This window comes from Bos grunniens, chromosome 13, assembly GCF_055505025.1.
Source record: "Bos grunniens cultivar Pamir isolate PY7600 chromosome 13, Bosgru_T2T1.0, whole genome shotgun sequence".
In the NCBI taxonomy this organism is placed as follows: Eukaryota; Metazoa; Chordata; class Mammalia; order Artiodactyla; family Bovidae; genus Bos; species Bos grunniens.
This window is the reverse complement of record NC_141177.1, coordinates 9,140,455-9,211,804: the sequence shown is the minus strand read 5'-3', so window position 1 is coordinate 9,211,804 and position 71,350 is coordinate 9,140,455. Positions and strand designations below refer to the sequence as shown.

General features: G+C 45.9%; 2 protein-coding genes, 1 long non-coding RNA gene and 2 pseudogenes across 3 annotated transcripts in view; 4 read left to right on the top strand and 1 right to left on the bottom strand.

Moving 5' to 3' along the window:
• The window catches only part of LOC147360139 (autophagy-related protein 13-like), a 21,720-nt pseudogene extending 14,041 nt beyond the window's left edge, over positions 1-7,679 (bottom strand).
• A 20,035-nt stretch (positions 7,680-27,714) lies between these two features.
• LOC147360138 (autophagy-related protein 13 pseudogene) lies at positions 27,715-28,487 on the top strand (annotated as a pseudogene).
• A 3,530-nt stretch (positions 28,488-32,017) lies between these two features.
• LOC147360137 (pancreatic trypsin inhibitor) lies at positions 32,018-36,927 on the top strand. Its single transcript, XM_086330855.1, has 3 exons — positions 32,018-32,208; positions 35,707-35,898; positions 36,349-36,927. Exons 1-3 carry the CDS (start codon positions 32,109-32,111, stop codon positions 36,357-36,359), a joined length of 303 nt encoding a protein of 100 aa, XP_086186981.1. The 5' UTR covers positions 32,018-32,108; the 3' UTR covers positions 36,360-36,927.
• Positions 36,928-58,363: 21,436 nt separating this feature from the next.
• LOC147360136 (uncharacterized) lies at positions 58,364-62,597 on the top strand. Its single transcript, XR_015138626.1, has 3 exons — positions 58,364-59,173; positions 59,834-60,816; positions 60,902-62,597. It is a non-coding gene; the product is annotated as an uncharacterized LOC147360136 (long non-coding RNA).
• Positions 62,598-67,185: 4,588 nt separating this feature from the next.
• LOC147360135 (serum basic protease inhibitor-like) overlaps positions 67,186-71,350 on the top strand; it is a 13,206-nt gene continuing 9,041 nt past the window's right edge. The window contains exon 1 of the mRNA XM_086330854.1: positions 67,186-67,746. Within this exon, the coding sequence (XP_086186980.1) occupies positions 67,653-67,746 (94 nt within the window). The 5' untranslated portion in view covers positions 67,186-67,652. The remainder of the gene's footprint in view (positions 67,747-71,350) is intronic.

Sequence of the window (71,350 nt, the reverse complement as noted above, 5' to 3'; positions counted from 1 at the left end):
ACCATTTCCATGGACCTTACTGGTTAAGGTTTGTAGTTGCAAACAACAGACTCCACTCCAGTCAGTTTAATTTTGAATATGCATTTATTGAAATATAAGCCACAGAAAAGAAAATTGTAACATCATTGTGCAGTCAAGGAGCTTCTTTATCCCAAACCCTTCTCTCGTGATTGATGCTGAGAACTGGAGGCTGGAAATTCCACCGTGACCACCCACAAGAAGGGCAGTGATGGTGGGGAGGGCGATGACAGTGAGGATGCTGTGAGGATGCGGGTGAAAACAAAAGTCCTGTCATCAAATGGCAGGCTCTGTAGTCACTGTGGGCATGAGGAATGTTCTCCATCCAGCACTCCTTCCTTCCTCAAAGAATTATGAACTGTCTCCTTTGCCGGGGTCCAGCCCCGGCTGACCCAGGGTATTCGAAGGGGAGACGGCGTCGGCGACCTATTCAAATGGTAATTAGAGATATAAAGAGTAATAGAATGAGGATAGCTCAGTAGGAAAATTCAGTGGAGAAAAGAGGCTGAGTAGCTTGGTTTACGCGGAAAATCAATATAACCCGTGACACCAGGTTAGCTCTGACCACGGAGGCCGCAGGCGCCCTCTCGAATAGCGGAAGGTGCCCCACCTTAGACACCTTCTTGAGTGGGTCTTAGAAGCCCAGGCAAATAAATGGTCGCAGAGGATATCCATGCTCCAGATGGAGACTTCAGCCGGAAGTTAAAGGAAAGAATGACATGGGGAGACCAAGCGTTGATGAGCAAGGCCCGTAACTTTATTTTCAACAGGGGTTTTTATACCCTAAGTTACATATAGAGGATAATAGGGGATGCAAAGTCAGCAGTCTTTGATTCTTATCAAAAACCAGGGTTTCTTTCCTGCAAATTTATCGTATACAAATGGTTTAGGTGATTTACATCATCTTCTGGCCAGAAGGCCTATTAACATTTTATGACTCTTGACAAGGACTTATCAACAAAGACTTATTTTCTCTAAGAGTAGTTATTTTAAGGTTTGGCGCCGTCTTCCGAAGATAAAATTGCATTCCTATAGGGCGGATGTGTAATGGGTTTACAACAAAGGAAAGAATTTATTACCTTAAGGGTCTAAAGTTACTAACACCAAGGCCACTACTTATTTTCTCTACATACCAACTATTAATTAATACATATTCAAGGATACAATTCAGGGGATGTGAAAACTTGGCAACAATCATTGGCTCATCAATGAAATCCTTTACTAGTTTATTCTGACAGTTTCTAACTCTCTGAGAGGTTCTAAGCTATTTGACTATCTTAAGCTTCCTGTGCCTCTCGAGGCTGGGAGACTGTAAACAATCGTATGCATAGCTGTAGGAGTCCGGGTAAACTTGTCAGGCGAGTTAGAGAGCCATCTGAGGGGTTTGGATTTAAACACTCCTAATTGCCCAGGAACTTTATTAATTGGAGCTGTAAGTTAACTCTTTGACAGAGAGAGCGAGATGGTGGTGGGGGACAGCCCCCAGTAAAGTCAGAGGTGAGAGCACAAAGCAATAAAGTAGGCAGACTCTGGTTTTTTGGGAGAAGATACTCGAGAATATCCGGGGAGACTCCCGAGGCTCGATCCCGCCTTTGTGTATGCCGAGCCTCCTTCCTCATGACCTTTGTCACGAGCAGAATGTCTCTCGCCAGCTCCCGGCACTCCTTGGTGTCAGGAACTGCGCTAAGTGCTCAGGATAAAGGCAAGGCTGGCTTTCGTGGCGCTGAGAGACAGCTGGATGAGACAGAATTAAGACATGTAGACCCATGGAGGAAAGGAAATAGACAAGTTCTGCTGAGGAGGGTAGGGGAGAGAAGAACTGAGAGGAGACTGTTTCAGAAGCAGCCACAGCCCAGTCCTGCAGGGATCCTCCTCGGACTTCAGAGTTTCAGGGACCACTCTTCGCACATCCTCTTGCTGAGTTCCAGCTCCAGACGTGGACACCGGTCATCTCGACAGATCCAAGATTTTCCGAAAAATGTGGAACCGTAGTCCCCATGATCTGAATGGCCAACGAGAAGGAAATGAGTTTTTCAAGACTTGGGTGGGGGTGGGGGGCTGCCAGGAGCACTGCAGACCTGCCCTGGAGGGTGGCTGAATCAGTGTTGCCATCTGAGAAAGGGGAGCATATGATCAGGCTCAGATCATCATAAAGAGGCATCTAGGGCTGACCTTCTGCCAAGGTCACCCATGAAGGACACGCTCAGGGTTACAGGTTTCACAGAACACTGCAGCGTCTTCTCCTGGGAGGCAACAAGGAGGAAAGAAACTGTGCAGGTGTGAATGGTGTGTGGTTTCCTGAGCTCCACCTCTTTCCCCAGCCTTCCCCTCCCACCCTGACCTGACCCCTGTCTTACCACCAGGACCTGGTATTGATATATATATATATCAGATCAGTCGCTCAGTTGTCCGACTCTTTGCGACCCCATGAACCGCAGCACGCCAGGCCTCCCTGTCCATCACCAACCCCCGGAGTTCACTCAGACTCATGTCCATCGAGTCAGTGATGCCATCCAGCCATCTCATCCTCTGTCGTCCCCTTCTCCTCCTGCCCCCAACCCCTCCCAGCATCAGAGTCTTTTCCAATGAGTCAACTCTTCACATGAGGTGGCCAAAGTACTGGAGTTTCAGCTTTAGCATCATTCCCTCCAAAGACATCCCAGGGCTGATCCTCTTCAGAATGGACTGGTTGGATCTCCTTGCAGTCCAAAGGACTCTCAAGAGTCTTCTCCAACACCACAGTTCAAAAGCATCAATTCTTCAGCGCTCAGCCTTCTTCACAGTCCAACTCTCACATCCATACATGACCACAGGAAAAACCATAGCCTTGACTAGACGAACCTTTGTTGGCAAAGTAATGTCTCTGCTTTTGGATATGCTATCTAGGTTGGTCATAACTTGCCTTCCAAGGAGTAAGCGTCTTTTAATTTCATGGCTGCAGTCACCATCTGTAGTGATTTTGGAGCCCAGAAAAATAAAGTCTGACACTGTTTCCACTGTTTCCCCATCTATTTCCCATGAAGTGGTGGGACCGGATGCCATGATCTTCGTTTTCTGAATGCTGAGCTTTAAGCCAACTTTTTCACTCTCCACTTTCACTTTCATCAAGAGGCTTTTAAGTTCCTCTTCAATTTCTGCCATAAGGGTGGTGTCATCTGCATATCTGAAGTTATTGATATTTCTCCTGGCAATCCTGATTCCAGTTTGTGTTTCTTCCAGTCCAGCGTTTCTCATGATGTACTCTGCATATAAGTTAAATAAACAGGGTGACAATATACAGCCTTGATGAACTCCTTTTCCTATTTGGAACCAGTCTGTTGTTCCATGTCCAGTTTTAACTGTTGCTTCCTGACCTGCATACAGATTTCTCAAGAGGCAGATCAGGTGGTCTGCCTCTTGAGAAATTTGTATGCTCAAATATATATATTTGATATAATTAAAAGATATATATTTGATCCCTCAGTGACTCCTCCTTTCACTGAGAGTCAAATTCTGATCTTAATAAGTCCCACAAGTTTCCTCATGACCTGCTGCCATGGCCTCTCAGCCTCATTGCCTTCCATTCCCCTCCCCTCTGCCCACCCAGCTCCATCCACCCTGGTCCTGGCTGCTGTTCCAACACACACCAGGCACATTACTTCTACAGCCTCTGCTCAAAGCCTCCTATCACAGAAGATTTCCCTGACCCTGGAGAGAAAAAGCACAGCATCCTTTCTCCATGTCCCTCTCTACCTTTAAGAAACTTATGACCTACTATAGGATTTTCCCCCTCTGCTATTGTTTGTCTGTTAGGTCCATACCTAACAGAAGCAGAAGATATTAAGAAGAGATGGCAAGAATACACAGAAGAACTGTACAAAAAAGATCTTCACGACCCAGATAATCATGATGGTGTGATCACTGACCTAGAGCCAGACATCGTGGAATGTGAAGTCAAGTGGGCCTTAGAAAGCATCACTATGAACAAAGCTAGTGGAGGTGATGGAATTCCAGTTGAGCTATTCCAAATCCTGAAAGATGATGCTGTGAAAGTGCTGCACTCAATATGCCAGCAAATTTGGAAAACTCAGCAGTGGCCACAGGACTAGAAAAGGTCAGTTTTCATTCCAATCCCAAAGAAAGGCAACGCCAGAGAATGCTCAATCTACCACACAATTGCACTCATCTCACACGCTAGTAAAGTAATGCTCAAAATTCTCCAAGCCAGGCTTCAGCAACATGTGAACCATGAACTTCCTGATGTTCAAGCTGGTTTTAGAAAAGGCAGAGGAACCAGAGATCAAATTGCCAACATCCGCTGGATCATGGAAAAAGCAAGAGAGTTCCAGAAAAACATCGATTTCTGCTTTATTGACTATGCCAAAGCCTTTGACTGTGTGGATCACAATAAACTGTGGGAAATTCTGAAAGGGATGGGAATACCAGACCACCTGACCTGCCTCTTGAGAAATCTGTATGCAGGTCAGGAAGCAACAGTTAAAACTGGACATGGAACAACAGACTGGTTCCAAATAGGAAAAGGAGTTCATCAAGGCTGTATATTGTTACCCTGTTTATTTAACTTATATGCAGAGTACATCATGAGAAACGCTGGACTGGAAGAAACACAAACTGGAATCAAGATTGCCAGGAGAAATATCAATAACCTCAGATATGCAGATGACACCACCCTTATGGCAGAAATTGAAGAGGAACTTAAAAGCCTCTTGATGAAAGTGAAAGTGGAGAGTGAAAAAGTTGGCTTAAAGCTCAGCATTCAGAAAACGAAGATCATGGCATCCGGTCCCACCACTTCATGGGAAATAGATGGGGAAACAGTGGAAACAGTGTCAGACTTTATTTTTCTGGGCTCCAAAATCACTACAGATGGTGACTGCAGCCATGAAATTAAAAGACGCTTACTCCTTGGAAGGCAAGTTATGACCAACCTAGATAGCATATCCAAAAGCAGAGACATTACTTTGCCAACAAAGGTTCGTCTAGTCAAGGCTATGGTTTTTCCTGTGGTCATGTATGGATGTGAGAGTTGGACTGTGAAGAAGGCTGAGCGCTGAAGAATTGATGCTTTTGAACTGTGGTGTTGGAGAAGACTCTTGAGAGTCCTTTGGACTGCAAGGAGATCCAACCAGTCCATTCTGAAGAGGATCAGCCCTGGGATGTCTTTGGAGGGAATGATGCTAAAGCTGAAACTCCAGTACTTTGGCCACCTCATGTGAAGAGTTGACTCATTGGAAAAGACTCTGATGCTGGGAGGGGTTGGGGGCAGGAGGAGAAGGGGACGACAGAGGATGAGATGGCTGGATGGCATCACTGACTTGATGGACATGAGTCTGGGTGAACTCTGGGAGTTGGTGATGGACAGGGAGGCCTGGCGTGCTGCGGTTCATGGGGTTGCAAAGAGTCGGACACGACTGAGTGACTTATCTGATCTGATCTGATTGTTTTTCTCCCTCCTAGAAGGCAAGTTATTTTGCCATATATTTTTCACAGCTGTTTCCCCAAACCAAGAACAATGCTTTGTAGGGACTTAATTCCCATTTTCATTTTCTTAACAAGTACACAGTCTTTAATAGAATGGATATGATCGAATTCTTTTTAGTAAAATATCTACCTGATGATCGGACATATTTACATAATCATATCTAATATTCAGTCTACTGAGATGATAATAAAATAATGTGATCCATGTGATCACTATATTATTATTAACCCCAAAACCTCTCTGAATCCAAATATTTATAGATTTTTATGGGGGGGGTTCGATAATTAGCCATACTGACTGAATTATCAGCCATGGCTGATTGATCTCAATCTCAGAGCCATCCACTATCCCAAGAGGTGCTGGCAAGAAAGTGGTGAAAGTTCAAGCATCTAAGTGAGTGTTTGAGGTTTTTGGGAGACCAGTCCGTACCTGAAAGCTTCCTGGTTGCCTTTCTTGAGTGCTCTCATGACCTATGAAAAAAGATAAATTCCAAGAAGTTTAGTAGGCCTGGGCCATGAACCAAGACAAAGATCAAATATAGATAATAAAAGAATAGTCAAGAGGGGACCTGAAAACTATATGAATCTGCCTTGGTCCCGCGAGCCAACCACACAAGGGCTGTGTTTCTTGCTTACCCTGCAGTTACTCTGCTCTTTTGATCCCAGGTCTTTCTGGCTTATTTTAATAATGGAGGAATATCAATATATGACACCTAAATATTTTTTCTTGCCCAAGGAAGGTACATAGACATTTTTTTTTCATGAACACATCTTACTAGAAAATGGAAAAAATTGGCCATGAAATGTGATTAAACTCTTATATTAATGACAGGTAATCTTTTCAAAGAACCCATGGAACATGTACCCCCATATTCAGATGAGGAAACTGCAGATGATTTGCCCCAGGACACAAGCACGTGGGTAGTGGGGTCAGGATTAGGTACTGTCTAGTCACAACCCATTTGATACAGTACCTGATTCTGCCAGAAATGCTGAAAATACAGTTTACCTGTAGAGTTTCTGGATCCAGTGTCCTACTTTCATTACTTCCGTGTCCTTAAGCCTCATCTAACCCCTCATATCACAGGTGAGGATGAATCTGAGTTTACCCTGATGCCAAATACATGATGTCTCTACCAACACTTAACAGCCACAGTCAATGTACTTCTGGTAGTGTATTGGTGGGCTTAGCGCAGATTCTGTAGGTTGAGGGCTCAAGACTGTCCTCAGTTCAGATGCAAGCCATGTGATCTCGAATAACTCATACTTGCAACCAACTGGCCAAAAATCAGAGGTTCCATGACTCCACCTCCATGTTCAATAACTCTATAGACCCAGCGACTGAACTCAGGAAACACCTCGCTTACTGTACCCATGTTATCATAAAAGATAAAGCTTGGGGACAGTGAAATGGAGGGAATGGGTAAGGCAAAGGTGGAGTGGAGATGTGCGGAGCCTCCATACCCCAGTGGGCTCAGCACCCTCACATCACCTCCTTGTGTTCATCACTCTGAAAGCTCTCTAAACACCAATGTCCATGGATTTTTATTTAGGTTTCAATACAAAGGCATACTGATTGAATCAGTGGTCATTGGTGATTGAGCTCAATCTCCATTCCCACCCCTCTCCCCAGAGTTGCTGACATGGATGGTATTGAAAATTTTAACCTTTAACTGCCTGTTTGTCTTCTTCTGGAGACACAGGCAATTCTGATGATATCTTGGATGGACATTCATTATCTAAGAAAGACAGTGAATTCCCAGAGGTTCAGGAGGCCTGGGTCAAGAATACGGCCAAGGATGAAATAAGGATGCTTTTATTACACTACAGTGAGGATCAGAGACACTGACCAGGAATAGAGGCTCAAGGATGTGGTCTCTGACTCGGTATTTTAGGTGGGATATATATATTTTTTAATTCTAATTTTCCTTTTTTTTTTTTCCCATGTTGAGAGTGGTGAAATGTTCCTGCAGTTAAAACTAGCCAATTTCCAGGGAGAAATACAAAGGGGGCTGGCAGCACCCACCCTACCACTGCTCCCCAGCCCCTTCTGTGGACTCCCGTCATTTCCCTCCAGTGTGTAGAGGAGAGGTGAGGCTGGACCTACCTGTGTGCACGGGGTGCTCTCCACCAGGATAACCAGGAGGGAGAAGGGCTTCGAAGAGGCAGAGCTGGTTCATCTTTGTGGCCTTGCAGGAGGGCTCCTGAGGATGCTGGGGATGGATTGAGCTTTTAATATCCTGGCTGAGGGGTAGGATCAGGCCACGAGGAGGGGAGTGGGCAAAGGGAGGAGCTGGGTCAGTCCTGTTTATTGTGTGATCTCCCTACCTAACCACGTCTCCTGCTTCTCTCTGAAGGGGCCAAATGTCAAAAACCAGCAGTTCTCAGACCTGCCAATGCCTGTGGGTCTCATGTAAACATAGATAGTGACCTGACAGGTGAAATTTGTCCATCTGAACACCTAGAGCCGTGCCTGGCATATGATGGATGGTCAGTGAGTGGATGAGAGCCGACCAACGGACAGATAAGTGATCAGCAGTGTGTTAGTGCACATCCACCTTTTCAGCCACGTGCAGGTGTCATCTCACCTGGACCTCAGTGCCCTGAGCACCATCCCCCCACCTCAGATGACAGGTGTGACACAGGACACCTTCCTGCAACCATTGTCACAGCTCCTCCACTGGATGGATGTGTGCTATTTACCAGGTACTGGTCCAGGTAGGAACTTAGCTAGGAAAGGTGACATTGTCCTGGGCTGTAACCCTGTTTATGCTTCAAAAAAGGGACAAAGAGGAGGTGGCAGAGGGGAAGAAGGGAACTGAACACAGGTGGTGTCCACAGCCTGACCACATGCCATCCCTCACCTGGTTTCACAAATAGGAGAGCTGTTTGCCCTAGTGGACTTCAGGGGACCTTGGAAGGTTAGCTGCAACCTCCTCCTTCCTCCTGCTCTCCCTCAGTGGCGATGGGGCCACAGGACCTCAGCTTGGGTACCAGCTCTGCGTTTTCTTAACTTTGTTCCTGAGTATTTAAATCTCCCAGAGTCCTGTGTCCTCAGGTATCAGATGAGATCCGCGCTGCACACATCATGTGGTTGACGTGGAAGCCATGGAGGCAACAGGCATATATTGCTTCTCCCTGAGAAGCTAAAGTCCTTTGAAATGTTAATAATAACAATAATAAGGAGTAATTATAGCACACAAAACCTAGCTTTTCTATGTGTTACATGTTATCCTAAGTACTTGACATACATTAACTCAAATAGTCCAGAAAAATCCTAAAAGAGAGGGTGAGAAGCTATTGATACTTTCTCACGTTACAGAAGAAGAACCTGAGATAAGAACAAATAAAATAATTTGCTTAAAGCCCTAGAGTGGTCAGAGAGTTTTTGAACCCAGGATTCTGACTTCAGAGTCTGTGCACATGCACTCTGCGGTATTGTAAGCTGTAAACTATAGTGCACACGTGAGGGGTGACACACTCACAATCCCTTCACTCTCGTATATTCACTCCCAGTTACAATCATGTAGCACAAGTCTCTTTACTCATCCACACACAGACAAGCATTTCCCAATCTCTCTTTCTCTCTCTCTCTCTCTCTCTCTCTCTCTCTCTCTCTCTCTCTCACACACACACACACACTGTGCTACACTCCAGACCCAAGGAGAAGGGAGCTGGGCTCAGTGCCCAGAAGCCCCAGGAGCAAATCCAGCCAAATGTCAAGCAGGAACAGAGCTGGGTGATAAGTTGAGAGGACATGGGGGGCTGCCTTCCTGCACAGACACCCTTTCCCTGGAGAAGGGCAGGAGCTCTCAATACCAAGCTGCCCCAGGACAGAGGGGCTTCGGGAGCCCGTGAGTCACCAAACAAGCCACTGTGAGAGGAGGGTCTACTCTTTCCTCAGACATTCCACATGCATGATTTCGTTTAGCCTCATGTCCATCCTACAGCATCTGAGATTTTCATCCCGCTGTGTGAAGGAGAAAGCCAAGCCTCAGAGAGTTTGGAGGTGAAGCCACTTGCTTAGTACACACGAACAACAGAGGGTACAGCGAGGATTCGAGTTCAGGAGGCCTTCTGACCCTGCCCCTCTTCCCCTCAGTCTATCCACCTGAGACCAGGGAGCAGCAGAGACTCCCCTAACAACAGAGACATCTCTTTTCTCCCCCCTCCTCTGTCATCTGTCTTTCTCTCCCAATCTCCTTTCCTGGTCCTCCTCACTCTGATCCAGGTTAGAAGCCCCAGACCAGAAGCCCCCTGATGGGCTCAGCCTCCTTCTCCCCCCCCCCCCCCCCCCCCCCCCGCTTCCAGCTTGTGAGTGACTAAGGTCTCTAATAACAAACCTGCTGCAATCGTCTTCAGAGAAATAAGAAGGCGGGAGCATCACAGGCATTGTATTCTGGACAAAGATCCAGACTATGGGACTCCAGATATTATTTCTGCTTCTATTTCTTGGTTCTTCCCTCTGAAATTTAAGAATTTTAGATTCCCTGCTATCTAACTGGGTAGATAGACTGAAATGGATAGACTGCACCCGGGGTAGACACATGATGTTTAGATTTCTATGACATAATGCCCTCTGAGAGGGGCATTCATATCCATGTCATGCTTGGCCTCTTTCTTACTATGTGATATAACAATTTTTGGACCTACAGAGTCTTCCTCCTTAAAAGTGCTGTCATGAATACCATTATTTAAGGATTATTTTAAGCATTAAAAGGAAGTGCTTGCTGGGGGTGCTCAGTCATTCAGTCATGTCCGACTCATTTCGAACCCATGGACTACAGCTCACCAAGCTCCTCTGTTTGTGGGATTCTCCAGGCAAGAACATCCGGAGTGAGTAGCCATTCCCTTCTCCAGAGGATCTTCTCAGCCCGGGGATCGAAACCACATCTCCCACATTGCAGGCGGATTCTTTATTGTCTGAGCCACCAGGCCAGCCCATTAAAAGGAAGAACATAAACCAAGGTTGCGTATCCAGCTAGAACATCAGTATTGTTAGCCCCCACATCACATTTCACAGTTTTTAAAAGTTTGCCGGGACTTGATAGTGGGAGTTTATAGAAAATAAATTTCTAGCATTGTTAGAAAAAATAAACAATCTGGCAGCACAGTCCTGCAATTTATCAAGAACAGTGGATTTCAACGTTGAGTGAGCATCAGAATCCTTTAGACATTAGTTCCAAAACAGATTTGAGAATTCTAGTTTCTGGTTTGATTTGGTAGGTCATGGGTGGGACCTGAGTGTCTGCATCTACCAAGTTTCTGGGGTTGAGAGTGCTGCTCGAAGGACCATGCTTTGAAAGCTGTGAACTAAGCTAAGGAGAGCTGTTCTCTTTTCAGGAGGGGAGTGTTCTCTCCAGTTTCCATAATCCCCGCTGTTCCTTATTGTCCCTCCTGCCTCCACCCCCACTCCAAATATCCACATAACTCACTTGGCCTGGAGGGCATTTAACATTGTGACCTGAGAGGTGGATTCACAACAAGTGTTCTAGAAAAAGTAGCTTGTTATTATTTAACCATCTTAGGAGTTAAGCTTCATTATTCTTATTTTAGAGATAAAGAAACTAAACTACAGCTCAAGAAAGTGACTTGCTGGAGGAGAAACAGCAAGGGAGGAAGGAAAATTCCTTCAGAAATTCCTTTCTTCAAAATCAGAAGGAAGACAACTGCCAGAAACTGTTAGTCATGTGGGTCCCCAGTTATTTCTATGTTACTAATACAAAAACAAAGAACATCTAGGCAATACTATCAGAAATTAACATACATGATGCATCAAAGAATTTGGAAGTGACTGTCTAATATTAGATTAGATATAGCTTCCCTGATAGCTCAGCTGGTTAAGAATCCTCCTGCAATGCAAGACACCCTGGTTTGACTCCTAGGTTGGGAAGATTCATGGGAGAAGGGATAGGCTACCCGTTCCAGAATTCTTGGTCTTCCCCGGTGACTCAGACAGTAAAGAACATAGCTGCACTGTAGGAGACCTGGGTTCGATCCCTGGATTGGGAAGATCCCCTGGAGAAGGGAAGGGCTACCCACTCCAGTATTCTGGCCTGGAGAATTCCATGGACTGAATAGTCCATGTGATCACGAAGAGTCAGACATGACTGAGTGACTTTCACTTTCATCTAATTTTTTTTAATTCATGCTGCTTAATTTTTTAATTTATTTATTTTAATTGGAGGCTAATTACAATATTGTAGTGGTTTTGCCATACATTGACATGAATCAGCCACGGGTGTACATGTGTTCCCCATCCTGAAACCCCCTCCCACCTCCATCCTCATCCCACCCCTCTGGGTCATCCCAGTCCACAAGCCCTGAGCACCCTGTCTCATACATCGAACCTGGACTGGTGATCTGTTTCATATATGATAATATACATGTTTCAATGCTATTCTCTCAAATCATAACACCCTTGCCTTCTCCCACAGAGGCCAAAAGACTGTTCTATACATCTGTGTCTCTTTTGCTGTCTCACACATAGGGTTATCATTACCCATCTTTCTAAATTCCATATATATGCATTAGTATACTGTATTGGTGTTTTGCTTTCTGGCTTACTTCACTCTGTATAATAATCTCCAGTTTTATCCACCTCATTAGAACTGATTCAAATGCATTCTGTTTAATGGCTGAGTAATATTCCATTGTGTATATGTACCACAGCTTTCTTATCCATTCGTCTGCTGATGGACATCTAGGTTGCTTCCATGTCCTGGCTATTATAAACAGTGCTGCGATGAACATTGGGGTACATGTGTCTCTTTCAATTCTAGTTTCCTCAGTGTGTATGCCCAGCAGTGGGATTGCTGGGTCATATGACAGTTCTATTTGCAATTTTTTAAGGAATCTCCACACTGTTCTCCATAGTGGCTCTACTAGTTTGCATTCCCACCAACAGTGTAAGTGGGTTCCCTTTTCTCCACACCCTCTCCAGCATTTATTGTTTGTGGACTTTTGGATAGCAGCCATTCTGACCGGCGTGAGATGGTACCTCATGGTGGTTTTGATTTGCATTTCTCTGATAATGGGTGATGTTGAACATCTTTTCATGTGTTTGTTAGCCATCTGTATGTCTTCTTTGGAGAAATGTCTGTTTAGTTGTATGGCCCATTTTTTGATTGGGTCATTTATTTTTCTGAAATTGAGCTGTAGGGGTCGCTTGTACATTTTTGAGATTAATTCTTTGTCAGTTGCTTCATTTGCTATTATTTTCTCCCATTCTGAAGGCTGTCTTTTCACCTTGCTTATAGTTTCCTTTGTTGTGCAAAAGCTTTTAAGTTTAATTAGGTTCCATATGTTTATTTTTGCTTTAATTTCCATTACTCTGGTAGATGGGTCATAGAGGATCCTGCTGTGATTTATGGCAGAGAGGGGTTTGCTTATGTTTTCCTCTAGGAGTGTTATAGTTTCTGGCCTTATGTTTAGATCTTTAATCCATTTTGAGTTTATTTTTGTGTATGGTTTTGAGAGGGTAACAGGCAGGAAGGCCAGGGGTCTCCAAATAGAGGAAATAGCCTGCAAGTGTCAGACATTTTTATCTCTCTTAAGCGGCAGGAGGAAACAAACTAGCAATATTTTTTCCTTCTCTATACAAATTTAAAGGGAGGTTTCTCTTAAAATATTGTGTTGCCATAATGACACCCGGCTTCGCCTGAAGTTAGCTATTCTCGAGTCTAGAGATAACCAATGCCTTTTTCTTATGGAAATGTTTGTCTTAAGCTATGCTAATGTACTATGCCTTTACCCCAAACTCTGTCTCCAAGTCGGTTCTGCCTCTTGGCCCAGAACCTACTTGACAAACCAGTATGGATATTGTTCCCCTAATCTATGTAAATGAAACTATTTGTATGGTGGTCTGCCCTTCTTCAAGATTCAAGTTAATCATTTTATGGCCCAGGATAAACCATTTATCCCAAAATGCATCTTATGGGTGAGGGGCCTGGTGCCATTCTGAATTTTAAGATATTCCTTTCTTTCATTAACAGACTGCTAGTGACTATATAACATCCAGCTAAAGACTAGCAGGGGGGTACTCTTTCTGCCCCCTTCTGATGCCTATGTCAGAAGCTTTCTCTATCTCCTTTATACTTCAATAAAACTTTATTACACAAAAGCTCTGAGCGATCAAGCCTTGTCTCTGGCCCCGGATTGAATTCTTCTCCTCCGGGGGCCAAGAATCCTGGTGTATTCGCGTGATTCAACAACAACCTTTCAGTTTTAGAAAGTGTTTTAGTTTCATTCTTTTACAAGTGGTTGACCAGTTTTCCTAGCACCACTTGTTAAAGAGATTGTCTTTTCTCCATTGTATATTCTTGCCTCCTTTGTCAAAGATAAGGTGTCCATAGGTGCATGGATTTATCTCTGGGCTTTCTATTTTGTTCCATTGATCTACATGTCTGTCTTTGTGCCAGTACCATACTGTCTTGATGACTGTAGCTTTGTAGTATGGCCTGAAGTCAGGCAGGTTGATTCCTCCAACTCCATTCTTCTTTCTCAAGATTGCTTTGACTATTCAATGTTTTTTTGTATTTCCATACAAATTGTAAAATTATTTGTTCTAGTTCTGTGAAAAATACCGTTTGTAGCTTGATAGGGATTGCATTGAATCTATAGATTGCTTTGGGTAGTATACTCATTTTCACTATATTGATTCTTCTGATCCATGAACATGGTATATTTCTCCATCTATTTGTGTCCTCTTTGATTACTTTCATTAGTGTTTTATAGTTTTCTATATATAGGTCTTTTGTTTCTTAGGTAGATATATTCCTAAGTATTTTATTCTTTTCATTGCAATGGTGAATGGAATTGTTTCCTTAATTTCTCTGTTTTCTCAGTTAGTGTATAGGAATGCAAGGGATTTCTCTATGTTCATTTTATATCCTGCAATTTTACTATATTCATTGATTAGCTCTAGTGATTTTCTGGTGGAGTCTTTAGAGTTTTCTATGTAGAGGATCATGTCATCTGCAAACAGTGAGAGTTTTACTTCTTTTCCAATCTGGATTCCTTTTATTTATTTTTCTGCTCTGATTGCTGTGGCCAAAACTTCCAAAACTATGTTGAATAGTAGTGGTGAGAGTGGGCATCCTTGTTTGTTCCTGACTTTAGGGGAAATGCTTTCGAATTTTCATCATTGAGGATAGTGTTGGCTGTGGGTTTGTCATATATAGCTTTTATTATGTTGAGGTATGTTCCTTCTATTTTTGCTTTCTGGAGGGTTTTTATCATAAATGGATATTGAATTTTGTCAAAGGCTTTCTCTACATCTATTGAGATAATCATATGGTTTTTATCTTTGAATTTGTTAATGTGGTGTATTACATTGATTGATTTGTGGATGTTGAAGAATCCTTGCATCCCTGGGATAAAGCCCACTTGGTCATGGTGTATGATCTTTTTAAATGTGTTGTTGGATTCTGTTTGCTAGAATTTTGTTAAGGATTTTAGCATCTATGTTCATCAGTGATATTGGCCTGTAGTTTTCTTTTTTTGTGGCATCTTTGTCTGGTTTTCGTATAAGGTGATGGTGGTCTCATAGAGTGAGTTTGGAAGTTTACCTTCCTCTGAAATTTTCTGGAAGAGTTTGAGTAGGATAGGTGTTGGCTCTTCTCTAAATTTTTGGTAGCATTCAGCTGTGAAGCCATCTGGTCCTTGGCTTTTGTTTGCTGGAAGATTTCTGATTACAGTTTTGATTTCCATGCTTGTGATGTGTCTGTTAAGATTTTCTATTTCTTCTTGGTTCAGTTTTGGAAAGTTATACTTTTCTAAGAATTTGTCAATGTCTTCCAAGTTGTCTGTTTTATTGGCATATAGTTGCTGATAGTAGTCTCTTATGATCCTTTGTATTTCTGTGTTATTTGTTGTGATTTCTCCATTTTCATTTCTAATTTTGTTGATTTGATTCTTCTCCCTTTGTTTCTTGATGAGTCTGGCTAATGGTTTGTCAATTTTATTTATCCTCTAAAAGAACCAACTTTTGCCTTTGTTGATTTTTGCTGTGGTCCCTTTTGTTTCTTTTGCATTTATTTCTGCCCTAATTTTTAAGATTTCTTTCCTTCTACTAACCCTGGGGTTCTTCATTTCTTCCTTTTCTAGTTGCTTTAGGTGTAGAGTTAGGTTATTTATTTGATTTTTTTCTTGTTTCTTGAGGTAAGCCTGTATTGCTATGAACCTTCCCCTTAGTACTGTTTTTACAGTGTCCCATAGGTATTGGGTTGTTGTGTTTTCATTTTCATTTGTTTCTATGCATATTTTGATTTCTTTTGTGATATGTTGGTTATTCAGAGCGTGTTGTTCAGCCTCCATATGTTGGAATTTTTAAGAGTTTTTCTCCTGTAATTGACATCTAATCTTACTGCATTGTGGCAAGCAAAAATGTTTGGAATTATTTCAGTTTTTTTAAACTTACCAAGGCTAGATTTATTGCCCAGGATGTGATCTATCCTGGAGAAGATTCCATGTGCACTTGAGAAAAAGGTGAAATTCCTTGTTTTGAGGTGAAATGTCCTATAGATATCAATTAGGTCTAAATGGTCCATTGTACCAGTTAAGGTTTGTGTTTCCTTGTTAATTTTCACTTTAGTTGATCTATCTATAGGTGTGAGTAGGGTATTAAAGTCTCCCACTATTTTTGTGTTATTGTTAATTTCCCCTTTCATACTTGTTTGCCTTACATATTGTGGTGCTCCTATGTTGGGTGCATATATATTTATAATTGTTATATCTTCTTCTTGGATTGATCCCTTGATCATTATGTAGTGTCCTTTGTCTCTTTTCACAGCCTTTATTTTAAAGTCTATTTTATCTGATATTAGTATTGCTACTCCTGCTTTCCTTTGGTCTCTATTTACGTGGAATATCTTTTTCCAGCCCTTCACTTTCAGTCTGTATGTGTCCCTTGTTTTGAGGTGGGTCTCTTGTAGACAACATATATAGGGGTCTTGCTTTTGTATCCATTCAGCCAGTCTTTGTCTTTGGCTTGGGGCATTCAACCCATTTACATTTAAGGTAATATTGATAAGTATGATCTTGTTGCCATTTACTTTGTTTTTTTGGGGTTCGAGTTTGTACACCCTTTCTGTGTTTCCTGTCTAGAGAAGATCCTTTAGCATTTGTTGGAGAGCTGGTTTGGTGGTGCTGAATTCTCTCAGCTTTTGCTTGTCTGTAAAGCTTTTGATTCCTCCTTCATATTTGAATGAGATCCTTGCTAGGTACAGTAATCTAGGTTGTAAGTTTCTCTCTTTCATCACTTTAAGTATGTCCTGCCATTCCCTCCTGGCCTGAAGAGTTTCTATTGAAAGATCAGCTGTTATCCTTATTGGGAATTCCCTTGTGTGTTATTTGCTGTTTTATCCTTGCTGCATTTAATATTTGTTCTTTGTGTTTGATCTTTGTTAATTTGATTAATATGTGTCTTGGGGTGTTTTGCCTTAGGTTTATCCTTTTTGGGACTCTCTGGGTTTCTTGGACTTGGGTGGCTATTTCCATTCTCATTTTAGGGAAGTTTTCAACTATTATCTCCTCAAGTATTTTCTCATGGCCTTTCTTTTTCTCTTCTTCTTCTGGGACTCCTATGATCTCTGAAGTTGTCCTCCTTTCTTTTAATTCTTTTTTCTTTTTCCCTCTCTGCTTCATTTATTTCTACCATTCTATCTTCTACCTCACTTATCCTATCTTCTGCCTCCATTATTCTACTGTTGGTTCCCTCCAGAGTGTTTTTGATCTCATTTATTGCATTATTTTCATTATTGATTGACTTTTTTATTTCTTCTAGGTCCTTGTTAAACATTTCTTGCATCTTCTCAATCCTTGTTTCCAGGCTATTTATCTGTAACTCCATTTTGTTTTCAAGATTTTGGATCATTTTTACTATCATTATTCTGAATTCTTTTTCAGGTAGACTCCCTATCTCTTGCTCTTTTATTTGGTTTCATGGGCATTTATCATATACCTTTACCTGCTGAGTATTTCTCTGCCTTTTCACCTTGTTTATATTGCTGTGTTTGGGGTGGACTTTCTGTATTCTGGCAGTTGGTGGTTCCCCTTTATTGTGGAGGTTCCTCACTGTGGGTGGGGTTGGACGGGTGGCTTGTCAAGAATTCCTGGTTAGGGAAGTTTGCGTGAGTGTTCTTGTGGGTGGAGCTGGATTTCTTCTCTCTGGGGTGCAGTGAAGTGTCCAATAGTGAGTTTTGAGATGTCTATGGGTTTGGTGTGACTTTGGGCAGCCTGTATATTGAAGCTCAGGGCTATGTTCCTGTGTTGCTGGAGAATTTGTGTGGTATGTCTTGCTCTGGAACTTGTTGGCTCTTGGGTGGTGCTTGGTTTCAGTGTAGGTATGGAGGCTTCTGGATGAGCTCTTATCGATTGATGTTCCCTGGAGTCAGGAGTTCTCTGGTGTTCTCAGGTTTTGGACTTAAGCCTCCTGCCTCTGGTTTTCAGTCTTATTCTTACAGTAGCCTCAAGACTTCTCCATCTCCTTTCGAAGACAATGAGCTGCCTTTTGGGTGCCTGACGTCTTCTGCCAGCATTCACAAGTTGTTCTGTGGAATTTGCTCAGCGTTCAAATGTTCTTTCGATGCATTTGTGTGGGAGAAAGTGGTCTCCCCATCCTATTCCTCCACCATCTTAGGACCGCCTCCACTTTCATCTAATTAACATAGATGATGTGGCAAAGAATTCGGGTGTGATTTCATGAATGTAAAATCATATTTATCAAGAAAAGGAGACAGGTCCCAGCAGTTCCAGCTGAGAGAGGAGGGGCAGGGTCCAGGCACCCCGGTTACAGAAGGTTCTGGAGGTGATGGTGGGGTGGCGGATAAAGGTGAGGATGCAGCGAGAAAGAAGGTTAGGACAAGATCCTGGATTCACTCCAGTCATGAGGAGCTTTTCTCCTGCATTCCTTCCTTCCTCCCTCCAATATTCATGGGCTGTAACCTTTGTGCCAGGAACTGTGCAAAGTTCTAGGGACAAAGAGAAGGCTTGCTCTCATGGTGCTTAGAGAAAACTGGATGAGACAGAAATAAAGCAAGCAGGCCCATAGCGGGAACGAAAGAGGCAGATTTCTGCTGAGAATGGAAAGGTTGAGAAGGAATAGGAGGAGGCAGAACTTTTTCAGAAGCAGCCAGAGCCCAACCTGGGAGGTTCTTCTTTGACCTTCAGCATCTCCGGGGAGTACAGTCCACAGGTTCTCTGAAAGGAGAGAGGGTTTTGCTGACTGACATCTCTGAAGACCCAGACATGGACACCATACACCCTGACCATCCCAGAAATATGCAACCACAGTCCTCCTAGGACCGAGGTGACCAACAAAGAGCAAATGAATTTTGCAGGTTAGGTGGGGCTCTCAGGAGCACTGTGACCTCCTCTCCAGAGTGACTGACTCAGTGTTCCCATCTGAAAAATGGGAACATGTGAGTAGAACCAGATTATGATGATGGGGCTTCTAGGGGTGACCTTTTGTCACACTGGCCCATGGAGGACATGCCTTGTTCGTGGATACTACAGCCACTTCTCCAGGGAGGCATCGAGGAGAAAAGTCACTGGGGGGTTGTGAGGGGTGTGTGGTCCCCTGAGCTCTATCTCTTTCCCCTGCCCTTCCCCCACCTCCATGCCCTGCCCCCTGTATTACCCCAGGATATGATACCACTACCACAGATCCTCATGCAGTCTTCCTCCATTTTAAAGTTTTTGTTCTTAGTGTTGCAGCTGCCATGTACAAAGGTCTCAGAGAACCTGGACTTGGAAATGTAGAAGTGGTTGATTATTTTGGCCTTGCTGGGACTCTTGCAGAAGGCCAGGCAGAAGTTAGGTTGCAGGGCTGCAGACACGGAAGGGTCAGAGAAGAGGATGGTCATCAAAGCTCAGTCTACAAGATGAACAACTGAAATCCCCAGTTTGTTTGCAATAGAGAGTGGTAGGGGTGCAGGGAGGTGAAATGCGAACAGGTTGTTTGATGCTCTACTTCCAGGACATTATCATTAATGTGGTTAGGCATGACAATGATAGGATGATATTGTAAATAATTCCATATTGTTACTGAATATTTATAGACGAATTGGCATGATGCCATTGATTAACATCAAAACACATCTAAAAAGAGGATACATTTTAAGAATACTCTCCATATGTTGATAATGATTGGAGTTGGACAAATGTCCATAGGTTTATAATACTATTTTCTGTACATACATGTATGGTTGAAAGTTTTAACCATTGAAAAAAAGTGAGAAGGTGTCATGCTATAATGGAGAAAGGCATGGAAGAAAACACACCTGTGTGTTCACTTTGGTTACATCATGGGCACAGGAATATTTGAATATTGAGGAAATACTGACATTGCGACTTTGATAAGAAGCATTAATTTGGTCTTCACATCCCATTCCCACCACAAAGCTCCTAAGTGTTAGTCGCTCAGTCACGTCTGACTCTTTTCAAAGCCATGGACAGCAGCCTGCCAGGCTCCTCTGTCCATGGGGACAGAGGGTTGCCACGTCCTTCTCCAGGGGATCTTCCCGAGCCAAGGATCAAACCAATGGCATTGTCTCCTGCAGTGGCAAGAGGATTCTCTACCACTGTGCTACCTGATTAGGTGGTCATATTTTTCACTCCCACTTTCCCCCTCTCCCCATCCCCACACGGGGAGGTTGAATCTATCACAAATGGCTAAATACTTAATGATTCATGAGGTGTGATGAAGCCTCCACAGAAACCTCAGCAGAGCAAGTCATTCACGTTATTCAAGAGAACTAAGATCAACCCAGGGATCAACACATATACACACTCCAACATGACTCACGTGGACCACTGCAGCAGCTTGCCCAGGGGCCTCTCTCTCTGCCCTTGGCCCCCTAGAGGCCACTCTCCACACTGCCACCACAGGGACCCTGTTACAACTGGAGTCCTATCCCATTGCTCGCTTGACCAATCCCTCATGACTCCCAGCTCTCTCAGAGTCAAATTCGGATTCTTACAAAGTCCTATAAGGCTCCTCGTGACCTGTCCCCATGGCCTCTCTGCCTCATCCCCTTCCACTCCTCTCCCCTCCAGCCACTCTGGTCCTGGCTGCTGCTCAAACACACCAGGCTCATTTTTAGCAGCCTCTACTCAATATCTTCTTATCACAGAGGGTTTTTCTGACCCTGTACAGCCTCCTGTATCCACATACTCTCTTTCTTCATGACACTCATCACCACCTGCCATAGGATTTCCCCCTTTTTTTGTTTATCACCCTCTCAGATGTCATATTATTTTACTATATTTTGTTTACAGCTGCCTCCCTATTTCAAGAAATATGGCTTTTGAGGAAAGAAAGCAGAAGGATTTAATGAATATTTGTCAAAGGAATAAATCTCCCTTTTCATATTCATGCCAAGTGTATTGAAGAGACTGGATATAATAAAATTCATATTATCTGATGATGACGCCTGTCTATATAATTATGAGTATACTTATAACTTTATATATCCTGATAGGAAAATAAAATAAGAGCCTGACTGGGCAAGAAGAAGGGCATTAGTGAAGTGGAGTGAAAGTCGTTCAGTTGTGTCTGACTCTTTGCGACTCCATGGACTATACAGTCCACGGAATTCTCCAGGCCACAATACTGGAGTGGGTAGCCTTTCCCTTCTCCAGGGATCTTCCCAACCCAGGGATTGAACCCAGGTCTCCCACATTGCAGGCAGATTCTTTACCAGCTGAGCCACAAGGGAAGCCCAGAAGGGCATTGAGTCTTGACTGATATTTTACCAGCCTGGAAAAAGCAGTCTTGGCCCCAATGAGCAGACTCATGGAAGTACTGCATTACCGGGAGCCAGCACGGGAGATCCCACCCATGACAAGGTCACACGGAGGAGACCTGACAGGCAAGGTGGATCAGGACTCGAGGGACTCCCTGGACTTGCTCGAGCGTCTACCCTGAAACCAAAGTCTGTCTGTCTACTGTTTACTATATTATACTTTTCACCAACTCTTCTGACATTGCTACTGCTAAGTCACTTCAGCCATGTCTGACTCTGTGCGACCCCATAGACGGCAGCCCACCAGGCTCCCCTGTCCCTGGGATTCTCCAGGCAAGAACACTGGAGTGGGTTGCCTTTTCCTTCTCCAATGCATGAAAGTGAAAAGTGAAAGTGAAGTCACTCAGTTGTCTCCGACTCCTAGTGACCCCCATGGACTGCAGCCTACCAGGCTCCTCCGTGCATGGGATTTTCCAGGCAAGAGTACCGGATTGGGGTGCCATTGCCTTCTCCATTAACAGGGGGCTATCCCCGACCACCTTTCTCTGAAGAAAATCAACTTAGGGCTCTAATTAATAAGTCTCCTGGGCTTAAAAGGAGTATTTCCATTCTAACCCCTCTGTTAGCATTCTAGCCTGCTTGGCAGGTTTATCCATACTCTTGCAACTAACACACATGATTGTTCACAACATCCCAACCATAACCTTTGAGCGGTAAAAAAGTTTTATTAAAATAATACTGCATTGTTGAGCCAAAGTTTGCTACCAAGTTTCCTTATCCCTTACCCAATGTGCGCCTGGGAGTGCATTAGTTAATATAATTAGAATGTAAGAAAAACAAGCAGTAGCCTTGGCATTAGCAACATAAGACCCTTGAGTTAATAAGTTCTTTCTTTGTTGTAACCCACTGCACCTTTGCTCCATAAGAATGTAACTTTGTTTTCTGAGGGGGACACAGATTAGAAAAATAAAGAAAAAACACTTTAAGGGAAAAAACAAGTTTTCTGGTTGACCAGCCTTTATCAGGAAAGAGTCATAAAATGTTAGCAGACCACAGGGCCAGAAGATAATGTACATAACATAAGACCCTTGTAAATGGAAAGGTATGCAGGAAATGTCCTGGTTTTGATAAAGGTAAAACTGATGGAATGTTGAGCTGACTCTGTATGACCCTGCATCTTTCATTTCTGGAAATGTGTAACTCAGGGTATAAAAGCTCCTTTTGGAAATAAAGCTGCAGACCTTGTTCCACCTAAGCTTGGTCTCCTCATGTCATTCTCTCTCTCTCTCTCTCTTTCTCTCTCTTTTCAGGCTGATCCCCTGGAGGGGCAGAGGGTCTCTGAGTTCACTTTTTTGCCCGGGCTTCTAAGACCCTCTACAGAAGGCGCTCTGCATCTTTGCCCCATCGAGAGGGCGCCTGAGGCCTCCGTGAACAGAGCAAGTCCCATGTCAGGGGCTTTATTGGCTTTCTGTGTAAACCAAGGAATATCAGCCTTTTTCTCTCTCCTTTTACTTTCATCTCTCTTGCCGACACCGTTCATCCTGAGGGTATCCCTGGATCCTGCTGGGGCTGGACCCTGGCACTGCATTTCTTGCTCTGCCTGCAAGTTGTCTCTGGAAGGAAGACACTCAGCTGTCACTCAACTCTCTGATTAATTTCATAACAGATAAATGATTGTTATTTGGCACTTGTTTCTTTGGGGGGAGGTGGTACGGTTTAGTCTTTCAAACTAAAACATTTTGGCAGAATGGACATCATGGACCATGACTGTGTAAACTCTATATTCATGACTGGCAATCCTGTCAATGGACAAGGAAATGGCAACCCACTCCTTGCCTGGGAGTGAATACTCTTGCCTGGGAATCCCATGGACAGAGGAGCTTGACAGGCTATGGTCCATAGCGTTGCAAAGAGTCAGACACAACTTAGGGACTGAATACAATGCCTTTCAAAAAACTCATGTAATCTGTTCCCCACCATTCAGGTGAGGAAACTGCAGATAATTTGCCCCAGGACACATAGAATGTAGGTGGTAGCATCAGAACTAGACAATATCCTGTCATAGCCCATTTAATAAACTACCTGATTCTGCCAGGAATTCTGAAAATGCAGAGAACTGGTAAAGGTTTCTGAGTGCACTGTTCCTAACACAGTAGTCCCCTGTCCCTGAATCTCACCTCAGACCCAAATGATAAAGAAGACTGAGTCTGGGTTTTTTCCCTGACACCAGACATGGGGGGGGGGGTGGTCTCTACCAAGAGCGACTGATTCCCCCACACTAGCTGGGGGAATTCCCTTCTGACACTAAATCCACAGAGGTGACCCAGAGGCCACGGGGTGAGGACTCCCTCCCTGCAGGTGGCCCACACTTCAGGTATTGATCACAAGTTCCAGGGTCTCTCATAAGGGTGACCAACTCACTATAAATTCATAGATTCCATGACCCACCTTCCATGTTCAGCAATTTATTAGAACCATTCACAGAACTCAAGAAAGCCTTTTACCCAGGGACAGCCAAATGGAGAATAGGACAAATGGGGAACCGAGGGTGCTGAGGTTCCAAGGCCTCTCAGGACTCTCCCCACCTCACAATCCCTTTGTGTGGTCATCTCCCCCGAAGGTCTCAGAATCCAATGTTTTGGGATTTTTAACTGAGGGTCTGAGCTAGGCAAGTTAATTGAATCACTGGCCATTGGTGATTGAACTCAATCTCAGTACCCTCACCTCTGCCCATAGGCAATGGAGGTTGGTAGTTCTAACCCTCTAATCATTTGATGGTGTCTGCTGGGATCCCTTCCCATCCAGACACTGTCTAGGATCCCACTCTTGACTCATATCATGACTTACAGAAAAACAGCAAATCCCAAGAGTTTCAGGAGGCCTGAAGCATTAACCAGGACACAAATAAATAAATAAAGGTGAATCTTGTTATTATACGACACTGAGGTTTAGGAAAAAGATAGTGACCAGGAAAAGAGAGTCTCAGAAGTAGGGTCTCTGATCTGGTTCAGTGAGGTGGGATACTTTTGTTTAAAAGCTGAACATGTAATAACATGTCCATTTGTTAGTGTCCCAGAAGAAATCCAGAGAGGGTTGGCTGCACTCACGTCAGCCCTGCTCCCCAGCCCCTTCCACGGACTCCCCTCATCACCCCCACCCCCAGCCTAGAGAGGAAAGGTGAACATGGACTTACCCTGAGCCTGGTTTCTGGTTTTACCCTCTGAGTTGTCCCCAAGGACTAGAAGCACTGCAAAGAGACAGAGCTGGCTCAACTTCGTGGCCTCGCAGGAAGACATCTGAGGGAAGCTGGGGGTTGACGGAGCTTCTCTAACCTGAGCTGAGGAGTGGATACAGGTGACAAGGAGGGGAGTGGGGAAGGGGAGGAGCTGAGGTCAGGCTCGTACAGTGTAATCTCCCCACATGGCCAGAACCCCTGCTGAGGCCTGCTGGGGCCAAATGCCCCAATATCCGCATTTCTGAAACTCGACCTCGCCTGTGGGTCTTGTGAAAACAGATTGTGATTCCACAGGTGCAAATTTTGCTCACTTTGTCACTGACAGAGCATCCCAGCACCTAGAGCAGTGCGTGGCATGGAATGGATTGTCAGTGAACAGAGGAGAGCAGACCAACAGGCAGGTAAGCACATAGCCGTGTGTGAACTCAGGTCCTCCTTTGCAGCCTCCTGCAGGACTCTTCACACCTGGGCATCAATGCCCTTCACCCCCACACCTCAACCCCACCCACTTTAGAAGGTGTGACACAGGTAAGGTTTCTGCAACCATTGTGGCAGCATCTCTACTGGACAGACACCAGCTCTTTAGCTGGCAGTGGTCCAGGCAGATGGTGAGTCGGGCAGAAGAGCATGTCCATCTGGAGCACAGACTCTGCTTTTCTGGGGAGAAGAGACTAAGAGGATTGGGACATGTCTCCGCAGTACGACCACCCCCTGCCCCTCACTTTGTTTCACAAGCAGGAGAGCTTGCCTGCCTGAGTGTACCATGGGGGACTTTGGAAGATCGTCTGCAACATCCCCCCAACTCTGGTCTCCCCACCAGTGGCTTTGAGATCAGAGGATTTCATTTTGAGTCCCAGCTCTGCCTTTGCATAACTTTGTGACCTGGGGCCAGAAATTTCTTTTGTCTTCACGTGTTACACGCGATCCTGCGGCTCATATCACAGGGTTGCTGTGAGAGCAATGGAAGCCAGAGACATATATTCCTTCTCTGTAAAGTCAAAGTCTTTTGTAATAATAATAATAATGAGTGCCAGGCTGGGCTCCCTGCTATTGTACAGCAGAAACCAACCATAAAATCTAAGGCAATGATTAAATAAATTAAAAAAATATAAAGTTATTATAAAAAAAAAATGGTAAGACTCCATTAAAAAAAAATGAGTAATTGTGACAGTTAACACTTGACTCCTTTGATCAGAGGGTCAGATAAAGGTAAGGTGGGGTGGGAAAAGGGCGTGACCTGGGTGAGATCACTCACTGAAGCAAGAGGGCTTTCGGTTACCTCTGAGGAAGAAGGAGATCTATTTGAAAGAGAGACTTTGACTCCACTCTGACACTGGGGGAACTTCCTGACCATAAACTTCTAGAAGATGACACTACAACAATCAATGCTATTTTTTCCTTTCTTTACCACAGTCGACAGAATTTAAAGAGCAGTCAGGAGCAGAGGAAACTAAAACTCTGTGTGCTTCTAGACACTTTGCTTTAGTCCCTGGTGTTCAAGGAACTTTAGCAGCGTAATCAACATGGTTCTCAAAAATCACCACAATATTGTAAAGTAATTAGACTCCAATTAAAATAAATTATTTTTTTAAAGTACCCAAACCTGAGGATTGCTTAAAACAGACACCAGCATCCTCATTCACAAAGAAAGAATCTGTGATTCAGAGAGGTGAAGTGACTGCCCCAAGATCACAGAGCAACATAGTGAGTTATGAAGCCAATCTTTTCTCCTTAATACTAAATCATTTTTTATTAACTGTTATAAATTAATAATTTTTCACAATAACTAAGCAACATATTTTTATGTTATTACTCTTACTATTAACAGATCTGACATTCATTAAAAGGTTACTCTTGTCAAAACCTATACAAAGCATTTAACAGAGATAATATCTTTTCAATCCTCACCACAATTTTATGAGATTGACAGAGATAGAGAAAAACAACCTCTGAGTTTTAAGACCTGACCGGGCACCCCAGTGGGCCTTATGCTCTCCTGTTGAACATAAACATTTCACAAAACTTCAACATCAGACAAGGCCTTTCTGTGTCCATGATGTGTGCTTAGTTGCTTCAGTCATGTCCAATTCTTTGTGACCCCAGACTCCTCTGTCCATGGGGATTCTCCAGGCAAGAATACTGGAGTGAGGGGCCATGCCCTCTTCCAGGGAATCTTCCCGAGCCAGGGATGGAACCTACATCTCTTATGTCTCCTGCATTGGCAGATGGGTTCTTTACCACAAGTGCCAGATGGATTAAGACCAAAATAAGCCACTCAGTAATCATGTTTGAGCACAGACAAAAGTAGCTAAATTACACAAAGCACCAGTATGACTGAGCACCTTCCTATCTTGAATGACAGCTACTTCCTATCTTAAATGACAGCTACTTAGACCCAGTGAGCTCTAACCTCTATCTAGTCTTCCTTTCTGAGAGTTAAGATATCCAGTCAGAGAATAGTCCCACTTCTCACCAACATCCAGAGCAAAGCCAGCTTCCTGAAACCCTCCCCAAAATAACCTAACACAAGCCCACATCTTGTCAGTTCTTCCTAAAATCCTCCTAAAGAGAAGTCATGTGGTTTCCCAGGGGGTGTAATGAGTACAATTCGTTCAACTAGCACAGGAGCATTTTGGGTGATCTGTGGTTGGAGACACTGACAGGTATAAGCATTCTCATTTATTACGTAAAGAGAGTGAAACTCAGAGACATTGAGAAGTCTCCCCAAGACTTCAAAGTAGTGAGGACAGAACCAGCTCTCTAAAGGTCTCTTGTTTCTTTTTAAAAAACAAAACAAAACAAAACTGCTGTTTGAAGTCTCTAGGCCTCAATTGTCTCATCTGTAATGGGAATTTAGGTTTTGTTGTATAAATGTTGCTCAAGCTCACATCATCCCCAAGGCAGTAACATGAAAACACTATTAAACTGGCCCCATTTGGGCAAGCTGGGACGTCCTTTAAATGGGTACCCAGAATGAGTGAAGTCGCTCAGTCGTGTCCAACTCTTTGCGACCCCATGGACTGTAGCCTACCACGCTCCTCCGTTCATGGGATTTTCCAAGCAAGAATACTGGCGTGGATTGCCATTTCCTTCTCCAGGAAATCTTCCCGACCCGGGGATTGAACCCAGGTCTCGTGCATTGTAGGCAGATGCTTTACCGTCTGAGCCACCAGGGAAGTATACGACTGCAGTATAGGAGGTAATATTTCCACCTCGGGCAGGGGGACCCCAACATCTCGTGGCATGGGGCACCCTGGATCTGTGGCTGTGCCGGACACTCCTCTGCTGGAGGGCGGCACCACGCCGTCCATCAGTGAGGACGCTGAAACTGTATCAAACAGCAGCGAAGGACCGGCCTCCCCCCGCGATGTCTTGGGGACCATCTTTGTCCGGAAAGTGGGGGCTTTTGTCAACAAGCCCATCAGCCAGGTGACCCTGACCAGTTTGGATATACCCTTTGCCATGTTTGCTCCCAAGAACCTGGAGGTGGAGGATGCGGATCCCATGGTGAATCCGCCAGATTCCCCAGAGACTACATCTCCTCTCCAGGGCGGCCTGCACTCTGATGGCTCCAGCGAGGGCAGCAGCGGCCATACCCAGGACGACTTCGTCATGATCGACTTTAAACCAGCTTTTTCTAAAGACGACATCCTTCCTTGGGGACCTTCTATCGTGAATTTCAGAACCCGCCTCAGCTCAGCAGCCTCTCCCTCAACATCTGGGCCCAGTCCACGGCCGAGGACCTGGTACGGAAGCCCCTTGGCCGCCACCTCGCCCTCTGGCCTCCTGTCCTCCTTCCGTGGCCATTCCTGCTCTGCAGGCCTGGAGAGTTCTTCCCGCTGCTCCCCCACGCCCACACCTCCCATCTTGCGGTCAGTCACAGGACAAGACGGTTGAACCATTACCTTCCTGCGATCGATCGCACTCGAGATTTGCATTGCGCTCCGCGGTCACTATCTTGAATTTGCTTGCGCTTGTTTCCTCCTTATCTCTGCACTCTCATCCCAGCAGTTCTCACGCTCTCCTGTTGTTTGCCTGATGTCCTCTACTTGCTGATGCCACTCAGCCAGGCTGCCTAAGTAGCTCTTGCCATCAGCTGTCCAGCTTGCCAGGCGGGTGCCAGGGACACAGGGCGGAGGCAGCAGGAGGACTGAGTGGTGGTGTTCTTGCCCTTTGCTCACTCATCCCCGTGCTCCCAAGTTCAGCCAGGTGTCCTGATACTCACTGTAAATGGTACCCAGTGGAGTCTTAAAAAGTTGTCCCATAATCCCTGGCAACCAGGGGGCCTTATAATCCCCTAGAAGAGTGATGCATCCTGGGAAATACTTCCCTGAGCCATGGACCCATGCTCACCATCTACTCCTACCCCTTCCTCTCTGTCATCTTCATTCATTCGTTCATATTCCCACAGTATCTGATTTCCTTGTGTGTACTAAGTAAGTCAGTCATGTCTGACTCTTTTTGTGACCCCATGTACTGTAGCCTGCCAGGCTCCTCTGTCCATGGGATTCTCCAGGCAAGAACATTGGAGTGGGTTGCCTCACTCTTGCCCAAATGGGGGAAGCAATTCAGAGGGTGAATTGGGACCTCTGATCCTACTGACTAGCCTTCCCTTTTTCCACTAACCTCTTTCCTCCTACTCAGTAATGGGGCATCCTGAGGGCCCCATGGGACATCCTGTCAGCCTCTGCATAAATTGTCAGAAGTGGGGAAGAGGGATTCCCCAAACTTTGAGGATTAATATTCTGAAGCTGATAGAGGGGACTCAGCAAGTATTGCACAAAAATCTAAAAGATAATTTTTTTTTTTTTGCCACACCACATGGCATGTGGGATCTTAGTTCCCCAACCAAGGGCTGAAACTATGACCCCTGCAATGGAAGCATGGAGTCCTAACCCCTGGACCACCGGGGAAGTCCCCCTAAAAGACCGTTGTGGGAAAGAGGGAAATTACCTTGATTGCCATCTCCAAGTCTCTGTTAGGGCTGTTTTAGGAAAAAACAGTAGAATGGGTCAGTTGGTTTCCTGAAATTAGAGTCAGGACAGAAAGGACAAGGTGGGTCAGAGGGAAGGGAGGGGTTTTTACTGGTTGAATGCGACAAAGGATTGTTCTCATGATGAATGCTGTCACCTGGCACCTGCTGCCCACGTGATAGTGAACTCCCTATAAGAGGAGGTATCAAAACTGAGGCTGCCTGAGAGTTACCTCCAATGAAATGCTAGCTTTTAATTATTCAGAAGCCTTCCTCAGATCTTCTTCCAGCACCAAGTCCCTCATTATACCAACATCTCCACACCTACATTACTCAACTCTGATGGATCTGTTTCTCAGGGAGGCTAAAGGCAGGTGCTAAGGGCAAGCTAAGGGCAGCCTCACTCCTCTCAGAAGTTGGAATTGGAGGCGGGAGCAGGAAGTTCAAGCTGTGGGGCCAGGGCTCTTGTGTAAACAAGGAGGTTCCCCCACACCCTGTGATGTTTCTGCCATGTAATTTCTCCAAAGATGCCTGAGGCCTTGGGAAGGTAGATACCTCATCAGGGCAGCTTCTGGGTCAAGAGGCCTCCAGCCTGGACCAGATGGAGGGAGGATAGCCAGAAAGAGAAGGACACTGGGAGAGATAGCCAGAGGCAGACAGATAGATGAGAGATGAGCAAGGAGGAAAGATTTTCTGTTGTTAGGGTGAGAGGTAGGCTTTCTGCTGCTCCCTGGTCTCAGATGGACAGACTGAGGCAGGAAGAGGGGCAGGGTCAGAAGGCTTTCTAAACTAGAATCCTCGTTGTACCATCTGTTGTTCATGTGTCCTGAGCAAGTGACTTCACCTCTTGAGGCTCGGCTTTCTCCTTGACAAAACAGGATGAGAATCTCAGATGTTGTAGGATTGACATGAGGCTAAATGAAATCATGCATGTGGAATGTCTCAGGAGAGAGTAGACCCTCCACTCACAGTGGCTTGTTTAGTGAGTTACTGGCTATTGATGCCCTTCTGTCCTGGGGCAGCTCAGTATTGACAGCTCCTGCCCTTCTCCAGGGAAAGGGTGTCTGTGCAGGACTGCAGCCCCCTGTGTCCTCTCAGCCGATCACCCAGCTCTGTGCCTGCTTGACGTTTGGCTGGACTTGCTCCTGGGGCTTCTGGACGCTGAGCCCAGCTCCCTTCTCCTTGACCCTGGAGCGGAGCACAGAGTGTGTGTGTGTTTGCGTGAGTGAGTGTTTGCGTGAGTGAGTGTGTGTGTGTTAGTGGGAAGATGCTTGTCTGTGTCTGGGTAGGTCACTGTGTAATGGTGGCTTGGTGCACCATGGCTCTAACTGGGAGTGACTAGATGAGAATGAGTGAAGACATTGTGGGTCTCACCCCTCACATGTGCCCTGAATTTTACATCTTACAAAGCAACAGAGTGCATGGTGCACAGACTTGAAGTCAGATTCCTGGGATCAAATCCTGTCTCTACCATGTATGATTTTAAGCAAATTTCTTAACTGCTTGTTGCCTTCAATTTCTTCATCTGCAACATGAAGCAATAGTAACAGCTCTTCACCCCCTGTTTTAAGACTACCGTGAGATTAGGTAAGTTAATATGCAGCAAGGGCTTAAGGATAATGCCTGTATCTAGAAGGAGCTAGGTGTTAACTGTCACAATTACTTATTATTATTATTGCTATTACTACACAGGGCTTTGACTTCTCAGGGAGAAGGAATATATATGTCTGTTGCCTCCATTGCTTCCACAGCAACCCTCTGATGTGGTCAGCGCTGAGCTCACCTGACACATAAAGACACGGGGCTCTGGGGGATTTATATCCTCAAGTACAAAGTTAGAAAAGCAGAGCCGGGACTCAAACTGAGGTGCTCTGGTCCCAAAACCCCTGGGGAGAGAGCAGGAGGAAGGGGGTGGTTAAGGGGATCTTCCAAGGTCCCCTGAGGTCCACTCTGGCCTCCCTGTGTGTGAAGCCAGGTGAGGGCCAGCAGGTGGCCAGGCTGTGGAGACATGTTCAGCTCCCTTCTTCCCCTTTGCCCCCTCCCCTTACTCCCTTTCCTTCCCAGACAACAGGCTTTGTGCCACAGATACAGAAGCTCTTTCTCTAGCTCAGCCTCTGCCTGGAAGAGGGCCAGGTAAGCAGTATACATCCAGGCAGCTGAGATGCTGCCTCAATAGTCTCAGAAAGGTGTCTCTGTAGTCTGAGTCAAGTGACGGTGGGGGCACCGATGCCCAGAGGTGATGAATCTGCAGGAGACTGAAAAGGAGGACTTCAACTAACATACTGCTGTTCACTTATCCATCTTTTGATTCGCTCTCATCCACTCACAGACCATCCATCACAGGCCATGCCTTGCCCTAGGTGCTGGGATGCTCCCTGAGTGACCATATTGGACAAGATTCCACCTGTGGAATGACAATCTGTCTTTCCACCAGACCCACAGGCAGAGTCAAGTCTGAGAAACGCTGTTACTGGGCATTTGGCCCTAGCAGTGGAAACAGGAAGTCTGATTCTGTTAGGAGATTACAGACTGTTCAAGCCTGACCCCAGATCTTGTCTTTCCTCTCCCCTCCTTATCTCCTGCTCCCACCCTTCACCTGGGGTATGAAAAGCACAGTCAACCCCCAGCTTTCCCCAGGAGCCCTCCTTGCAAGGCCATGAAGATGAGCCGGCTCTGCCTCTCCGTAGCCCTTCTGGTCCTCCTGGGCACCCTGGCGGCCAGCACTCCAGGGTGTGACACCAGCAACCAGGCCAAAGGTAAGTCTTGGCTCACCTCTCCTCTAAAAGTTGGGTTGGGGAGCAAGGGAGTCCATAGAAGGCACAGGAGAGTAGGGGTGGGGTGAGTATTGTCAACCCTCTCTGGATTTCTTCTTATAAATTGGGCAGTTTTCATTCTAGGGACATTTTTTGACTCTCAATAAATATCATTGCGTGTTAAGTTTTGGGGGAAAAAAGCATTCCACCTGCCTCTACCAGATCAGGGACCTCATCTCTGAGACTCTCTATTCCTGGTCACTGCCTTGCCCCTGCACCTCACATAGCATCATACAAAATCCATATTTGATCCTCGTCTCGATTCATGCCCCAGGCCTCCTGAAACGCTAGGAATTCACTGTATTTTTGTAAGTCATGAGATGAGTGAAGGATGGGACCTTAGATAGTGTCTGGACGGGACTGGATTCTAGAACGTGCTAGAACGTTCTAGAACGTCAGGTGATTAAAGGGTTAGAACTATCAACCCTGTCCCTCTGGGAAGAGGAGAAGTACTGTGTTCAGTCAACAATGGCCAATGATTCTATCAAATTACCTACCTCCAATCCTTAATCAAAACTCATACACACTGGGTTCAGAGAGCCTCGGGGGAGGTGCAAACATCAAGGGATTGTGAGGGGGGAAGTCCTAAGAGGTTCTGGAGGGTCAGCACCCCCAAGTCCCCATTTGACCGATATTTCTTCTCCATTTGTCCGTCCCTGCATTTTATGCTTTATAACAACTGAGGACAGTAAGTAAAGGGTTTTTTAGAGTTCCATGAATGACTCTAATAAGTTATTGAACATGAGAGATGGGTCATGGAACCTCTGAATTTAGAGCCAATTGATCACACGTGTAAGTGACCGCAGAAATTGTTATCAACCCTTGAAGTGTGAGTGAAACTCAGGGAGCCAAACCCCACCCTGCGACCCTATGGGGTCGCAAAGAGTCAGACATGACTGAACGACTTCTCTCACTCACTCACCTGATTCTACCAGGAATTCTGATAATGCAGAGAACTGGTAAGGAGTTCTGACTGTTCTGCTTGATTAAATGGGTTGTAACAGGATAGTGTCTTGTCCTGATCCTAGCATTCATATGGTGTGTGTTCTGGGGCAAGTCATCTGCAGTTTCTTCACCTGAACAGGGGGACCAGGTTACATGAGTTTCTTAAAAGATTACCAGTCATGAGTATGAAGAGTTTACACTTTCCTGATCAATGACGTCCATTTCCCATCAAAATATTTTAGTCCAAAAGACTCATCTATCTAATGTAGATCACTTTCTCACCACCCCTCTAAAAAATTTATCTTTCAGATATGATCATTTCTCTATTATGAAATTAATCAGAGAGTTGAGTGACAGCTGAGTGTCTTCCCTCCAAAGGCAACTGCAGGAAGAGCAAGAAATGCAATACTTTTCTATGAGTTTGCTCGTGGGGCCAAGACTGCTTTTTCCAGGCTGGTACAATAGTAATCAAATCTCAAAGATATTCTTCTTTCCTCCTGGCCAGACTATTATTTTATTTTCCTATCAAGATATAGAAAGTTAGAAGTAGACTCATAATTATATAGGCAGGCCTCATCATCAAATAGACTAACAAGAATTTTATTATATCTGCCTTTTCAATGACTGTGCACTTGGCATGAGGATGAAATGGGAGATTTATTCCCTTGATAAATATTCATGAAATACTTATGCTTTTTGTCCCTAAAAAGCATATTTCTTGATATAGGAAAACAGCTGTAAACAAAAGGTAGTAAAATAATATGCCTTCTAAGAGGGATACAGACAATAAAGACGGGGGGGATTCCTATACCAGGTCATGATGAGTGTCATGAGGAAGGTGAGTTATGGGGTTCAGGATGCTGTAGAGGATCAGGGAAACCCTCTGTGATGAGGAGACATTAAGCAGAAGCTGCCAAAAAGGAGCCTGGTGTGTTTGAGCAGCAGCCAGGACCAGGGTGGCTGGAGCTGAGTGGGTGAGGGGAGGGGAGTGGAAGGGGATGAAGCAGAGAGGCCATGGGGGCAGGTCATGAGGAACCTTCTAGGACTTTATAAGGATAAAAATTTGACTCTGAGAGAGCTGGGAAACCACTGAGGGACTGGTCGTTGGAACAACGAGATAGGACTGGAGTTTTAACAGGGTCCTTGCGACTGCAGTGTGGAGCGTGGCCTCTAGGGGGCGAAAAGCAGGGACAGGGGGCCCCTGGGCAGGTGGCTGCAGGGGTCCAGTGAGCTATGATGGAGAATATATACCTGTGTTGTTCCCTGGGTTGATTCCAGTTCTCTTGAATAACCTGAATGACTTGCTATATTAAGATATCTGGGGAGGCTTCATCACAAATCATGATTCATTAAATCTTTAGTCATTTGTGATTGATTCAACCTCCAATCCCTCTCCCCTTCCTGAGATGTGGATACAATGAAAGAAGTAGGAATGAAAATTCCCACACCCAACTCAGGCAGTTGTTTCCCCTGACAACTTATCCCCATTCTTGGCTTTGCTTGAGGCTTTACAAAACTCATCTCCCTCACATGATAAAGGACTCCCCTTTGCTCTCATCTCTTAGGAAATTCCAATGTTTTAGGAGCTCTGTGCCAGGAATGGGATGCAGACCAAGTTAATATTTCTTTTATAAGTCACAGTATCAATATTTCCTCAATATTCTATTATTCCAGTCTCCATGAGGTAACCAAAGTAAACACCGGTGTGTTTTCTACCATGCCTTTCTCCATTTATGGCATGATTTCCTCACACTTTTGTAATAGTGACGGGTCACGCAGGCCTATCAACCATTGGCTGGCATCCAGGTGGGCACCTTCATCAAGGGATAACTGTAAATGAGCAACCCTTGGTGGTCCAGTTCAGCCATTGCCACTGTCGTAGCCACAGTGGGCTCTTCGCCCTCCCGTTCTTTTGTATAAAAGGAACAGGAATTTATACTGTGGGAAGATGGTTTTCTTGAGACAGTAGCATGCTATCATCTCCGTGGGCCCAATTTCCAATTAAAAATGTTATTCCTAGTTCCAGCAACTCTTCTCCGGATTATTGGCTGGCCCTGAGGTGAGCAGAATGAGACTGGGCTCAGTGATGCTTTCTTAACGGTGGAAGTTTCAACCACACACATATATAGAAAGCATAGTATTAAAAAAGCCGTGGATCCATTGTCCAGCTCCAGTAATTTCTATACATGGAGAGTATTTTTATATGTGTCCCTCTTTTGTGTTACTTTTGAAACTCATCAGTAGCATCATGCTAATTAATGCATAAACATTCATCAATGGCATGTAATTATTTATAATATTGCCCTGTCATTGTCACACCTAACAACATTAATAATAATGTCCTGGAAAGCAGGGTGTCAAAAGGCCTTTTCACGTTTCACACTTCTGCCCGCCCCCCATCACTCTCTATCACAAACTGGTGGTTTTAGTTGTTCATCTTGTAGACTGAGCTGTGATGACCTTCCCTCTTTAACCGAGATCCTCCCATCCCTGCAGCCCAGCGGCCTGACTTCTGCCTAGAGCCTCCATATACGGGTCCCTGCAAGGCCAGCATTATCAGATACTTCTACAACGCCAAGGCTGGGCTCTGCCAGACCTTTGTATATGGCGGCTGCAAAGCTAAGAGCAACAATTTCAAGAGCGCAGAGGACTGCATGAGGACCTGTGGTGGTGCTATTGGGCCCTGGGGTAAGACAGGGGGCAGGGCAGAGGGAGAGGGGAAGGGCTAGGGAAAGTGGTGGCGCTCAGAAGGCCACACACCTTTCCAAAAAAGTGATTTTTTCCCCTTGTTGCCTCCCAAGAGAAGTTGCAGAAGTATCCGTGGATTGAGCATGTCCTCCATGGACCAGCTTGGTGAAAGGCCACCCCCTAGAAGCCCTGTCATCATAATCTGAGCCTACTCACATGCTCCCATTTTTCAGATGGGAACACTGAGTCAGTCACTCTGCAGAGCAAGTCTGGAGTGCTCCTCAGTGCCCCACCTCAGCCTGGAAAACTCCCTTGTTTATTGTTGGTTATCCTGGTCCTGGGAGGACTGTGGTTGCGCATTTCTGGGATGGTCTAGGACCTGTCAGGGTGGACAGTGTCCAGGTCTGGGCCTTCAGAGATGTCATTCAGCAAGTTCCTTTCTTTTTACAGAGAACCTGTGAACTGTGCTCCCCTGAGATGCTGAAGTATGAGGAGGACCCACCCAAGGCTGGCCTCTATCTGCTTCTGAAAAATTTCAGCCTCCTTTTATTTCTTCTCAACCCTCCCCTCCTCAGCAGAAATCTGTCTCTTTCCTTCCTCCACAGGTCCACTTACTTTAGCCCTATCTCATCCAGTTTGCTCTAAGCACCATGAAAGCAAATCTTCCCTTTGTCCCTCACACTTCCCACAATTTCTGGCACAAAGGAGAAGGTCCAGAAATATTGGAGGAAGGAAGGAATGAATGAATGCAGGAGCAAAGTTCCCCATGACTGGAGCATCTGTAGAGTCTGAGATTTAAATCTGGATTCTTGTCCTAATCTTCCTCCTCACGGCATCCTTACCTTCATCCTCCACCCCACCATCACTGCTCTCCCTCTACTGGAGAAAGTAGAATTTCCATCATCCAGTTTTCAGCTCAGTGGTGGGAGAGGTCTTTTCATGACGAAGCCTCCTCCTCACATTGATTTGAAGGTCTGTGGCTTCAAAGAGTCTGGCCTTATCTTTAAATAAATTCATATTTTAATTAAACTAACTGTAGTGGATTGTGTTGTTTGCAGCTAAGAACTAACCCATAGGAAACGGTGGTCTTTCTCATTTTATGCAGATGGGTGGGCAGCTCCTCATCACCTCTCCTCAGACTCAGCCCTACCAAGTAGAAGGAGCCAACCCCTTACACTGACATCTACCTCTTATGGCCGTGCCAGTGTACATGAAAAACTGGATGAGAGACACCTCAACAAGAAAACTTTTGTCCTTCACTTCTTGGGCCAGGTCAAACTTTGGGGCGTGTTATTTCCCTGAATTCTCAGAAGGAGAAAAGAAGGAGCATGAGGCTCAGTTGTCAACTTGTCCTTAGAACCCCCTTCCCTGTCACTGTTTTGGGATAGGGGACTTCCAAGTCTGGCTAAAGAGGACCAAGCTCACATTTATTGAGCATCGGCCATTTGCCAGGCTCCGTGCTTGTCATTTCCCCAGATTATCACTCCTTCTCCTTCCTTTCCCCTTTGATAACCATAAATTTGTTATCTGTGTCTGTGAATCCAGTCTTATTTTCATACCACATTTCTTAAGCCAGTCATCTGTTGATGGGCACTTGCATTGTGCACGTCTTGGCTATTTGTAAACGAGGCTTTTATGCACCTTGAGGTGCATGTATCTATTCAAATTAAAGTTTCTTTTTTCCACATATATACCCAGCATAATATAATAGTTGATGATGTAGTTCTATTTTTAGCTTTTTAAGGAAATTCCATACTGTTTTCATGGAAGCTGCACCAATATACATTCACACCAACAGTGTACAAGGCACTGTCCTTTGTGGAATGGAGACTCTCTCTTCTGTATCTTGTATTTCCAGAATTCCCAATGATAGCCATTTGACTGATGTGATGCTTTATCTCATTGTCAGTTTTTAAATTTATTTACTTTTTAATTTAAGGATAATTGCTTTACAGAATTTTGTTGTTTTCTGTGAAACATCAGCATGAATCAGCCATAGTTTTACATATGTCCCCTCCCTCTGTGCTATGTTGTGCTTAGTCACTGATTTTTGTCTGACTCTTTGCAACCCCATGGACTGCAGCCCGCCAGGCTCCTCTGTTCATGGGGATTCTCGAGGCAAGAATAATGCAGTGGGTTGCCATTTCTTTATCCAGGGCATCTTCCAACCCACGGATTGAATTCAGGTCTCCCACATTGCAAGTGGATTCTTTACCATCTGAGCCAAGAGGAAAGCCCAAGAATACTGGAGTGGGTAGCCTGTCCCTTATCCAAGGGATCTTCCCAACCCAGGAATCAAACTGGGGTCTCTTGCATTGCAGGTGGATTCTTTACCAGCTGAACTACCAGGGAAGCCCTTCCATTCTTCTAATATTAGCAATGTTGATATCTTTTCATGTGCCTGTTGGCCATCTGTATGTCTTCTTTAGAAAAATGTATCCTTAGGTCTTCTGTCAATTTTTAAATTGGATTTTTTTGTTTTCTCAATGTTGAGTTGCAAGAGCTGTTTGTACACTTTTGATATTGACCTCTTATTGGTCACGTATTTTGCAAATAGTTTCTCCCATTCGGTAGGTTGTCTTTTCGTCTTGTTAGTGATCTCTTCCTCGCTGCCAAAGCTTTTAAGTTTGATTAGATAAGGTTTCCCTGATAGCTGAGTTGGTAAAGAGTCCACCTGCAGTGCAGAAAACCCTGGTTCGATTCCTGGCTTGGGAAGATCCCCTGGAGAAGGGAAAGGCTACCCACTCCAGTATTCTAGCCTGGAGAATTCTATGGACTGTATAGTCCATGGGGTCACAAAGAGTAAGACACAGCTGAGCAATTTTCACTTCACACTAGATCCCATTGGTTTATCTTTGCCTTCATTTCTTTTGGCACTGGAGACTGATCCGTGAAAATATTGGCCTGATTATGTCCAAGAATGTTTGGCCTGTGTTCTCTTCTAGGAGTTTTATGGTATCCTCTCTTATATTAAGGTCTTTATTTCATTTTGAGTTTATGTTTGTATATGATATGAAGAAGTGTTCAAATTTCATTGACTTACATTTAGTTGTTCAGCTTTCCCAAAACCTTTTGCTGAAAAGACTGTCTTTTCTCCATTGTATATTCCTTTCTCCTCTGTCATAGATTAAGTGACTCTAGGTGCAGGAGTTTATTTCTGGGCTCTCTATTCTGATCTATTCCATTGATCTCTATGTCTGGTTCTGTGTTAATAAAATACTTTTATTGCTTTAGCTTTGTACTATAGTCTGAAGTCTGGGAGAGTCGTGACTCAAGCTTTGTATTTTCCCCCCAGGATTACTTTGACACTTCTGGGTCTTTTGTGGTTCTGTACAAATTTTATGATTATTTGTTTTAGATCCGTGAAAAATAACTGTAGTGTGTTTATATGATTTGTCACTATAATCCTCATTTTCCAGTTGTTTTTGTAGTTATTTGCTATTCATTTCTTCATTTTGTTTTTCTTTTTGTGATTTGTTGATTTTCTTTTAGGATGCTTAAGTTCCTTTGTTTTTAGTTTTTGTGACTCTATTCTGTTTTTGATTTGTGGTAACCATGGAGTTCAAGAATGTTGACCCATAGCTATACCTCCTTGCTTTACACTGAAAGTCACTCCAGTTCAAACACATTCTAAAACATCTACTTTTTACACTCCTGTCTCTCACATTTTGTGATTTTGATGTTCTACTTTACATTTTCATGCTGATCCTTTTACTGTTTATCCTGTCAGGATTGCTTTTACAGTTTTTAATTGTTTTTAAGATCTGTACTGGCTCATTTAAATGATCTTCCATTCTTCTACATATTTGTTCTTCTTATTGTGATTTTTCCCTTTCCCTTAGATTCTTCCAGTCTCAGTTTTCAACCTCTCCCTATGGAGAGCTCATTTTCTCTTGAGTGTCAGGTGCCAGATAGCAGCATTCATCAACAGAACACTGGTTTACTCCACTGAACCAAAATAACTCCCTCTCACTTTCCGTTCTGGCCACAGCTCCCAAAAAACCCATTGACCAATTCTGCTGCCTTTGTCCTAACACAGTCCCACAGACACTTGGAGATGGGACTCAAGGGACTTATGTATCCCACCGAGTGTCTTTTGATTCTTGGAAAATATTTGCTAAATTCCCACCACCAATTTCAGATTCTCAAACCTGAAAATTCAGGGAACCCTGTATTGACAGCTCACAGCATTTTATTCTGAGGCTGTTAGAGTTATTGGCACCCCCCACACACAAGGGAATCCCTCAGTGGGTTGGAGGATAGAATTTAGTGTAAGAAGAGGAAGATGGTCAGTAGGATCAGAGCTTCCAAGTCACCCTCCCAACTAGTTTTCCCCTGTTGGGCAAGAGCTGTGACAATCATATAATGTGGAAATTTAAATAACTGAATAATAATGGTTGAGAGGAGAGGGTAGGAGGTAAGTGGTGGGCAACAATCCAAGATTATCAAAGTATTTCCCAGGATGCACTGCAGTTCATTATTAGACTGTCCCAGTTGCAAGGCATCATGGGAATGACTTGTTCATAATCTGGTGGCTCCTGAGGCAAAGGGGTGTCCCAACTTCCCAAGTAGAGCAACTTTAACACTGTCTTCATGCTTTCAGTTCTGAGAAGCAGTAAGGTGGAAGAACCTTTGGGCAACGGAGCCTAACTGCCTTACTGTGTATGAGGACATTGAAGCATAGAAAACTCAAAAAATAGAGGTAGTGTAATAAACCAAAACACAGATAGATCTGGTTCTGTTGTCCAATACCTTGTAGTCCCAGGCAAATACCTCAACACCTCTGAATTTTGCAATGCTTAACTATAAAATAAGGGAAAGACTTATACTTGTCAATGTTTCCAACCACACACCACTAGAAGCGGTCCTCTTCCAAACTGAACGCGTTGGGTTTATTACTCGCTTCAGCAAGGAACTATGAATAATATGACATCTCATTAAGAGGATGTTTGAAGGACTTACAGGATGTGGGCTTCAGTTAGGTTACTTAGGGGAGAGTTTCAGGAAACTGGCTTTGCTCCAGATAGATGCTGTCAGGAAGTGGGGCGGTTCTATGATCTGATGTCTTAATCTTACTCTGAAATGAAATTTCACTGGAGAACTGAGGAGTGACAACCCACAGATGTTACTGTGAGATTGCTCACAGAGGGTGAAGAAAAGTTAGAGTGAAGGACAACACTCAGCTTTCTGGGGGAAGGTAGGGGAAGCAAGTCTTTAGGGGGAAGGACAGTGAATTCAGCTGAGTCAATGTTGAGTCCATGGTGCTTGTAGAACACTTAGGCAAAGACGTTGAGGGAGGGAGCGGGAGACATGCTCAGTCGTGTCCCCCAGAGACCCAGTGGACTGTAGCCTGCCAGGCTTCTCTGTCCATGGAATTTTCCAGGCAAGAATACTGGAGTGGGGCTGCCATTTTCTTCTCCAGTGGCTCTTCCCAACCCAGGATTGATCCTGAGTCTCCTGTATCTCCCGCATTACAGGCGAATTCTTTACTACTGAGTCCCCTGGGAAGCCCATAAGTAGACATTAACTTCGTTCATGCACTTGTTCATGAAATGTTTACTAGGGATAACATATGTGTTGATTGAAACTTTTGCTCAGACTCAAGGGCTTCAAGCTCTGGCTCTTCCAATTTACTAGCTGTGTGGCCTCTTCGATTTGCTAGTGATTTACATTTCTCAGCATAGATAGACCCTGAACTGTGTCCACACGGAGACAGTTATCCTTCCTTTTACACTAGAGGAACCTGAGTCTCAGAGGACATGGGGATTGCTGGTAACTTCAAAAAGCAGAGTGAATTCCCTGTCCTGATGCGCTGGTCAAAGTCACTGAGTCAATACGAATCCCTCAGTAACTCTGAGAGAGGTAGAATTAATAATATAAAATATCTATTACCACTTACTGACAAGCTACTATGTGCCAAGCAAGCCCTGCATATATATCTCCACCTCTAAACATCACAATAATCTCAATAGGTTCTTCCATCTTAAAGTCCTACAAGTTGGGACTTCCTTGATGGTCCAGTAATTAAGACACCATGCTTCCAAAGCAGGGGTCCCAGGTTTAATTCCTGGCCTGGGACTGAAGCCCCACATGTCACATGTTTGGGCCAAACAAGAAATTTTTCATTTTTAAAATAATTTTATCAATTTATTTTTGGCGGTGCTAGGTCTTCCTTGCTGCACGGCCTTTTCTCTAGTTGCAGAGAGTGCGGGCTATTACCCAATTGCAGTGCTTTGACTTCTCATTGCGATAGCTTCTCTTGTTGCAGAGCACAGGCTCTGGGGTGCACTGGCTTCAGTAGTTGGGGCACATGGACTCAGTAGTTGCGACTCCTGGACTTAGTTGCTCCACAGTATGTGGGATCTTCCTGGATCAGGGGTGAAAACCATGTCTCCTACATTGGCAGGTGGATTCTTTACCACTGAACCTCTAAGGAAGTCCCCCTAAAATAATTTTTTTTATTATTTTTTGATATTAAGTCATACAAATAGAAGCTCAGAGGTTTCATCTCTTCCCCCAAGTTCACGTAATGGATACGGGCAAGGGCTAGAATTGAGATGCAAAACTTTGTGACCCCATGAACTGTAGCAGAGGACTAGGTTCTTCTGTCCATGGAATTCTTCAGGCAAGAACACTGGAGTGAGTAACCGTTCCCTTCTCTAGGGGATCTTCCTGACTCAGGGACTGAACCTGAGTCTACTGCATTGCAGGCAGATTCTTTACCATCTGAACCACCAGGGAAGCCTCTCTGTCTCCCATGATTTTCCTTAAAAGAGGTTTATAAGCTGTGCCTTCAAAAGTCCCCAGAGACTCACCAGAGCAGACTAATAATTCTTCAAATAGGGAAGCTCTGCTTTTCATCAGGGTTTTTGTTTTGTTTTGTTTTGTTTTCGCACTGAGACTAACTGGAATCAAATTTTGGCAAAGACTTCTGTTCACATGTTTGGCAAGAGGTCGTTAACTGTGAGTTGGAGGAGGATGAGGGCAGAGAAAAAGCCATTGGACTTAAAAATGAGAAACTTGGTGATGACCGTGGTAAAGGCATCAGCTCTCACTGGTAGGAAGAGAGAAGAAAGCTCGGGACGAGTGTAGGCTATAGTGGGCGCCCACTCTTCCTTCCTGACTGTACCCTTAAGTGAGATCCTTTTGGAATCTTGTGTTGGCGCCCATAGCACCTACTCATTTAGTTTAGCTCAGACTGAAGGAGCGCTGAAACATCCCAGCTTGGAAAGGATGGTAAGCAAAAGAAGAACTAATGTCTTCCCCAGTCACCTCTCAATAACCTCCATTTCTAGGTGTTTTGTCTTTCTTTGATCAAGATCAAGTTCCAGGGAGTGCATCTGGTTAGTTACTCTTGGTCGGAGGATACGGCAGGCACTTCTATTGACAGGTGCCTCAATTCCACCTGTCCTGGCTGGAGGAAGAGTCACTCCTTAAGCAAAATCAGGCTGCTGTTATCCAGAAAAAGGGACAGATCGATGCTAGATGACAAAACAAGTTACCCCATATACTCAGAGAAGTTTCTATGGAGAGAAGCTAGTTCGAATGGGTTCAACAGATCAGCAGGAGAAAACTCCACTGTGTGGTTAAAGGCACACAGTTTGCTCCTGGGAATTTCTCAGATCTTCCATGTTCAATTGTTTCTAGTCACCTTAGATGGACATGTCTACAGCTGACTCATGGCACCTCCAATTACAGCATTTCCATTTTTCCTTTCTATTTTCTTGCTTCCTTTTCTTGATAAATGTGACTTTACATTCATGAAGTAAAGATTCAAAATCTTTGTTGCATCATCTACGTTAATATCAGATAGATGTGCCCGGGAGTTGTTTGTGTTTGTGTGTTAGTAACACTGAAGTAACTGGGGACATGTGACCAACAGTTTTTGGCAAATGTCTTCCTTCTAACTTTCAGCTGTTTTTCCTCCAGCAAGTCACTTTCCCTTAGCCGAAATTCAGTTTCCTCATCTGTAAAACAAGGAGTAATGAAACTTAACTCATACATTGTAAACTAAGAACAAGCTACCCTTTCCTGAATGCTTACTGTGAGCGCAGACTACAGGTCACAATTTGAAATACCCTCCAGGTCAAGGGAGTAATGTGAATGAAAGCATCGGGAGTGGGGGTGGTACAGGGGAACCACAAGGAATGGTGGGGATTATGGAAACTGGAGAGAACGGTCCCCTCCTGAGAAGAGACCGCTCTTCTTAGCTTAGTTCATGGTTTTCAAAGTGTGGTCCCTTGAGCAGCACCCTCAGTGCCTGGGAAACCTTGTTGATGCAGCTACTCAGGCCCCACTCTGTGCTCCTGAATCAACATTCTGGGGATGAAGATCTCAAATCTGTGTTTGATAATGGCTAAGAGATTCTGACGCTCACTCAAGTGTGAGACCCACTGCCCGTGCAGGACTGTGTTGTAGTATTGTTCATCTTGTGCAACAATGCTAGAAATTTCCTTTTTATGAAATCCTCCACCTTTAAATGCTGGCAAATGATTCAAAATTATAAAATTGACTGGGTGGGCTAACAGTATTCTAACCAGATTTGCAACTTCCAGTTTATCCTTTTCCTTTTAATCCTTATAATAATCCTAAAACTCCAGTACTCATGCCACCACTTCATGGAGACAGACCACATACATGCAAAATGAAGCCCTGTTATGTCTCATGGCCAGAAAGTGGTCTCTAATGACTTAGATATGAATGTCCCTCTCAGAGGGCTCAGCATCACAAAAATTTAAATCTCTTCTGCCTGCCGCAAGTACATTCCATCCATTTCAGGATGTAGCCTTAGATAGCATGGTATCTATGCTTCTGATTTTTCAGAGTGAAAAACTAAGGAATAGGAGCAGAAATATGATCTGAGTCCCACAGTGCTTAGATAACATGCCTTTATCCAGAATACACACTATGTGATGTTGCTGCCCTGTAATTTCTCTGAAGATGCCGACAGGGGCCGGGAAGGCTTGTAATCAGAGATCTCAGTCATTGATGAGCAGGGAGGGTGGAAACACAGGCCCAACAGGGGCCTTCTGTATATGGGAGCCTCTAACCTGGACCAGAGTGAAGAGGACCAGGAGAGAAGGACATTGGGAGAGAAAGATGGACAGACGAGAGGGGGACAGGGAAGAAAAGACAAGCCTCTGCTGTTAGGAGGAGTCTCTGCTGCTCCCTGGTCTCAGGTGGACAGACTGAGGCAGGAAGAGGGGCAGAGCAGAGGGCTCTTGAACTAGAATCCCATTTGCTCAGTTTGCTGGTTGTGGAGTCTGAACAAGTCACTTTACTTCTTTGAGCCTGTACTTTCTTCTTGACACAATGGGATGAGAACCCAGATGTTGCAGGATGGACATGAGGCTAAATAAAGTGTCACATGTGGAATGTCTCAGGAGAGAGCAGACCCTCCACTCACAGTGGCTTGTTCGTGAGTCACAGGCTCCCAATGCCCTTCTGTCCTGGGGCAGCTCGGTACTGAGAGCTCCTGCCCTTCTCCAGGGAAAGGGTGTCTGTGCAGGGAGGCAGACCCCGCGTCCTCTCAGCTCATCACCCAGCTCTGCGCCTGCTTGACGTTTGGCTGGACTTGCTCCTCGGGCTTCTGGGCACTGAGCCCAGCTCCCTCCTCCTTGAGCCTGGAGTGGAGCACTGGGTGTGTGTAAGTGTGTGTGTGTGTGTGTGAATGGAAAATGCTTGTCTTCGTGTGGATGAGTTGGTACAGGGGTCTTGTGCTACATGACTGTAACTGGAGGTGAATACACAGGTGTGAGTGAGGGTTGTGGGTGTGTAACCCCCTCACGTGCGCACCGTGGTTTACAGCTAACAGTGCAGCAGGGCGCATGTGCACAGACTCCGAAGCCAAATTCCTGGGTTAAATCCTCTGCCTCCACTCTATGACTTTAGAAAAACTACTTTATTTGTTTCTACCTCAGTTTCCTCCTCTGTAACACAAGGAAATATCGACAGTTCCTCACCCACTCTTCTAGGATTTTTGAGGATTCAGTGAGTTAAGATACGTGCTTAGGATAATGCATAATACACACACACAAAAGCTGTTTTATCTGCTATATTACTCATGATTACAGTATTCTTGCCTGCAGCATCCCATGGACAGAGGAGCCTGGCGGGCTACAGTCCGTGGGGTCGCAAGAGTCGGACACGACTTAGCAACTAAACCACCACCATTATTACTACCTCAAAAGACTTCGACTTCTTGGGAGAAGTTGCCTCCACTGCTTCCACGGCAACCCCATGATCATGAGGGCTGGGGGCACATCATGAGGACTCTTGTAGGTATTTAATAATCAGAACTTGACTCTGAGAGAGCTGGGAAGTCACTGAGGGATTGGTCATGGGAGCAAATGGGATAGGACTCAGGTGGTAGCTGGATTCTGCGGCTGCAGTGTGGGGAGTGGCCTCTAGGGGGCGAAGGGCAGAGACAGGGGCCTGGTGACAAGTTGCTGCAGGGGTCCAGGTGAGCCTGGTTGTTCCCTGGGTGGACCCCAGGTCTCTTGAATAACATGAATGTCTTGTTCTGCTGGGGTTCCTATGGTGGCTTCATTACTGAGTCGTGATGCATTAAATCATTGGCCATTGGCAGTTGTTCAACCAACAGCTCCACTTTCCTCCCTGAGTTTGAGGGGGACGGAAGGTGGATGGATGGCCATGGGGAAGGATAGGAATGAAAGTTCCAACCCTCCTGTCAGACGGTGGTTTCCCTTGGCAACCAGAGCCAATCATTCTGGGGTTAGTAAGGTCCTTCCAAAACCCCCTACATCACACACCAGGAGGAGAAAGGAAGGGACATGATGTTCAACTGTCCACTTTTCTGGAGAGTCCCCTCCCCTGGGGTCACGTCCTGGGAGGGGGCTTCTTCTGTTAAAGAAAGGCCACCAGCCTTTGAGTGAACGCTGGCCATGTGCCAGGTTCTGTGTTAGCATTTTGCCTGCATGATTTTATTTAATCATCCTGTGAATCCCATGAGGGAGGAATGGGAGCCTGGCAATGTCACTTAGCTGGAGGACTAGTTTCCTGGGGATGTGGTGGGAGCCGAGGTGGAGAGGCTGGTTGTCACCTGAAGTGGTCAAGGCCAGCCTCCCAGAAGAGGCGATGTCTGAACTGAGTTTGGAAGCATGAGTTGCATGCCATCAGTAGAGAGAAGGGGGTGAACAGGAGCTTTGGGGCAAGACAAAGAGGTGGAGAGGAGAACGGAGATCCTACCTCCATCCATTTCCCAGGTTGGAGTCTATATTTGTTTCCAAGTAGTCTTTGAGCATCACGAGGAGACCTCAACCTGTTCCTCAAAGTCCACCCAACCCTGAATACAATGAACCTGGAAGTCCCCTCTGGACAGAGTAAGGGAGAGGGGATACTTGGGGCAACTATCTTATCTACATGAGAGCTCTGACGCTAAAGCTTGACATTCCTGCCTCCTCCTGCTAGTCCCTGCTCCTGAGGAGAGTAAGGCAGCCGCCTTTAGCATCTCTAAGATAGAGACTCCTCGGGCCTGAGTGACATAGGTGAGTGGGTGTTTGGACAGAGGAGAAATTTCGTGTTGGAAAATAAATGAGAAAGCTACTGAATACCACTTCCCTGGTGGCTCGGGGGCAAAGAATCCATCTGCCAATGCAGGAAATGCAGATTCGTTCCCTGGGTCAGGAAGATCCCCTGGAGAAGGAAACAGCAACCCACTCCAGTAGTTTTGCCTGGGAAACCTAATGGACAGAGGAGCCTGGCGGGCTACAGCCCATGGGGTCTCAAAGAGTCGGACAAGACTAAGGGACTGAACAATAACAAACTGAATAATCACTAAAATTTCATAGAAGACAGTCACTCAGCCTGTTTTTACACCTCCCCCCACAGGGACCTCATTTTCCCTCGGGCTTCAGGTGCCAGCTCAGACATTCATCGGTAGAACACTTGCACCTTTTAACCGTAGCTGTTCCCTCCCCTAGGCCTTGGCTTTCCACGCTGTGCTCCGTCTGCTCCCAAGAAACCTACCAACCAATTCTACGTCTTTGTCCTAAGAGATCCTACAGACGTTGGGAGATGGCAAGCAAGAAGTACGCCCCTCCCCTACAAAGTGTAACTCCATATGCAAAATCTTGCTAAGTCCCCTCCACCAGCTTTCAGAATGTCAGGACTCACCTTGAGGGAACCCATCTTTTTCACTTCCCCCAGTTTATACTGCGGGGAGGCTTCATGAGGTGCTCGCTCACTGGGTTAAAGGAGACAGGATAGTGGAAGAAGAGGAGGGTGCTCAGTAGGGTTGGCGCACCCAAGTCACCCTCCCACCTTCCCTCCCCAAGCTGGGCAAGAGCTGTGGCAGCAGGATGTGTGGAGATGTGAATAACCGACAGAGGGTGGCTGAGAGGCAGGACAGGATGTACGTGGTGGTTGGGGGTCCAGGACTAGTGTAGCTATGTCCCAGGATGCACCATATTTCACTTTCATATTAGACTTTCCCAGCTGCAAGGCCTTGTGATAAATGCCTTGTTCAGAAGCTACGGAGGCCCCAGGGGAGGTGCCGGTTCTCCCAAGTAGAGCCACTTTGACAAGGTTTCACGGTCCTGCCTCTGGGAAGATGTGGGATGAAGGGACCTTTGGAGGACAGAGTCTAACTACCTTATTACACTCGAGGGAACTGAGGCAGAGGGAACTCAAAAATCATTGCAGTTAAATGAACGAGGACACAGATGGTGCTCCTTCTGTTACTCACTAGCTCATCATCCTGGACACATATCTCAGCGTCTCTGAGTTTTGCTTTATTTCATTATAAAATAAGGATAATGCTTATCTGCCGATATTTACAGCCACAGACCTCTAGAAATACTCCCACTGCTAGTTGAATGAGTTGGGTTTATGACTCACTACAGCAAGAACCAAGTCACCACCCTTACGAACCGCACGATGTCTCATTAAGAGGATGTTAAAAAGGACTTGTAGGACTGCCCTGGTGGTGCAGTGGATAAGAATCTGCCTGCCAATGCAGGAGACACGGGTTCGATCCCTGGCCGGGAAGATTCCACATGCTGCAGAGCAACTAAATCCATGTGCCAGAACTACTGAGGCTGCCCTCTAGAGCCTGGGAACCGCAACTACTGAAGCCCGCACACCGGGAGCCTGTGCTCTGCAATGAGCGAAGTCACCGCAAGGAGGAGCCCACGCACCGCATCCGCGCAACTGGAAAAGCCCTGTGCAACGCAACAAAGACGCGATGCAGCCAAAAATCAATCAAACAATTAAAAAGAATTTTAAAAGGACTGCTAGAACGCGGGCTTGTGTTAGGTGATTTGGGGGTGGGTTCAGCAAGTTGGCTGTGCTCTGGATGGATGGTGATAGGAAGTGGGCTATTCTCTGATTGGATATCTCAATGTTCTCTCTGAAAAGGGAAGACTAGATAGAGGTTAGAACTGTATTTGGTTAAAGAAGTAGCAGTCACTCAAGATAGAGGTATGCGAGGTCATTTTGGTGGTTTGTGTAACTTAACTCATTTTGTCTGTGTTCAAACCTGGTTACAGAGTGTTCTATTTTTGTTCGGGTCCCTCCTAGACACAGAACCGCTTTGTCTGCTGTTTAACGTCTTTCGAAATATTTATGTTCAATAAGGAACAAAAGGCCAACTGTGGTACCAGGTCAGCTCCTAAGTTCTGATAACAGTAATAATAATACTATTTGTGATAAGTCATTTAATTATTATTGGTAATTATTCACTTATAACTGTAATGGGAAAGAACTTAGTGCTAATTTGAAGAGATTGGCTCTAGCAGCTCTGGATGATGCTGGTTGATCTTGGTAAAGTCCTTTCACTTTTCGGGTCCAAAGATTCTTTCTTTGCAATATAGGAAAGAAAATTTCTTCTGCCTTAAGAAACTCCGGGGTTTGTTTATTTTTGAGGACTACATTGATTACGGTGCTGAAGTGCTTAGCTGAAGTGCTTGAAGTGAAGTCACTCAGTCGTGTCCGACTCGTAGTGACCCCATGGACTGCAGCCTACCAAGCTCCTCCATCCATGGGATTTTCCAGGCAAGAGTACTGGAGTGGGTGGCCATTTCCTTCTCCAGGAGATCTTCCCGACCCAGGGATCGAACCCAGGTCTCCTGCGTTTTTACTGGGTCTTACCAGGTTTATTTTATTTTATTTTATTATTATTATTTTTTTTTGCTGCTCCCTGAGGCTTGCAGGAACTTAGCTCCCCAAGCAGAGATCAAACCCACTCCTCTAGTGGAAGCAAGGAGTCGAGTCCTAACCACTGGACCACCAGGGAAATCTAGAGTTGGCACTGTCTTGATGCTTTGCCAAAAAATTTGTCTCCTAATCCATGTTTATTTTATGAGTTTATGAGGCTAAAGTATTATGTCATATTATTAATGAAGAAACTGAAGATTAGAAGGATTACATAGTGTTGCCAAGGTCTTCTAGCTAGGAAATGGTGGGATTTGAACTCAAGACTCTCTGACTTCAAAGATTGCCCTCTAAAAGAGGTTTGAAAACAATGTTATCAGAGACTCTGTAGATTCATAAGATGGGACTCAAGTTACATCACATATGGATGCTCCTTTTCATAGTTTATTGGACTGAGATGATGTAGAAAAAAAATTTTTTTCTATGGCAAATTTGCTTGCATTTATGCCATGGAGTACCTTAACTATGAGCTAGAAGAGGATGAGGGCTGAGAAAAGACCATTGGATCTGTAAATGGGGAACTGTGTGATAACCCTGGTAAGGGCATAGAACATCCCTTGTAGTGAGCAACAGAAGCTGAGTCTGGCTATTGAAAGCACAGAAGGAATTGTTGAGAAGGGGTGGGGATATAGTGGTTGGGCATCCATTCTCTCTTCCTGACTGTACCCTTAAGTGAACTCCTGTTAGAGTCTTTTGCTTGCGAGCAATACTGCTAACTGATCTAGTTCATCTTTTGGAACTGAAGAAGTTGAAGTGAAGTCGCTCAGTCGTGTCCGACTCTTTGGAACTGAAGGGAATGTTAAAAAGGACCCAGCTTGGAAAGGAAGGCAGACAAGCCAGCACCAAAGCCTTTATAGGCCACCTCCAAATGAGCTCCATGCATCTGCGGGTTTTGTCATTCATTGGTCAAGATGAAAATTCTTGGTTTGGGGGTAGAGCAGGAACTCTGATTGACAAGTCCCTCAACCCCACCTGTCTTGGGTAGAGGAAGAGTCATTCCTCAAATCAGAGGTAGATTATTGTTATCAGTAAAAGGACAAATGGCTGCAGAATAGCCAATACTCTCAGAGAGATAGAGGTTTCTCAGGGAGAGGGGAGTTTGAATGGGTCCAAATTCCAAGTGAACAAAGCCCAGCTACTGCTAAGTCACTTCAGTCGTGTCCGACTCTGTGTGACCCCATAGACGCCAGCCCACCAGGCTCCATCGTCCCTGGGATTCTCCAGGCAAGAACACTGGAGTGGGTTGCCATTTCCTTCTCCAATGCATTAAAGTGAAAAGTGAAAAGCTCAGTCGTGTCCAACTCTTAGCGACCCCATGGACTGAAGCCCACCAGGCTCCTCCATCCATGGGATTTTCCAGGCAAGAGTACTGGAGCAGGGTGCCATTTGGTAAAAGACACCTTGATGTTCCTGAGATGTTTTCAAATCTTCAGTGTTCCCATGATTACAGTCATCTTAGAGTGAGCTTGTCTGCAGCTGACTCATGTCACCTCCACTAAACAAAATGTTCTTTTCTATTTCCTTTCCTCCTTTTCTTCATGATAAATATGACTTTATACTTAAGAAGTCACCTTCAAATTTTTGATACGTCATCTGAGAAGACTCTGGAACAGCAAAGAGATCAACCAGCCAATCCCAAAGGAAATCAACCCTGAATATTCATTGGAAAGACTGAAGCTGAAGCTCCAAACTTTGGTCACCTGATGCAAAGAGCTGACTCATTGGAAAAGACCCTGATGCCGTGAAAGATTGAAAGCAAAAGGATAAAATGGTGGCAGAGGAGGAGATGGTTAGTCAGCATCACCAACTTGGTGGACATGAATCTGAGCAAATTCTGGGAGATAGTGAAGGACAGATAAGCCTGGCATGCTGCAGTCCATGGGGTCTTAAAGAGTTGGATATGACTTAGTGACTGAACAACAACAGCTACACTAACCTCAGATTTGTGTGTGTGTGTATAATGTTGAAATAACTGGGAGCCTGTGACTTGCTTTGTCAAGGCCTTATTCTGATTTTTCTACTGTGTTTCCTCAAGCAAGTCACTTTGCCTAGCTGAACCTCCTCAGTTTCTTCATCTGTAAAATGGGAAAAATAATATCTGATGTGTGTGTGTGTGTGTTCATGTACGCGCTCAATCATGGCCAATTCTTTGCAGCCCCATAAACTGTAGCCCTCCAGGTTTCTCTGTCCATGGACTTTTCCAGGAAAGAGTACTGGAATGGGTTGCTGTTTCCTTCTCCGGGGGAATCTTCTCAACCCAGGGATCAAACCCCTCTCTTACGTCTCCTGCATTGGCAGGCAGGTTCTTCACCTCTAGCACCACCTGGGGAGCCCAATACCTAAGGCTTAATGTTAAATAATGACAAGTTATCTTTTCACTGAACACTTACTCTGAGCCCACCCTGCAGGTCACCATTTTAAATGCCCTCCAAGTCAGGTGAGTAATGGGAATGGAAGTATTTGGAGTGAGGGTGGACAGTAAGGAATGGCAGGGATTATGGAAACTGGAGAGAACACTCCCCTCCCGAGAAGAGAGCAGCTCTCCTTAGCTTAGTTCATGGCTTTCAAAGTGTGGTCCCTTGAACAGCACCATCAACATCCCTGGAAACCCTTAGATGTGGATTCTCAGGTCTCTCCACTGTCCTACTGAATCAAAACTCTGGGGGTGGGATTCTTAAAATCTATGTTTTAATATACCCTCTAAGTGATTTGATGCTGGCTGAGGTTTGAAACCCACTTCTCTAATGAACTTCACCATAGAGTTTGCATGACTGTGTTGCCAAACTGTTTACTTTTTCCAACAGATGCTAGAAATTTACTTTTATATGAAATTTCCCAATCTTAAATACTGGCAACTATTTCACATTTTTTAAATGTCCTATGTGGGCTAATAGTACTTTTTAGGCTGATTTCCAACCTTTGGTTTATGCTTTTCCATTTAATCCTTAAAATAAGGCCACAAAAATTATCATGGTACCACTTTTAAGGAATAAAATGTGGGTTCAAAAAATGAGGTGCCTTTCCATATCACATAGACAGGAAGTAGCCAATTCCTGATTTGGATCTGAGTGTATTTGGTTTTAAAGCTTCTGTCTTTTTATGCAGAAGCAAAAATATATGACTATATTTAGCACAGGGGCTTCCCAGATGGCTCAGTGGTAAAGAATCTGCTTGCCAGTATCGGAAATGCAGGAGATGTGGGTTCTATCCCTGGATCAAAAAGATCCCCTGAAGGAGGGCATGGCAACCCACTCCAGTATTCTTGCCTGGGAAATTCTATGGACAGAGGAGCCTGGTGGGCTACAGTCCATGGGGTCTCAAAGTCGGCACTGAGCAGCTGAGCATGTACATCTAACACAGAGCCTAAGGGCACAAAAAGCTAACTGGATTTTCCTACCTTTGACCATCTAATAAACTTTCTTCTCCAACCTTCTGCCCCACCCTATCCTCTTAACTAATCTACATTCCTATCAGAGAGAGTCAGTCCCCAGGAGAGCCCAACAGGGCTGGAGAGGGGTGAGGACGGGCAGTTTCCTGGCGTGGGCAAGCTGACGAGGTGCCAGAAGAAAGCTGTGGGCAGCAGTGCCCAAGGCTGAATGTCCAGCAGGCAGCTGGATCCACAGGCTAAGACCAGTTGCCCGTCAACGTGTCCTCTGCGTGTCCTAGACTGAGTTCCAGGAGCTGCCCTGGGCTGAGCCCCTACCTGGCTCCGGCCTCATGGCTGCTAACTGTTCTGTGCTCAGAGTAAACAGCCCTGGCCCCTCCCAGCGAGGACCTGTCTCCAGTCCCCAGGCTGGACATGGGAAGTGGGGGAGATATTCGCAGCCTCTTTTCCCCTGGCCATCTGTGGGGACAGTGGCTGGACATACTTCTGTCATCAAGTCCTGCTCCTCTGTCATCCCCATGGCCACTGCTCTCCACCCCTTCCACCCTCGGGCAGCAAAGACCTCCTGGGGTTTACTGACCTCAGATTTGAATCAGGAGGGATGTTTGAAGGTACTTCTTGCTGGGTAACCGTGCTTTGGCATTTACCAGCCTGCATGTTAAACCTCGATGTCTACTCATCAGTCTCCTTACTAACAGCAGACATCATTTCCGGAGTACTCACAGCCACTGAGCTACAACCAGCCAGAGCCGAGGTACTTGTGTCAGTGTGTACCAAGCCCTGAAGGACACAGCTGTTCCACCCAAGGAACACCATTCGTGTTCTCATGGACTTCTTATATTACCATCATCTTCCACAGATGACAGAAAGGCAGCACAGAAACGGAAAGTAATTCCTTCAAGGTCGCTCAGCTGGGAGGTGGAGGAGGTGGGGGTCACCCCAAGGCCAGTGTTGAGGGCCCCTTTAAATACTTTCTCTACACCAGCTGTGTGCCCTAGATGTGTCATGAAGAACGTACATTTTGATGGAAGGAGAAAGCAGGGGCTTGGAGGGACGGAGACCTGGGATCAAACCTTGTCTCTGCAACTTCGCTTGGGACTTGGGGAGCTGGGAGGGCCTCCTGCACTGTTCATCTGGCACGCACTACTGGCAATGGTAATACCCCTCTGTCCACACGTGTCTGGGACCACCCGTGGCTCCATGAGACACTGAGCACAGTCAGAGTGAGTGAGCCTGCGTGTCTGCACAGGGAAGAGAGGGAGGGAGAAACACACGTCCTGATGGCTCCAGACCTTAGCAGGTGTTCCACCTTCTCTGGCCTCGGTGTCTCGTGTCCAGTGGGTTCACGTGTAAATACGCTTTCCTGTGGCTCCTTCTGTGTGCCGTGTATCACTACACAACACCCCCGCCACAAATCCCTAAAGCGAGATCCGGACTCTGACCTGCTGACCCCGAGTCCAGCCACCTAGTCTACAGTGTCCCCCAGTGGGTCCTGCCCTCCTCTCTCCTACCACAGTGGGCATCACAGGGAGACCCCTGGGTCTTGGAATGGGATCCCGGGAGTCCTAGATCTAGCCCTTGGCCTCCTGCTGCCCTGCCCCCAGGGCCCAGAGGGAGGTGGGGAGGGGGAGGGGACAAGGGTCCCAGTGCAGCAGGTTCAGCTGCCCCAAGCCTGGAAGCTGCTTAGGTTCCTGGTTCCCTCTGGGGCCAGAGTGCCACCTGATCCTGGGGATTGTGAAATGACAGGAGGTGGCAGCAGCAGGCCCGGGTGCCTGTTGAGCCCTCTACCTAAGCTGGTTCAGCCCCGCCCACACCCAGCCTCCAGTTCAGTTGCGACCCCACGGACTGCAGCACGCCAGGCCTCCCTGTCCATCACCAACTCCCGGAGTTCACTCAAACTCATGTCCATTGAGTCGGTGATGCCATCCAACCATCTCATCCTCTGTCGTTCCCTTCTCCTCCCACCTTCAATCTTTTCCAGCATCAGGGTCTTTTCAAATGAGCCAGTTCTTTACATCAGGTGGCCAAAGTATTGGAGTCCAGCCTCCAGGCAAACATTAACCCTTCCCATCCAGAGGCACCTCAGTCCTGCACCCTAGGAGCGCTGTGCCTGCCTGCCGCAGCCCCCGAGTGCTGCTGCCAACCTCCCCCTCCTCTGGTCCCAGCTGAGTGGGGAGGGGGGAGGACTGTTGCCCAGAAGGGGTGGAACCAGGGGTGCTGTGCTGAAGACTCCTAGCCTGTCTGGGGACAGAGAAGTGGAGATTCCTGGGGTGGAAATGGGGAGATCCGTGCAGACAAAAATGTGGAGATTCCCGGTGCTTAAAGGTGGTGCCTCTCAGGTTTAGGGTGTAGGATCCAATGTGCTAGAATTGGGGAGACCACAGAAGACTGGCATTTGAGGGGAGCTCTGTGCGGAGGATGGAGACAGCGGCAGGATGGGAACTCTGGGCGACATGGGAAGTTCAACTATGCGGGGGCTGGGGAGGGGGTCCTTAGGCACTGGGGGCTCTGAAGCCAGGGTCTGGTCATTCCAGCCCTCCCAATGCTGAGGACCCTAGAGATGAGACCTTCTGAAGGCTGTAGAGGGCGCCAGTGTGTTAGTCACTCAGTCGTGTCCAGCTCTTTGCAACCCCATGGACTGTAGCCCACCAGGTTCCTCTGTGCAAGGGATTATGGAGGCAAGAATTCTGGAGGGGGTTGCCATTCCCTTCTCCAGGGGATCTTCCCTATCCAGGGATTGAACCTAAGTCTTCTGCATTGCAGGCAGATTCTTTACTGTCTGAGCCACCAGGGAAGCTCAGAGTCAGAGACTAAGATATCTTTGGAATTCATATTTATGCACCTAGTAATCTCGGAGAGGCAGCAGTGAGCAGTGGTGTGAATCGAGATCTTAATTTCCTGCCCAGGAATTGAACCTGGGTAGTCTAGATGAAAACCAGGAATCCTAGCCACCAGCAAGGGCTAGAGGCTAGAAACTATTTTTCCCTGGATCTTGGCCCCCAGTGAAAAATGCATTTATCAAGGAGGCAAAAACTGCAAATGCAGATACAAAATTTATTACTAGAGACAAAGCACAATAACAAGTGGGAGAGCACACAGAGAAACTGTTTAGTTAAGACAGAAGCAAGGCAGAAATGCACACCCAGAGAGAAAGGGTGTGGGCGTCCCCCCTGGTGAGGAGGAGCGCAATAAAGAGATGGTTAGGCCATTTATATAGGTCGGTTCTTCCGGGTCTTTGTTTACCTTTAGCCAATCATCTGGTTTTGTTTTTTTTTCCACACCTGACCTACCCTGGGACCCTCCCCTAGGTGCACACGCACCCCTCAGCCAAGATGGATCATAAAGTGAAGGCTTCTGGGAGGAGCAAATCTCATTATGGCCTGGTGCTATCCCCTGACTTCTGACCCCTAACGAGTCTTTCTGCACGTGTAGAGTCTCCCTTGTCCCAAAAGAGCAGTGGGGGGCAGTGGGTGAAGATTCCTTCATCTCTTACTCAAACATGGTTTTGCCTGTCTTTGTCCTTGTGACTATTACCTTAAGGCGTTTACGAAGCAAAGACTGGCTGTTTATCCTGTTTCTGCTGTCACTTCCATTTCAGAGGGCAAACAGAAGGCTGATTGTAAATGCCTTACCTGGAGCCCAGCTATCTGTTGTCTCAAGAAATGCTAACTTGTAAGTATCCGGCCTGAAGCCCACGTCTTCGTGCCCCATGAAATATAAACAGGAGGCCAGGTATAAATGTCTAACCTGGACCCCGTCTTTTCCCTCCCTCTCTAGGACATCAGGCAGACATGCTCTGACTCTAGGACTCTGGCCCCCCACTGCCCGTCCACCCCCCAGGCACAGGAGCAGAGAAATCAGGCATGCGCCCCATGCTAGAGGGGGACCTGAACTGCACGCAGAAGTGCCTCTCCTATGGGAATGTGCCCACCACCTCAAGTGCAGCCCAGACTGCGTGGTCTGCCAGGTGCCCCGTGGTAACCCTGGGGAAACTGCCTGGGAACAGGTTGGGGCAGGGGCTGGAAAGTGGCTGGAGCTCCTGGTTGAGGAATGGGGGCTCTCCTGACCCAGGAACCCCTGGCCAGGTCAGGTCAGATGGAACCAGATCGGCTCTTCCTCCCGCAGCCCAGGAGACAGAGGCATCTCTGAAGTGCATCAGGAGAGAGAGCTTCAGTGCTCTGGAGCAAGACACACTTCCAGGACACACCCTATGGGACGTCGTTCCCAGAGGTCAGGGGACCTCCCCGGCCAGCAGGAGCCGCGGACAGTCTCAGTGAGAGAGCTGGATCCCCAAGCCTGGGGTGAGCGTCCTTATCAGTGCCTTCCCCTGGGGACTCCCCCAGCCCTGGGGGTAACACTTGGGGGCACTTGGCCTGGCAAGATGCCCAGATTCCTCTGTCCAGATGGAAACAGACTTTACAGATTGAAGAGAGTGCCCAGCCCATCTTAAAGATGTGGAGTGAGCATCTGAGAGAGACAGATGTCCAAGGTCACACCGCCATTCCTGGCTGCATAGGAGTCCAAGCAAGGAGGTTCAGCTTTTGTCTGAGTGGTTTGAAGAAATCAAGACCTCTCCCCAAGCACCTCTCCCACTTCTGCCTCTTGAAAACGCTCTCTTCCGCTCTCAGGAGTGAGTGAGAGAAAGTATGTGAAGCTTGGGTGTCATAAAAAGCACCTGCTCCACAGAGAAGCAGACTTAGAAAACAGACATGAACACGGCAGGTGGGGAGGAGAGGAAGGTGTGATGAATTGGGAGTCGCATGGACACATGTACACCTCCATGTCTAAATTCATAGCTAGCGGGAATCTGCTGTCTAGCGCAGATAGCTCAGCTCTGTGCCCTGTGATGACCTAGAGGGGCAGGATCAGGGGTGGGGGTGGGGAGGGGAAACGTTCCAGAGAGGGGGATATACGTATGCATATGGCTGAATCACTTGGCTGTACAGCAGAAACTAACCCAACATTGTAAAGCACTATACTCCAATTTAAAACAAACAAACGAGTACCTGCTCAAGAGCTCAAGACTGTCCAGCAGGTCATGGGGGCTCCCACCAGAGCAGGAGGAGCCTTAAACAGCGTGGAATCCAAGCTCCTCACTATTCAGAAGGAAAAACTGAAGACTAGAAACTGGCAAATGACTTGGGGTCCTAAGGTGTTATGATCACTGGTCTTTATCCAAATCCCGCCCCTGTGATTTTCCTTCTTTGTGATTTCTCTGAAAATGCCCACAGGGGCTGTGAAGGTGTGTAATCAGAGACCTCAGTCACTCATGAGCAGGGAGCGGGGAGGTGGAGAAGGACCAGCCCATCAGGGGGCTTCTGGTCAGTGTACCGGGGAGAGGAGGGCTCTAACCTGGGCCAGAGTGAGGAGGACCAGGAGAGGAGGACATGGGAGAGAAAGATGGACAGACAAGAGAGGATGGGGGAGAAAGGAGGAGTCTCTATTGTTAGGAAGAGGCTCTGCTGCTCCTGGTCTCTGATGGCTAGACTAGGGCAGGAGGAGGGGCAGAGCCAGAGGGCTCCTGAACTGAAATCCTAGTTGTCTGATTTGCTGGTTGTGGGGTTTGAGCAAGTCACTTTACCTCTATGAGCCCGTACTTTCTCCTTAACACAATGGAATGAGAACCCAGATGCTGTAGGACTGACTTGAGGCTAAATGAAATCATGCATGTGGAATGTCTCAGGAGAGAGCAGATCCTTCACTCACAGTGGCTTGTTGGTGAGTTACCTGTTCTCGAAGCCCTTCTGTCCTGGGGCAGCTCGGTATTGAGAGCTCCTGCCCTTCTCCAGGGAAAGGGTGTCTGTGCAGGAAGGCAGCCCCCCACGTCCTCTCAGCTCATCACCCAGCTCTGAGCCTGCTTGATGTTTGGCTGGACTTGCTCCTGGGGCTTCTGGGCACTGAGCCCAGCTCCCTCCTCCTTGAGCCTGAAGTGGAGCACAGGGTATATCTCTGTGTTGTGTGTGCGTGAGTGAGTGGAAAATGCTTGTCTGTGCACAGATGAGTTAGAGGAGGGCTGGTGTTACATGATTGTAACTGGGAGTGAATATGTAGGAGTGACTGAAGGGATTGTGGGTGTGTCACCCCTCACACTTCCCCAATTGTTAACAGCCACCAATGCAGCAGAGTGCATACGCACGGATGCTGAAGCCAGATTCCTGGGTTCAAATCCTATCTCTACCTTGTATGACCTTCAACAAATTACTTACCCTTTTAATTCCTCAGTTTCCTCATCTGTTACGTGAGGAAATAATAACAGCTCCTCACCACCTATTTGGGACTATTGTGAGGATTCGATGAGTTAATACACATCAAGTACGTAAGATAAAGCCTGGTACATAGAAGGAGATAAGTGCTAACTGCTATCATTCTGTCGTTCAGTTCAGTTCGGTTCAGTCGCTCAGTCGTGTCCGACTCTTTGTGACCCCATGGACTGCAGCACGTCAGGCCTCCCTGTCCATCACCAACTCCAGGAGTTTACTCAAACTCATGTCCATTGAGTCAGTGATGCCATCCAAACATCTCATCCTCTGTCATCCCCTTCTTCTCCAGCCTTCAATCTTTCCCAGCATCAGGGTCTTTTCTACTGAGTCAGTTCTTCACATCAGGTGGCTAAAGTACTGGAGTTTCAGCTTCAGCATCAGTTCTTCCAATGAATATTCAGGACTTATTTCCTTTAGGATGGACTGGTTGGATCTCCTTGCAGTCCAAGGGACTCTCAAGAGTCTTCTCCAACACCACAGTTCAAAGCATCAATTCTTCGGCGCTCAGCTTTCTTTATAGTCCAACGCTCACATCCATACATGACCACTGGAAAAACCTAGCTTTGACTAGATGGACCTTTGTTGGCAAAGCAATGTCTCTGCTTTTTAATATGCTGTCTAGGTTGGTCATAACTTTCCTTCCAAGGAGTAAGCATCTTTTAACTTCAAGGCTGCAGTCACCATCTGCAGTGATTTTGGAGCCCCAAAAAATAGCCTGTCACTGTTTCCACTGTTTCCCGATCTACTTGCCATGAAGTGATGGGACTAGATGCCATGATCTTCATGATTCTGTTTTTACTTATTATTATTATTGCAAAGGACTTTGACTTCTCAGGGAGAAGGAATGTATGCCTGCTGCCTCCAATGCTTCCACAACAACCCTGATGTGGTCAGCGCTGATCTCATCTGACACCTGAAGATGTGGGGGCCCTGGGAGATTTCTGGCCCCAGGTCACAAAGTTAGGAAAAGTCATAACTGGTACCCAAACTGAGGTCCAATAATCTCAAAGCTGGAGAGACCAGAGGAGAGAAGTTTGCGGGTGATCTTCTTGCTCCCCTGAAATCCACTCAAATAGGCCGTTCTTCTGTTTGTGAATCCAGGTGAGGGGCAGTGGGAGATCATGCTGCGAAGTTCATCTCCCTGCTTCACCTCTGCCTGGATCCCTTACTCTTTTTTTCTGCCCAGAAATGCAAGGCTCTTATTCCAAGTTGGATGTCACCTGCCCCCAGCTCAGCCTCTGCCTGGGTCAGTGCCAGGTAAACAGCGTGGGTCTGGCCAGCTGAGAAGTTGCCACAGTGGTTGCAGGAAGGTGTCCTGTGTCACACCTGTCTTCTGAGGTAGGTGACATTGGGGTAGTGAGGTAGGGGCATTGATGTTCTGCAGACACCTGCAGGAGGCTGAAAAGGAAGACCTGAGCTAACACACTGCTTGCTGATCACCTACCTGTCCATTGATTCCTTTCATCCGCTCAGCAGATATTCACTGAGTGTCTATCACATGCCATGCACTGTCCTGGGTGTTAGGATGCTCTGGGAGCGAGCATTTCAGACAAAAAATTTCTCTCTGTGGGGTTTATATGCTCCTGGACAATAAACAGAGTAAAGCAAGTATATTCTGTAGATGTTAGAGGGAGATCGAGTTCTGAAGAAGAAAACAAAACAGAAAGGGTATAAGGAGTACTGGGGTGGAGACAGGGGCATGGAGCAGTGTTATAATTTCTACCTAGGACCATCAGTGAGAGCAACTCTGGGAAGGCAGCTTATGAACAAAGACTTGTGCAAATTCTGCAGGGAGCCATGAGGCCATCAGGGGAGAGAGTTACAGCCAGGGGAGAGAGATGGTACAAAACTGGAGTGTTTCTGATGAGTTTCAGGAAAAACCAGAAGGCTGAATTTCTTCTCTTTTTTAACTTTAAACTTTTTATTTTGTATTGGGTGTAGCCGATTAACAATGTTGTGGTAGTTTCAGGTGAACAGGGAAGGGACTCAGCCATACATTCATGTGTATCCATTCTCCCCCAAAACCGCCCTCCCATCCAGGCTGCCACATAATATTAACCAGTTCCCTGTGAAAAGGCTGAATTTCTTTTCCCAAAACAACTGTGGATATGTCCACTGAATTCTGCCATGGAGTGTTGATGAAGTGGCCTAAATATTTTTCTCCCTTGGAGGTTACTTTTTTGTACTTGAATGACTAAAAACCTTTTTGCTTATCCTTAAGCTTCAGTAACTTAACAAGGCTATTTTGGTATCATTCTGCATCACTTTTTGTACTAGAACATGGAATGATTTTTCAGTCTATAGATTTTCAGGGTGGAGAGGTGGATTTTCTTGTATTACATAGTGAAATAAATTTTTTGTTCCTGGGAATTCCCCGGTGGTCCAGTGGTTAGAACTCTGAGCATTCATTGCCAAGGATGCGGGTTCAATCCTTGGTCAAGGAACGAAGATCCCACAAGCCACATGACATAGCAGAAAAAAAAAAAATCTGTTCCTATTGTCTTTTTTTCTATTCGAGACATCACTTATGTTAAATTATCTTCATTTGTGCTCCAGTAGTTGTTAAAAGTATGTCTTATGCCCTCAAGACAACACCTTCCTGTCCTGGGCTCATTTCTATGCCCTGCATTTCACAATCAACGTAATTGCTGGGTCTCGGAGTACTCCCTTCCTCATCATTGAAGATTTCCCATGGTGAGTTTCTCCACTTCAAGGAAAGGACTTTCTTCAACTCTGAGGACACCTTCACCAACAACAATCAATGTGACTCCTCTTCTTGATCTGATGACATCTAACAATCCTAAGATGAACTGAAGTAACTATGGACATAATGTAACTTTTAATTTTGATTATGTTTTAATTTGGTTTAATGACTGTTTTGCCTTACATCTGTAACTGTAAAATGGGGTTTATTTCTGTCTGAAAGCTTTTAAGTTACAAGTGGTTATCCAAGCTCCTAAGAGAGCCACAACTTCCTCCAACTATTACTTGGGGCCCCTGGATCAGAGACCCTCAATATGAGGGTTAGGAGAATATGATGCCTCAACAATCTAGGGACCATGCCCCTCAACAGCAGGAAGTAGTTATGGAATGAAAATGATGCCCCTTTCCCTTGGCAACACAATTCTCCTAAAAGAAAAAGGGGGAATGAGAGAGCCAATTCCTAGGCAGGTTGATAAGAAGTCTGGGGTCCCCAAGGAGGAGAAAGGGGTCTGGGGCTCTCAGAGCAGAGATAGGGATATGGAATTCTTGAGGAGGAGGAAAGACAAACATCTTTTTTTTTTCTCTACATTCCTTAGTCTTAGTCACATAAAACATTTTTTCTTTAAGCCTGAAACTGATGATTACACAACAAACAACTCAGTTTAAACTCTGTACTAAGGATTATATAACAACAATGTATCCGGCTTGAGGACAGTTTTCTCCTTCCTGAAAACCTTCTGGCTAATCCTGTTATCTTAAAATGTAAATTGTGGGAGTGGGTCTAGTAAGATCTCTACAACCTTGAGACATTCTTTTGATTTATTGTAATAACCAATTTAAAAAGTATATAACTCCCTTGCTAACACTTGCAAGGGGGGCATTCTCCATCCACCTTCTGATGTCTAGTCAGAAGCTTTCTCTGTCTCTTTTCACTTGAATAAAACTCTGCTATACAAAAAAAAAAAAAGTATGTCTTATGGAGTCAGAAAAATTTAATTTCCAGCTTTGCTAGTCACTATCTGTGTGAGCTCAGGCAAATTTTTTAACTTCTGTGGATACAGTTTCTCTTTGGGGGTAACAGTGGGAAAGTGAAAGTGTTAATCTCTCAGTTGTGTCCTACTCTTTGTGATCCCACGGACTGTAGCCCGCCAGGCTCCTCTGTCCATGGAATTCTCCAGGCAAGAATACTAGAGTGGGTTGCCATTTCCTTCTCCAGGGGGATCTTCCTGACTCAGAGATCGAACCCAGGTCTCCTGCACTGCAGGTAGATTCTTTGCCGTCGGAGCCACCAGGGAAGCCCCAATAATGGTAACTACTTGTGTTTGGAATCCCCAAGACCACTCAGGTTTAGTTCATAAAAGGACTCACAGAACACTAACATGTTGTATTGATACTTAAGTTTCAATAATTGATATTGATCAATTATTGATCAAGTGGACCAAGCGTCCAGTCAACAAAGGGGGAAATGCAGACGGTGAAACTGGAGGAACGCAGCACAAGTTCCCAAATGTCTCCTCCCTGTCCGGATGTCCAAGTAGCTCAAACGGTAAAGAATCTGCATGCAATCCGGGAGACCTGGGTTCGATCCCTGGATTAGGAAGATCCCCCGGAGAAGGGCATGACAACCCACTTTAGTATTCTTGCCTGGAGAATTCCATGGACAGAAGAACCCAGTGGACAACAGTCCATGGACTCGAACAGTCGGACACGACTGAGCAACTTTCACTTTCCTCCTTGTCCAGTCACACAGAATCTGCTTGATTCCCTCAGCCCAACTCATCCAAGCTGTTGCCAACCAGGGAAGCTTACTCCTGTCTGAGAGTCTTGGATTTTTTACTGTGGTCAGTCACATGGGCATATACCACCTACACGGCCGACCTCAGTCAGGGAAGCCCCAGAACCCTAGAGGGAAAGAGGCAATCCCTTGTTTAAAACCGTTAAAGGACTTCCTGGTGGTCCAGTGGTTAAGAATCCATCTGCCAATGCAGGGGACATGGGTTCGATCCCTGCTCTGGGAAGATTCCACTTGCCAATGAGCAACTTAGTCGGTGTACCTCAGCTACTGAGCCTGAGTGCTGCACTCACTGAAGTCCATGCGCCTAGAGCCTGTGCTCCACAACCAGAGAGACCACTGCACTGAGAAGCCCACACACCGCAAGAGCAGAAGGCCTTCATACAGCAACAAAGAACCAGTGCAGCCAAAAATAAATAAATAGAGCAAAATAAAATACCTCATTTTAAAAAATGATTGATGAACATAGAAACTCTATTGAACACTTCATAAAGTGGGCGGTCTCCATCCCCAAGGGTCCAGAGAACCTCAGAGGATTTACAGGACCAGAGTTAAGTTTTGGTTTGCTGACATGGCACCCCAGGCTGGCATGCTCATCTTTTTTTTTTTTTTGTAAGATTTATTTATTTGGCTTCATTGGGTCTTAGTTGCTCCATGGCATGTAGGAGCTTGATGCTTTTGAACTGTGGTGTTGGAGAAGACTCTTGAGAGTCCCTTGGACTGCAAGGAGATCCAACCAGTCCATTCTGAAGGAGATCAGTCCTGGGATTTCTTTGGAGGGAATGATGCTGAAGATGAAACTCCAGTACTTTGGCCACCTCATTCGAAGAGTTGACTCATTGGAAAAGACCCTGATGCTGGGAGGGACTGGGGGCAGGAGGAGAAGGGGACGACAGAGGATGAGATGGCTGGATGGCATCACTGACTCGACAGACGTGAGTCTGAGTGAACTCCGGGAGTTGGTGATGGACAGGGAGGCCTGGCGTGCTGCGATTCATGGGGTCTCGAAGAGTCGGACATGACTGAGCGACTGAACTGAACTGAGGGGTCAAACTTACATCCCCAGCACTATAAGGTGGATTCTTAACCACTGGACCACCAGGGAAGTCCCTGGAGTGACTCATCTTGAGTCTAGATGTTTATCTCAACACAGGCCTGAGATCAGACCCAGACATTCCTACTGGGAGCTGGGTGTCCCATTGATGATCATAAGAGGAGTCCTGAATCTTTGATCATCTACCTCTTGGAGGCACAGAGCTAAGCATTCTGTGTTCATTTGTCTCAAATGCATTCACAGCATCCCAAAGACACGGGCCAATTTGATAAATAATCGCATTTTACAGATGAAAGCACTGAGGCCCAGGAACAGTGGGTAATTCGCCAAACCTGGGTCCTCCTACTACTGTAGGGGAGGAAACCTTTCCCTGTTTCTCTTCTAGATTCCTTGGCTGGTGTGGTAATTGTCATAAGACAGATGAACAGGAGAAAAACAAATTTCATATGTACATCATCCCCAAAGACATGGGACCCAGAGATGGTCAGGCAATTGAGGCTTATATGCCACTCAGAATGAAGGAGAAGGGAGTGAGGATTGGGGATCAAAGGGGAAGAAGATAAATTCCAGGAAGATGAGAAAAGCAGATATTTGGTTAACAAATGATTACCATGCCATGCAGATAGATAAATGTTTCTGATACTAAAAGTTATCTTTGGGGTTAGTTCCCTTCCAGATAAAGGCCCTCTAACTAAATCCTTTAGGCAGTTAGGGGAGTAGTAATCAGCTTTTCCTGAGTCTTTTGGGTCTCAAATGTCTTCAGTTCAAAATAACCCACACACCACGTGGCCTGTTTGCAGGGGAGCGCATAACCTGTTTCCTCTTACTGTGAAACATGCAGTTGTGACACCCTGGGATCCAACATCTCAGCTGAGTTTATCTCCAGCATAAAATAAGCATTGAGGTCTAAATGGAATATCGGTGGTGGTGGTTTAGTCTCTAAATTGTGTCCGACTGTTTCGACCCCATGGACTGTAGCCCGCCAAGCTCCTCTGTCCGGGATTCTCCAGGCAGGAATACTGGAGTGGGTTGCCATTCCTTTTGCCAGGGGATCTTCCCGACCCAGGGATTGAACCCATGTCTCCTGCATTGCAGGCAGATTCTTTACTGAGTAAGCCACCAGGGAAGCACCAATGGAATATTACTCAGCCATTAAAAAAGAATGAAAAAATGCCATTTGCAGCAACATGAATGGGCCTAAAAAGTGTCATAATGAGTAAAGAAAGTCAGAGAAGGAAAAATACTGTATGACATCCCCTATATGTGGACTCTATAATGAAAGGATACAAACGAACTTACTTACAAAACAGAAACAGACGCACAGACTTGGAGCACAAGCTTACGGTTGTATGGGAAGGACAAGGGGCAGGACAGTTAGAGAGTTTGCAAAGGACGTGTACACACCGTTATATTTAAGACGGATAACCAACAAGGACCTACTGTATAGCACGTGGAACTCTGCTCAATATTGTGTAGCAGCCTGGATGGGAGGGGAGTTTGTGGGGAGAATGGATGCATGTGTATATACAGCTGAAACTCTTCACTGTCCACCTGAAACTATCACAACATTGTTTGCTGTACCCCAATCTAAAATAAAAAGTTAAAACAAAAATGAATTGACGTTTTCATCTTCCAAGGGTGTTTGCCACTGCTTTGAGGGTCTTGGCAATTCACTCGAATCTAGACCCAAGGTCTCAATAGTAACTGGGTCGGGGGGACACAGTCTTGTAGAGACTACACACTTGTGCATGAAGCATGGCGTGGTGCCAGCACATGGAAATCTAGTGGATCACTTCATCTTCAAGGAGTGAGGAGGGAGTCGTGTTTATTTTTTGCAACAGAAGACAAATTCTTCCAGTGTGCAGGTTAGGGGGAGAGAATGTGGGCTTTTCTGAGAGTCAACCCTTCCTGATCTTGGCTCCTCTTTCACATTCTCAAGATTCGTGGGGAAGGCAGCTTTCCGCTGCCTGCTACCCTTCCCTGCCAGCCCTGGTAAGGGCTCCTGCAGGCTGGCTTTCAAAGTGCGGTTCTGAGGACCATTTAATAGGAGAGGAAATGGCCTGGGGACAGACCTGTAACAGGGAGCCTGTTAAGAATGCTGCTTCTCAGGCCTCACTGAGACCTGGGGAATCAGAATATGTATTTATTTCCACAAGACCCGCTGGGGGAGCGAAGTCTGAGAAGCGCTGTTACTGGGCATTGGGCCCCAGCAGGCAGATGCAGGAATAAGCCTGGTTAGGTGGGGAGGTCAAGCATGAAGAGGACTGACCCTAGCCCCTCCCCTTTCCCCACTTCCCTCCTCATCGCCTGATCCCACCCCTCAGCAGGGGGGTGAAAAGCCCAGTCCGTCCCCAGCATCCTCAGGAGCCCTGCTGCAAGGCCACGAAGATGAGCCGGCTCTGCCTCTCTGCAGCCCTTCTGGTCCTCCTGGGCACCCTGGTGGCCGGCACCCCAGAGGGTGAGAACAGCAACAAGAATGATGGTAAGTCCCAGCTCCTGTCTCCTCTGCAGACTGGGTGGGAGGGAAAAGGGGAGTTCTTGGAAGGGGCTGCGGAACAGGCGTGGAGTGAGTGTTATCAGCCCTCTCTGGATTTCTCCTGGGAAAATGGGCAGTTTTCACTCCAGGGACATTTCATGACTCTCAAAAAGAAAATCATTATGTTTTCAGCTTAAAAAAATTATCCTGCATAATTCTACCAGATCAGGGACCCCATCTCTGAGACTCTCTATTCCTGATCACTGCCTGGTCCTCAAACCTGACTGTCGCATAACAAAAAGATTGCTATTTGATCCTTGTCTAGGTTTATGGTCCAGGTCTCCTAGAACCCTTGATGTTTGCTGCCTTTTGTATGTTAAGGAAAGTGAAGTTGTTCAGTCATGTCTGAATCTTTGCGACCCCATGGACTGTAGCTTAACAGGCTGCTCCATCTATGGGATTTTCCAGGCAAGAATACTGGAGTGGGTTGCCATTTCCTTCTCCAGGAGATCTTCCCAACCCAAGGATCAAACCCAGGTCTCCCGCACTGTAGACAGATGCTTTACCATCTGAGCCCTCAATAGCTTCTGGGTGGGACTGGTCTCCAGGACATTCCATCAGGTGATCTGAGGATTAGAATTTTCTGCCCCCGGCTCCTCTGTGGGGAGGGGAGGGTACTGGGATAGAAGTCAAGTCACCAACAGCTAATGAGTCAATCAATTTGCCAACCCAGTGAATAAAAACCCCTAAACATTGGGAATTGCAGAGCTTCCTGGGTGAGGAACATTCAGGAGGGCTTTTCTCTAATAGCAGAGCGCAGGCTTCTCACTGCAGTGGTTTCCCTTGCTGCAGAGCACAGGCTCTAGGGCACTCGGGCTTCAGTAGTTAGGGCACTTGGGCTCAGTAGTTAGGGCACTTGGGCTCAGTAGTTGTGGCTCCTGGGCTCTAGAACGCAGGCTCAGTAGCTGTGTCGCACGGGCTTAGCTGCCCCGTGGCACGTGGAATCTTCCCAGGTAAGGGATCAAACCCTTGTCTCCTGCATTGGCAGGAGGGTTCTTTTACCACTCAGGCACCAGGGAAGCCCCTGAGTTTTATCCTTTATTTTATCCTTTATCCAGTAAATAAAAGACTTTCCTGAGTTGTGTGAGTCGTTCTAGTCAATTATTGAAACTTGAGAGTGGAAGCCACACAGCCCCTGCATTTCTGGCCAGTGGCTGAGAGGTCTGTGGGACCCCAGGGACATGTAGCTGGCATCTGAAGTGGGGCCGTCTTGTGGGGTTGAGCCCTCACCCTGTGGAGTCAGGGCTAACTCTGCAGATTTAGAGTCTGAAGTGAGTTGACTTAGTGAGTTGACCGCATTGGTCTGGAGAATCGGTTGGTGTTGGAAGAGATACCCCATGTTTGATGTACAGAAGAAACCCAGACTCGTATATCCCTGGGCTTTGATGGCTGGAAGGAGGCTCAAGTACAGGTGAGTAAAAGTGGAGGGCAGTGTTCCCAGAAACTCTTAGCAGTTACCTAGATTGTAACAATTCCCTGCAGACGGCAGGTGCTTTTACATGGGTGCTTTAACATGGGTTGTAACAGGATTGTACATTGACCTGACCTTACCACTCACCGCTCTGTGACCTGAGGTCAGTGACTTTGCTACAGTTTCCTCACCCATACAAGGGAAGACTACCAAACGAGTTCTTGCAATGAATTATCAATCATGAATATAGAGTTTTTTTTTCACATTTCACACCTGATAATGTCCATTTTCCACCAAGATGTCTTAGTCTGAAGAATTTTTGTCTACTTACCCCCAAGAAAAAAATATTTAGGGGTCAAATAATGATATTATTGGGCTTCCCAGTAGCTCAGCTGTAAATAATCCACCTGGAATGTAGGAGACATGGAGATGTGGGTTCGATCCCTGGGTCAGGAAGATCCCCTAGAGGAGGAAATGGCAACCCACTCCAGTATTCTTGCCCAGAAAATTCCATGAACAGAAGAGCCTGGCAGGCTACAGTCCATGGGATGGCAAAGACTCGGATACGATTGAGTGTTTCAACAACAGTGATATTATTTCTCCATTATTATTGCAAAAATGCAACACTTCCGTGACTTTGCTCATGGGGACAAGGTTATACTTCTCTCAGGCTGTTAGAAATTTGTGATGACTCAAGGCCCTTCCCTTTATTCCCATGTCTATTATTTTATCATCATCTCAGGATATGCAATGTTGGAGTAGATTCATAGTTTTCTAGATGTGCTGCTACCAAAGGTAAGTTCATGTGCCTGACTCACAGTGAGGCTAAGCAAACCGAGAAGTCTGAGTTTGGGGCCGAGAAAGGTTTACTGCAGGGCTATGCAAGGAGACTAGAGCGGCTCAGGCCTTAAAAACCCCTAACTCCCCCAGAGAGAAGCTTTTACATGCAAGATTCGGGGTGAAAGCTATAGATGTGTGATTGTGTGACTTTCTTCTGCATGGTTGGTGTTCCAAGAACTTTGTGCTCAGCCAGAAGTTACCTTCCTCCACCGGGGTGGGGAATTTAGTTGTCGCAAAGGCACTCAAAGATACCGATAAGTATATTCCTTCTAGAGGAGCTGGGACCCGACACTGCCCTGCCCCATTGTGCTCTATTGTTCCTTGACTGCTTCTCCTTTGTTTCTGGTTCCCCTCCCTTCCTTGATTAGCAACTGCTTGAATCTTTGGTATTCCCTTTAGTATTCCGGAAAGTCTAGGAGGCTGAAGCCTTTTTCCTGCCAATAAGAAACAAACTGGGGACATGGAAAGGCTTTTGTGCCCAGAAGCCCAGAACTCCATAAGCTCCTGCCCAGCTTCAGATATTTCACTAACAGGAATTTAATTCTATTCATTCTACTCAATGACTGCAGCCAGCAGGAGCATGAGGTGGGAGATTCATTCACTTGACAAATATTTATCAAGGCCCGGCAAACCATTGTTCTTGGTGTGAGGACACACCTATGAACAAAATGTAGCACAAGAACCAGTGCACTCTAAAAGGGAGACAGACAACTGAGTAGGTGAAATACTATGGCAGTTCATGCCAAGCGTTTTGATTGTAGAGATTGATGGGGGAAAGGAATCCATGCTCTTTTTGCAGACCGGTTAGCAAAACCCTCAGTGATAAGGAGGTGTTTGAGAGGCAGCCAGGACCAGGGTGGCTGGAGCTGAGTCGGTGGAGCAGAGGGGAGAGGAGGGGGATAAGGCAGAGTGGCCATGGGGGAAGGTCGTGAGGTGCTTCCTAAGGTTTTACAAGAATCAGAATTTGACTCTGAGAGAGCTAGGGAGTCACTGAGATTCGGAGTGGTCACGGGAGCCAAGGGCAGGACTCAAGTTAAGACTGGATCCCTGCGGCTGCAGTGCAGAGAGTGGCCTCTAGGGGGCGAAGGGCAGAGACCAGCCCGGTGAGCAGCTGCTGCAGTGGTCGGCCCAGTGAGCCAGGACGGAGTGTGTAGCCCAGTTATTTCTTGGGTTGACTCCAGTTCCCTTGAATAACGGATGGCTTGCCCGGTTGAGGATAATTCTGTTCCTTAATTAAACAATTAAGCATCTTTTCTGTTTTCTGATACACAAATGCATTAGTATATGTTCCTTATACTA

What these genes read in the sequence shown, in the direction of transcription:
- LOC147360137 (XM_086330855.1), top strand. Translation starts at nt 32,109, where the DNA reads ATGAAGATGAGCCGGCTCTGCCTCTCCGTAGCCCTTCTGGTCCTCCTG. An exon ending in CACCAGCAACCAGGCCAAAG is followed by an intron (nt 32,209 to 35,706) that starts GTAAGTCTTGGC and finishes CCATCCCTGCAG; the next exon opens with CCCAGCGGCCTGACTTCTGC.